General features: G+C 33.1%; 2 protein-coding genes across 2 annotated transcripts; both read left to right on the plus strand.

Moving 5' to 3' along the window:
- Positions 1-9,613: 9,613 nt before the first annotated feature.
- Positions 9,614-9,955, plus strand: LOC129295853 (uncharacterized). Its single transcript, XM_054934443.1, has one exon. It carries the CDS (start codon positions 9,614-9,616, stop codon positions 9,953-9,955), a length of 342 nt encoding a protein of 113 aa, XP_054790418.1.
- Positions 9,956-26,810: 16,855 nt separating this feature from the next.
- On the plus strand, positions 26,811-49,612 carry LOC129295854 (MADS-box protein JOINTLESS-like). The gene is made up of 8 exons (XM_054934444.1): positions 26,811-26,912; positions 27,382-27,567; positions 46,056-46,131; positions 47,220-47,281; positions 47,375-47,474; positions 48,766-48,807; positions 49,313-49,351; positions 49,502-49,612. Exons 2-8 carry the CDS (start codon positions 27,386-27,388, stop codon positions 49,610-49,612), a joined length of 612 nt encoding a protein of 203 aa, XP_054790419.1. The 5' UTR covers positions 26,811-26,912; positions 27,382-27,385.
- Positions 49,613-62,605: the final 12,993 nt, after the last annotated feature.

The following is a 62,605-nucleotide window of genomic DNA, read 5'->3' on the forward strand; positions in this document are numbered from 1 at the left end:
CTAATTATATTCTCATTTCTCTTTTATAATTTTCTTTGTCAGACCCATACTCACGCTTTCTTTTCTGGCCAAAGCAAACTCACGATTTTAGGCCTAGGAAATCGCGGATCTCATGTCCCAGGCCCATGCACAAAATAAAAGACAAAACAAACAATGCAAGACATAGCTCGTCACTTTCTAATTCGTTGTTACCTTTTTGTAATAGGAATAATATCTATGTTTTTTATTTATGAATCCTATCATAATATATGCTGTCGGCACAAATGGGTGGCCGGGACATCAAATTTGTAAGTTTCGGGGACTTTGGCCCAGAAAGAACAGTTTCGGGGACCACTTTTAAATAATGGCAGCTGTTGTAGAAAATATTGAGAAATGCTTTAAATTACGTCTGACGGACTGAGAAATCTTGGGTTGAAAAAGAATTTTCAATTTCAGTGTATTGATTTAACATATATTTATCTAATCTTATTTATAAATTACTTTTAACATTTTTAATTAAAATTAAAAAAATTTAAAATTCATTAAGTCCTATCTAAAATTTTAATAAATTTTTAACTTTATTTTTATTAAATATATATTTTAATATTTTATTTTCTCTCACTACATTTAATTGATGGTAAAAGAAAATTTTATAATAAAAATTTAATGTCATAACATATCAATAAGACATAATAGATACATATATATATATATATGTCATCTAAGGCTGTACAAAGGACTGGACGGGACTGGACTTCAGCCTAACCCAAGTCTAGTACATTACTAGGTTAGGCAACCTGTAGTCCAGTCTGATCTTGTGAAAACCTGGAGATTAACAGGACCGGACTTAGTCCAAACACTGGAAGACTGGTCCTGTTAATCCAATACTCACTTGACCTTTTTTTTTCTTTTTTTTTCTATGATAAGCAATAATCCATTTCAACCTAATAAATTCAATTAAGATAATAAAAATACTTATAATCATAATAAATTCATAATTCATAATGATTTCTAACATCAAGAAAAATAATTTCAGTTACAGTCCAAACTCCAAATGATTTAGATATATAACTTCAACAAAAACATTCAATAAGTTTAACACTACATTACATTTGTCATGTAATTATCTCCTTAGCTTCAACAGAAACAAACTTAACAAATCTTTAAATAATTATCTCCTTAGCGTCAATAACACTTGAAGCATCTGTAAAAAAAAATCATATACACAATATAAAGTGATTAGTAAGTGTAAAAATGCAATATATACATTAAATTAAGAGATATAAAATTGAATATATTACCTGCAACATTAACCACATCGTCAGTCTCTTGAAAATTATCAACCTCATGAAACATAGAGACAAACTTTGAGAGAGATTGCCCTGCAACTAGCCAATTCTGGGCACAAATGAGTGCTTCAGTCATCTTAGGAGATAAAGAACTCCTATAATCATCAACAACACATCCTCCAGTGCTAAAAGCTGATTCAGAAGCACTGTAGATACTGGTATAGCCAATACATCTCGTGCTATCAAGGAAAGCACTCTATACTTGGTAGAATTAACCTTCCACCATGTCAAGATATCAAAATCATCATCATCATCATCAATAGGGGTGTCCTCAGATGTACTAGCAGAAAGAAATCTATCCAACTCTGATTAGGTATCAACTAATGAGCTTTTTTGCTTCTGGGATGCTAACCATCTATGACCAGGGTCTTTTTTACCTTTACTTGCATTTGAAGTGTTAGTATCAAGAGCACTTAGAGAGTTGATACTACTAAAAATGCTTGTATCAGGACCAATTGTTACAGAGTATTCCTCAAATAGGCAATACAAAGTGTCTCTTGCCTTGTTCTTAATGGACATGCAAAGGTCAGGGGCAGGAAAAAGCTAATCAAATACATGATTGATATAGGCAAGCTTGTATCGAGGATCGAGAATCACAGCAATAATCAACAAAGGGTTCAAATTATCTGCTGCCCCCCAATACTTATCATACTTTCTCTTCATGCTCAAAGACATTTCCCTAAGAAGAGGGTCATCACTTTCAATATTCTCATTTAACAACTCTTGAATTAAAGCAATTTGATGGAAGCATGTATGTGCAGTAACTTTCAGTGTGTTGGAAAATTGTAAAGTGACATCATAAAATAACTTAAGAACTTAAGAAAGAACCATGCTTTATTCCAAGCTTGTTTTTTTTGGAGGGCCATTACGCTTAGGAAGAGCTTGCCTAGAGTAAGCAAAAGCATCCATGTTGTCATCGGGTCTAGCATCTTGCCTATAAACATAAGCATCTATGCTACCCTCTAAACAAGAAAAGTCACTTTGAGCATGACGCTTTGAACCTTTGTTGAAGTAACTAACAAAATCTTCATCTTCATCCTCTAATCTTTCAAATGCCTTTTGAAACTTCGAAGCCACATCCAACATTAAATATGTAGAATTTCATCTAGTACTAACATCAAGGCAAACAATACTTTTTGTGTCCAACATTTTCAATTCACAAACATCTTTAAATCTTTGCAAGTGAAGAGGAAACATATCTAATAGCATTTCGAATGGACTCAAAAGTATCTTTCAACTCCTTCAACCCATCATTAACAACTAGATTAAGAATATGTGCAGAACACCGTAGTTGAAGATAATCACCACCACAAACAAGACCCCTCCAATTCTTTAGACACCTTTTTAAGTAAGACAAGGCTGTGTCATTGGAAGTTGCATTATCTATAGTTATGGTGAACACATTTTGTATGCCTCAATCTGATAAGCACCTTTCAATTGTCTTGCCTATCGTATCACTTTTGTGATTCTCAACCATACAAAAACTAAGAATCCTTTTATGCAAGTTCCAATCATTATCAATGAAATGGGTTGTCAAACATAAGTAATTGAAGTTTTGAACTGATATCCAGCAATCTGTAGTGAGGCAAAAATGATTAGTACACTTCTTCAATAAATTTTTCAAGATTCTAATTTCACCAAGAAACAATTGCCAGGTATCTCTAGCCACTGTTGTTCTTGAAGGGATTTGAAATCATGGTTCTAACGCCTTCACAAACTTTTTAAAGCCTTCCTTCTCAACAAGCCTAAATGGCATCTCATCACATATGATGAACTCAACTAGAGCCCTGCGACATCGTTTCTGATTGAACATATGAGGTACTAAGCTTCCCTCTTGCCCACTTGGTGTCATATAATTCAACATCGATTGCTTCGTCATTTGTGTAGCTTTATGTGGATTCTTGGAACACTTTGGTACATGCCTCTTCAAGGATATTAAACCATGCTTGCCTGGGTCACAAGCATAATCTAAATTACAGTACTTGCATGTAGCTCTAACTTCTCCATTTGTCTCCTCCAATGGTAACTTAGTAAAGTGTTCCCACACTTTTGACACCTTTCTTGCAGAATTTTTTCTCTTTCTACTACCTTCTGTAGCTTCACTTTTAGTTACAGTTGTAAGAGGAGAAGGACATTTCATAGTAGTTGGGGGTTGAGGTGGAGGAGTAGGTGTCAAAAATGGTCCAGAAGGAGTTGAACTCACATTTTCACCAGTGAAAAGAGACGATTGAGGTTGATTAATAGTAGATGTTTGTTCAATATCCATCACTTCACAATGATAAAATATAATTGACAAGTTATAACAGCAAAATGGTAAAAAGGAAGCAAAATAGACAAGTTATAATAACACAAAATCATGGCAGGGAACACAAAAGCCAGAAAATGAAAGCACATAATTGATAAGGTGATTACTAATAAAAATCATCCTACAGGAATGTCCTTCTAATAGAGCAACACAGATATGGGGAAAAAACTTTAAACAACTTCTAAGGCAAGTCAATCCAAATTTTAATCCATATTAAACACATAAATGAATTTGATAAGCACGTTGCAAAGGCACAACAAGACTGTCTAAAAATGATAATAATCGATTTTATTTCTAGGTAACTGAGCATAAACATCACTAATACAAATAAGAAGTATCTCAGTGCCTATCCAAACTGCAGTAAATATTCAAGTTATAAATATGAAGAAATTTCTAATACATTCGAATAGCCTGCCTTGGATTTCAATTATACTCATTATACAAGGCTTAGTAGTCATTAGTTGATTTCTATCAAATACAATGATTTTAAACAAAAAAAAATAAAATACATGCTTATCCCGCTGCTCACGCATGCCTGCTACCCATGCTATTTCTCATCAGAATTAAGCATCATAGAGCTCAGTTAAAACAACTTTCTCCCAAAAGTATTAGATTGGATAACGAAACAGAGAGAAGTAGGAAAACCAGCACCTTAACCACATTCTGACTTTTGGGGGTCCACTCAAGCAAAATCAATAACCCACAATTTTTGTGCATAATTTAAACAAAACCCATCAAAGTCTTTACCTTCTAATTGATGTTTTGATACAAAGGTTGCAGTAAACCTTGTCCAAAAAAAAATACAATTGGAACACAAGAAAACAAAAATAATAATATATCTATTCTCGTAAAGGGAAGGAAATTGAAAGTATGTAAGGGAAGTACAGAAATATACCAGTGGCGCAATGATCCGCTCACGGTAACCTCTTCGCTTGTCGTCCGAGAATTGGCAGAAAACTTAGTGGAGCAGCTGAAGCTGAAGCAGGTAAGTAAGATTTAATTTGAGGGAAAGAAATTCAACTCTATGTGAATTTAGCCCATTCAAAGCAGGTAAGTCAATCCAAATCTGTGCCTTTAAATCAAAGGTTAGGGGTAATGGAGAGCAGGGGTAGGGCGGTGGTGTGGGGTGCTCAACAGTGAATCAGATACGAGAGGCGATGCTGATAATAGACGAACCGACGTGATTGAAGCAGAGTAGCGGTGGGTAGGATTGCAGGAGAATGGCTTGAGCAAGAATGAAGAGGGAAGAGCAATGAATCAGAGATCAAGGCTCGAGCGAGAATGAAGAGGGAAGAGCAAGGGCTGGCGACGTGATTGACGGTGGTCGGAGGTGGCGTACAGGAGGAGGCAGGGGCTAGGGCTTCGGCGCACTGGAGAGTGGAGAAACTAGGAATGAATGAGTTTTGTGGATTGAGACTCGAGTAGCTGCGCCGCTTGCTGAAGCCTGAAGATAATAATGCAAAACTTATTAATTAATAATTTATAAATTATTTTTAATTATATTAAAATAATTATATAGGACCAGACCGGATCATTTAGTCCAGATGCTTGGTCTCTAATCTGGTCTTACTCGAAAAATCAGTCCTGTTTTTTTGGTCTCTTTAGTCCTACAGGACCAACATTTTATAGGACTAGACTGGACCGGGTTTTCACAAGTCGGACCGGGTTGGACCAGACTACAAGACTTTTGCACAGCCCTAACTTATTGTCAGCATTCATGCTCATATGTGTGGCTCAATTTGAACCTTCCATTTCACTCTAAAATAATCTTTACCATTCATTTAAATTAATATTTAAGTATTCTTAAATGTTATCTTTATTAATATAAAAATTATAAATCTAGATTGTCTAGAGGATATATAAATGGTTAATTTGTAAAATTTTTATATTAAATTGGGCCTGTTAGACCAAGGTTCCATTGGCCCATTAATGTTCCTCCTTCAACTCCAAATACTATTACACCACGTCCATCTTTCCCTCCTGGCCCTTGAACAACATATTTCGTTATATTGTTCGTACAATGCTATAATGAATAAGCAGAATTTGTATATTTGTTCTATGTCAGAAGGGTTTGTATGAGGCTATCAGTGAATTTTTCTTTCTCTTTATTTTCGTGTGACAATTCAAAATCAGAGTTATTCTATAAGACACAAACATTTACTTATACTATCTCTATATGAATCAGCACTCAGCAGTATAAATATAATAGTATAATACATCATTTGTTTGACAGTTGTGGCCTTCGATTGCTTTCTTCTATGTCAGCTATCAACGTTTTTTGTTTTCCCGTTTCTTTCAGTAGCGACTAACAAACAGGGTGTGTGTGTGTATGCGTGTTTGCATTTCTTATTATATAGTAAAACAATAATACAATGTGTAATGAACCCAAATGAGATGGGCCTAGCGGAAGCCCAAATACATGTCATGACCACATGCATGCGGGCCGGAACTACGTTAATGATGGAGAGAGGGCCTTGGTCCCCCCAAGTTCCAACCCCTTCCTTAATATATATATATATATATATTTATTTAATCCATGCCTGCATATAATATATATATATATATATATTTGCCTATTATAAAATTGTGAATATATGTTTAAATATTAAAATTTTATATTAGGATTTAATTAATTAGTTTTAAATTACTTAAATTGATAATATTTATTAAATTAAAAATTTTGGGCCCCCTTAGATCTAAAATCTGGTTCCGCTGCTAATGCATGGGAAGTTAAGGAGAAGCACGGGGAAACGTACAAAGATGTGGAAGCTGCGAGACTTGAGTGATACAAAATGATTATAATAGAACAGAATTTTGTTAGGAGGGTGTGGCAAATATGATTGTGTAATCTTCTCTCTGTACGGTTTCTTTCTATTCTCTCTCTAGAATTCTTTGTTGTTATTTCCTTTCCATGTATTGTTTCTCCCTGATACTTGTTTTGTAATTCTGAGCATTTTGTTACAGGGCTTAATAATGCATAGTTGCATATCATATATCCTTGCATTGAGTCATTATACAGTAATGAGTGCAAGGTTAAAAGAAGAGTTAATCTCAAAAAATCAACATATTGAGTGAGAGAACCCTCATACTCATAAAGCTCATTCGGTGCAATGACTCAATGCACTGAATTCTGTTCTATTATAATCATTCAGTATCGCTCAAGTCGTGTAGCTTCCACATCTTTGTATGTTTCCTTTTGCTTCTCCTTAACTTCCCATGCACGTGGTCATCACATGTAGCCATATTTGAAGTTTAAATTTAATTTAAAAAATAAAAATATTTTACTTTTTTAGAGTTAAAATGAAAAAGGGTCTAAAAAAGTCACTCAAGCTCGAGTTTGTTTTTTAGAGCCTATCAAAGTTAGGTTTTGAAGTTCAATTTTTCTAAAACAATAACATTTTTTTAAGTCCAAACTTTTATAAAAATGAGTTTAAATGGACGGCCATCATACTCGACTTTTATTTCTAACTCTAGTCTTTTGCACAAAGAGTGGTGAATCATAACCAACAGAAATTAAATTTAATAGAAAGGATTAATTTCTCACACCACAACGAATTAAGATTTAATTTTTTATTAGAAAAATTATTCATGTTTGACAATACTTAGAACAGGATTGTAACGCCATCATTTGCACAAGGGTGATCCATCACTCCGTCCACGTCTGGATTGGGGACAAATTGTCTGAGGAAATGAGACCTTGGGATCATTGAGATAATTCACGGACTCAAGCGTGAAATCCACATTAAGGTCTCATTTTCATCGGAGGTACAGTTCCAGAAACAAAAAGCAAAACCAAATAAAAAACATTCTAAAGCAAAATCGAATTTGAAAATGAATGTAGTGCATAGTCCCATGGCTTCGCAAGAAAGGAAAATCAGGACAATTCGTAGAAGTGTTAATGCTGCTTACAAAATTAGCACAAGAAATAACTTCAAGAACAAAGCTTTGATCAACAACACCAAAAATCAAAAATACCCTCTTGCCAAGCGCATGGGTGGTTTGCTCAGCGTAGTGGCTCAAGATTTGAAGCTTCAATTGGTTTGCTCACCAAAATACCCTCTTGCCATTTGCCTAGCTCTTTTCCTTTGTAATGCAGCAGGGCATTTTGGTAATTATGTAAGAAAACTTCTTTACATTTTAAGGACTTGGAACTTTAGTGCTTTTTGCATATTTCATGAGACTACAACACTGCAGGATATTCATCCTTCTTTTTCAATGTGATTCTAAAAAATAAAAGTTAGAAAAGTTAATTTTAAATTTTTAAAAGTAAAAGAATTCTAAGCAATGATCTCAAAATTTAGGAAATTTTTGTATATTCTAACCTAAAAAAAAAATTTACTTCAGTAATATTTTGCCCAACTTATTCTCGATCATTATTAGCATGTGCAATGTTCAGTTCCTATATATAGGCTGATATTCCAGTTTCACGAACTACTATAAAAAAAATATGAAATGATAACTTATAAAATTATCATGCTATGTATATATTATATTTAATAAAAATAGTTAAACCAAATGAATTAATTATTTTTATATGTTCAATACACACGTGTCTTTATTAAAAAAATATGTAAAATTATTAACAAGGTTAGGTTTAACAAAATAGGGCTAATCCTTCACAAAGTAGTGAATTAAAGTTTGAATCTTTATAAAAAGAGGTATTCACATTTAATGTCCAATCCTACCTTAAACATCACTAGTGCAGAATACAAATTTAACGACACTATTTTTTCCACAATTATAAATGTAACTATGATTATAACATCAAAAGTAAATATTATAATATTATCATGACAGGTCTCTAATTAAACTATCGTTGTTATCTATATCTTCACAAATAATTAATTTTATTATTATTAATATTATTAATATAAATAATATTATAAATTTAAATTTATATGTCTAACGACAGGTCAAGTATGACCTATTGTTAGATATAAATATTAATGACAAGTCTAAAGAGACTTATCATTAATATTTTGAAACCCCAACATTTTTAAACATGTAAAATATTATATATAAAATATTAATTAATATTATAATTTTAATTATTTTATATATTCATTTATTATTATATGTTCATTGGAAATCCTCAGCTTTTCATCCAAAGGACTTGTCATTGATATTTTGAAACCCTCAGCAATTTTAAGCGTATAAAATATATATATATATATATATATATATAACGTTATAACATATAACAACAAGTTGTAAATGATTAATATTATAATTTTAATTATTTTATATATTCATTTATTACTATATATTTATTGGAAACCCTCATCTTTTCGTCCGAAGGAATCTGTCATCGGAAACCCTTAGATTTATTGTGTTAATATATGTATTTAGTAATATATTTAAAAAGTAATATTAATAGGGTGATAAATTTAATATCATATATTAAATAATATAAATATATTATATATAATATTTTTATTCATAGTAATATTAATAGTAATATATTATTAGTATCAAAAATATTAACAATAGATATATATTATAATAATTAATTATAATTATATTAATATATAATGATTACTTCTAATGAAAAGATACTCATGATCAATGAAAAAAATAGAATATAGAAAACTATAATATTCCGAGAGAATGCATATAACTACCCAAAAAAAAAAAAATGAGCAACTTTTTCTCTCCATACTTTTTTCCCTCCCTATAATTAACCTCTTAATTATATAATACATTATAATATGTGGTTGGCCATCTTATGTTTGAAAATTTGCAGTCTGCACCAGAAATGTGTTTCCAATCACACAAACAAATCGGTGACCAACAAATATAAAAGATCTCTATAGAAGTCTCTTTGTGGTTCTCCAAACCATACAGCCCCTCTGCCTACCTCTATCTATATATAAGACCAAGAATCATCACTTGTATCATCATCAAAACTCAGACCAAACATTACTATTCGATCTTCTACATCTTCTTCACTGATCTTCACCGCTTCATAATCAATCCAGCCATGGCTTCATCTTCTGGGAACTCCATCCTCCTAACTTTCCTGCTGGCTCTCGCAATATTCTCCAGCATGATGAGTTCAAGTGTCGTAGCAGCTCGTCATCTTCTGCAAACAACACAGCCTTCGATACCAAACATGCCTGGAATTCCAAGTAACTTGCCTAAACCTACAGGATTACCACCTTTCCCTTCAATCCCAACAACAATGCCTCAGCCAAATATCCCTAATCTGCCTACGATTCCAACAGTGCCACGAGTCACTCTTCCTCCATTTCCTAATATTCCTGTTATTCCCGCGATCCCAACTTCTATTCCTTCTATCTTCTCTCCTCCTCCTTCTAATTAATGACATAGCAAATGCTTCAACCTTCATCTTCTAGCCCTTAAATTTATAATTGATATCTGCTTGTTATATTGTTCTCATCCTATTTGCTCTATATATCAGCACTCATGAGCAGCATAAATAATGTATATATTTGTTATAGCTAGATTCATTTCTTCCATGTCATCAGGAGGATTTGTATGGGGTTATCGTTGTGTTTTTTTTTTTTCCCCAGTTTGGTGTGACAATTAATAAACAGTGTCATATATTAATGTTATTACTGTACACGTTTCTTGCCACTTATTGCACTTTACTTTTCTTATAACACATATAGTTAGACGTTCTTGCAAAAACAATTATATGATGCTGCTCCTTCCTCTCTAAGACTTGTAAGAACATTTTTTTAAGAAGCTAATTAATTATTAGTCCCTGTGGCCAGCTTTATATGATTATTAATTTGAAAGTTAATTAAAATTACTTAATTCTTGTAAAGTTTACAATTATCTTCAATAAAATTTATAATTAATTAGAGGAGGTTATTTTGTTAGTTACGGAATATCAAATAATTAAATGATACTTTGGAGAGAAGAAAATTAATCTTTTAAATAAAAAGTGTTATTGTGTGTATGCATTAAAGACCGAAGATACTTGATAAAAACCGGAGGAAATATATCTATAATAATATCGAAGTTAGTTACTTGAGCGCATGACTCAACCTCAAGTTATATGTCACTTATTAATTCCATAGTTAAGTTTTGACTATATAAATTACTAATTTTGACTTGTTATTTTGTTTTAATATAAATTTGTGAAATTTTGCCACTTTTATCAGTGAAAAGTACGAGGAATTATAAGTCAGTGATATATGGGGTTGATCCATACTCATAGTTACACATAATGCTAAAACTAAGACATTTTGAATATGTGTGCGCGCGCGCATGAAACGTGCCATGCACCATAGTGACCATACATGCCATTCGCGTCTAACTTGGCAGCTCACTCATCCGTTGTTTTCTTATTGTTGAGCTTCATCCTTTAATACTAGAAATACTTAGACGTTGAGGAAGGTTCTTCCTTGATCTTGTAAATCACATCACAACATTAATTTTTTACCACTGAATATTCTAATAATATTTAATAAATATTAAATATTGTGTAAATTTAAATAGAATAAATCTTAAAGGGTAACAAATTTAAATAAAATAAGTCTTTATAAATAATATATTTTAACATTTTCCCCCAAATTCAAGATACTCGAGTTTGCAAGAGGTTGTACTGATTCAAAGAATCTAAACTTGGAGGATAAATCATTGGGCATAAAAATTGAGATTGATTCTTAAAAATGAATCATTAGATAAAAAACTCAAGAGTAAAGAAGCAAGATATAGCAGAAATGAACTAACTTCTCTCAATCATTTGCAAACTCAAGAGTGATTCTCAAAAGAATAAATCACTTGGTAGGAAAAATCAAGGATGAAGAAGTAAGGTATTACTGAAACGAGCTTCTCTCAATCCCTAACAAACTGAGGGGTGATTGTTAGAGGCATAAATCATTACATAAAATTTTAAATTGAACCATTATAAAAACAAAATAAAGAGGCATGAAGGGCTAGAACTTTGCAATACAAATCTCTAGCGTAAACAAACTATCAAAGCTTAATTAACCTAGCTCTAATATCATGAAAGAAATCAAGAGACTAGAAAAATGACATACTTTATTGATCTTAAGAGCATACGACCATAGATGAACCTAATAATAACAAGTGAATATCCTAATAATATCTAATGAATACAAAATATTTTCTAAATTTAAATAGAATAAATCTTAATGGATAACAAATTCAAAGAAAACAAATCTCCATCAACAATATATCCTAATACATTCGTGACTCAAAATATGCTTAAGAGCTTGATTATTGATGATAGAATACAATAATGGTGTCATACAACTTATGTAGCTGACTCTATCTAATAAGATGTATTGTTGTTGTCATAATATAATATAATATAATATAATATATTACTTATTTAGTCATCTCATTTATATTTATTTTTAACTTTTATTTAGTAGTTAAAAAAACAATAAAATATACATTTCATTAATTTACAATTGTTTATGTTATATTTTTGGTTAAATTGTTATAAAAATTGAGCATTCTTATTAAATTTAGATTAATTTTTCTTATTTAATTTTTCTATGATTAGACTTTTAAATATTACTTTAAACATGTCAAATATTTAATCTTTTTAAAATTTACATATTACTATATTAATTTATTTTTTTACAAAATTTGAAGATATGTCCTAATATTGCTACAAAATGTAATAATATTGGAAATATATAACAATATAAACCATCAGTAATTATGTTTAATTCTCTCTCAAATTTAATGTGTTAGATGTTTCGCCTATAAAATTACATATAAGGCATGTAGTTTCAATATAATTTATATTTTCTTACAAATATTTTATAATCATACAAATTTTATTATCTAACATTTATAAATCTATAGAAATATTTTAAGAATATTAGTTATGATAAATATTAAAAATCTCAAATTAATTATAAATATTAGTTATGAAATGCTAGCTGCCTGGCTCTGCCCCTGCAGGTCATCACGTGAAACTCACTATCCTATACGAAGCAAAAGCATCTTGATGCAGAAAAACAAGGCGTGGGAATAATAGTTTTCGGCTATTGTGGGCTTAAAATTTTAGATTAGGTTTAATGGGCTTATCAGATATATTTGGATTTAGGTGAAGATTCGAGTGACTTCAAATCATTAAAGAATATAGGCGGTGCAAAATATGAAAGGTAGATTGCTGGTAAAAAAAAAAAAAATGAAAGGTTTAAAATATTAAATATTATATACTATCTTCTTGTAATTTTAGCCTAGGTGAAGAGTTACCCGTGTGAATTTAAAGTAATATTGAAAATAAAATAATACCAATATTATTGATAGGTCTATTTTATTTACTTAAATTAGTATAATTTTATATTCATTTGCAGGAATTTTGGGAGAATGACATTTAAAGACCTTTAAAGACGTTAATTATATTTAAAGACCTTTTAAAACATTAATTACATACCTTACAAAGCCATGGTGTTTGTTCAGTACTTAACTTTCATATTTTTAGTACTTAAATGTTTTTAAAAAAAAATTTAAGTGATCTCCACGGAAAACAATTATTTGACTACCTCCCCGACTTCCTTAAAAATAACCTTTAGTATTAGAAAGCAAAGAAGATGTTGGTTATCTCAAGATTGGGAAGGTTCACAATGTAAACTTCTAGACCTCCTTAACTTTACAGATAGCAAGAGAATATAAGAGAAAGAGAGGAGAAGACCTATGAAAGATCATGAGATGTTGAGCCCCTTGAAGATTAGGTTATAGTTACCACTTAAATATATTTAGTTAATTAATTGATTAACTCTCCCATAAGCTCTCTTACTTAATCAACTTCATAATTGTGATAAAATTGACAGCTAAAAGGTTATAAGTTGGCCCCTGCCTAGTAACAAATATTGACTCAACTTCATGGGAGCAAACTTTAAAACGATTAAAACACAAGGGGAGCAAAAACTAAATTTAACATTTTTTTACAAATAAAACTTAAAAAAAAAAACACATAGGAGCAGTAAAATTATGGGGCAAGCACCCCCTTTGCCCCAACTTGTCGTTGTCTCTACCCAATAGGCTTATTTATATAGTTCACTAATCACAATAATACATACATGATTATAAAGAGGAATCTATTATGGGCTTAATAATAAACCGAACTTAATTACTCAAACTCATATTTAATTAATGAAAATCTACAATTCATAAAATATCCAAGATGCAAGTGATTCAAGTCATTTTCCATGAAAGATGTTGAAGAATGAGATCCATGTATCCTCGTACAAAACCCATGAACTGCCACATTCCTTGAAAATTAAAGCCATTAGTAATGAGCTTCATCAAGTTAACATCAATAGGTCATTGGGAAAAGATGTGCACAGTTTCAGATTAATTAAGCCCCAAAATGAAGACAAATCTGTATGTTTCAACAGATAGGCAGTTTCACAAGCTAAATAGTGATTAAGACCCCCCCAAAATATGCAGTTTCACAAGCTATCTCCATTAATGCGCATCAGCCACACCAGTTTCAACAGGCAGCACAACAATCAAGGTTTCAAATATACTTTTTTTTAAGGTTAAAATGTATCTTTAATCTTTTAACTTCATATGATATTTTATTTTGGTATTTTAATTTTATAAAATATTTTTTCAGCCTTTTAATTTTAATACTTTTAGTTTTATGGATAAAAAAAATTCCTACATTGAATTTTTAAATATTGATAAAATATTTTTAAATGTTTTTAAAATAACAATGATTGGTATAAAATTTTCTTTTTTAGAAACTAATGATGTTAGGTTTGGAGGACTAAAAATATATTTTACAAAAATTAGAAGACCAAACTAAAATTTTAAAGTTGGAGGGCCAAATGTACAATTCAACCTTTTTTGTTTACTTTAATAATATGAAATTAAATATCATCTTAGATATTAATTAATAATATCAAAAAAGATCTAAAACGATTGACTAATTTAATTTCCACTCACAAGTGTAAAACGCTTTTAATATAATTAAGCATCCAAACTTATCATTTAAACAAAACAAAAGTGATCATAATAGTAGAAAGATCACATGACAATTTTTGAATACCTTGTAAAATGAAAATTTAAAACATAATTTTAAGTTTAACAAAATTGAATAACATTTATTGTGTATATATCTACCTTTGTCATGAAATTCTTTTGAAAAATAAAAAGCACTCGAGGAGCACCACATTACAATATAAGATTATGCCATCCAATGTTCTAAAGTTTTAAGCTCATGACCAACTAACATATCGACAAATTATTAGAGACCAGATAAAAGAAATTTCATCTCTCGAAATTAGAATATATATATATATATATATATATCATGCATATTGTTCACCAATATTTAGCCCAAACACATATATAAAGTTTGAAATGTCTTTAACTAAATGGTTTAAACTATTTCAATAAAAAAATTATCCTCAAACATATTTAATTAAAGAATTTAACATGAACAACACAAGATGCATTCTCAATCACCCAAACAAATTGTTGGAACCTATCCCCAAAACTTTTACTTTAAAACCCTAAAAGTGCGTATTTTTGCCAATAATAAAGACTAATATCTTTATCAATACACTAGAAATCAAAGGATAAATGTTTTCCGTTGTATCCAAAAAAAAAAAAGGAGATCAAAGGATAAAACTCTTCCTAACTAAATTTTATCTATACATATTCACAAATCATTTGCATAAAGGACAAAATCTCCTACCACGCATGTCAATTTAAATTAGTAATTAAATTTTCACGATACATTTGATGGTTCTCCAAACCACACAATGCCTGCCTATCTCTATCTATATAAGACCAAGAACCATCAATCCCTTGGATCATCATCAAAACTCAAAACCAAAGCACCATATTCTTCGGGAGAACTTGTTCACTGATCAGCTTCATATTCTAGCCATGGCTTCTTCTGGCAACTCCGGCATCCTCGTAACTTTCCTTGTGACTCTCTTGTTTTCAAGCATGATGATGAGTCAAGTGTAGCAGCTCGCCGCCATCTTCTCCAAACACTGCCTTGAATTCCAAGTAATTAATTTGCCTTCGATACCAAACATGGCAGGACTTCTAGGTAATAATTTCTCTTCAATCCCAACACTACCTAATGTTCCTCCTTTGCCTTTTAATTAAAATATCCCAAACACTCATTCTACTCCAAATTCTGTTCCATGATTCCATCCACTCCATAATTCCTCAACCCCACCTTCATGATCTCCTAGCCAATGAACAATATATATATATATATATTTATTTATTTATTTTTTGCTTATATCGTTCAAACTAGGCTATAATGAATAAGAACTCAGCAGCTTATATAATTATATATGGCCTTCGATTGCTTTCTTCTATGTCAGGAGGATTTGCATGAGATTATCATTGTATTTTTTTTTTTCTTTTTCCATTTTTTTTGGTGTGACAATTCGTAGCTGAGTTATATGTTCACTTATATGCCATACTTAATTATAGTACTCTATGCATTATGATTTAATACTTAATGCAAAATAAAGTTTATTATGCTGGAGTTGGTCTGAAAAGTAACAATAATTCTCAACACGCTCTCCACCAAAAAAAAAAAGAAGAAGAAAAAAAGAGACTGACTTAATTGGCTAATAAACTTCTTTAGAAAATAACTATGGATTTTATGAAGGCTAAGAAACAAGTATGTTAAATGTGTGGGTGGATGGGTCGGTATGTATTTATATTATATAAGCAATCATAGAGAAGCCCTGAAAGGATAAATGCTTACATGGACCTAATACATGCATGCCATTTGCATATTATTCAATAAAAATATGTTATGTTAGATAACTGTAAATATACATTGATTATGTTAGAGGAAACAGACAAAAAAAACTGAAGGGACACTCTATTCTAAAAATAAAATCATTAAAAAAAAATGACACATAAAATTTTATTTGATTCATCTGATACAATAAAAACATATATTATATCTACATCTTATTTGAGTTTTGGACATTCCAAGTTTTCTTATTATTTTGAATTTAGTATTTTATTCTAAAAAAAAACCATATGTATAATAATAGCATTTTTAAACCAACTAAAAATAAAATAATAAAATTTAACTCGTTAAAATCAAATATAAACAATGTAATTAAATAAAATAGAACTCCCATGCCACATGCATAAAGTACTCCCGATCAACAATGTCGGTTTATTTTATTTTTATCTTTTTTTGTTTTGTGTGCTCAACGTGGGTGTAGTTTATCTCCAACATTAAAAAAATTTTGTTGGCCTAAAATTTTGTTGGCCTAAGATAAGTTTAATCACAATACCAACAATCAAAAGGCCCAGCCCAACTTAGCCCTCCATAAATGAAGATAGGTTACAAAATTTTAGCCCTTTATTGGATCAGAACCTTACTATGTCTTTATATCCGAAAAAACAAGGGATAATTGCCATGTCAAGTGAATCAAAGTTAGTTGGGTTGCTGGCAAGAACCAAGAAGAAACAAAGTTGGGTTGAGCTTATCTTCAAAAACATTCATGGCTAAATTTGTGGCCGAGAATAAAAAAATGAGTTTTATTTTGGTTCAGGAAAAAAAAAAAAAAGAGTTTTGACTTATGAATGATACAACTTGTATAACGGCATAATATTTTTTCTATAAAAATAATATGACATAAAATGGTATCTATGTATTTATTTATGTTTAAGAAGGTGAAAGCCGTATACTATATAGTTATGAGTAATTAACGATGCAATTGAACCAACTATACTATGTGAGTGGCAGGGCTTCCATCATGTAAACAAGCGCTAAAGTTAAGAATGTTCAAATAATATCTCTTATATATAACAATTTAATTGAGAGAGATCTACAATGTGTGCTTATTATTTTGGGGAGATAATCTTTGTTATCAGTGGAATTTACTTCTTCTGCTTACAAAAAAATGGTGCAACATGTGTTGAATTTAATATCTCAATTTATATGTATAATTAGATATGAAAATAAAGTAATTCATGCGTACCTGAAGAATCCGTGAGTGCTAGAGAGATCTCAATTACCTCGAGTATAGGCAGGTACACAACCCACAGGTCCCCAGAGCTTTCAGAGAGTTCAGAGGTAATGGGAGTAGAAGAAGTGAGTCGTGTGTTTGTGGTTACCGACTAATCATCTTATATAGATCAGATCGGTAACCGCCTTATTAAATAATTAAATAATTATATTATCTATTATCTCTGACTCAGTCAGTTAAGAGATAGGAAATAACTGACGGCTACTGGGTTGTGGGTTGGGCCTCTGCCCATTGGGCTCACTTGTGTGGTCCACCTATTACGGTCCACACAAGATCATAAAGACCAATCTATTGGGCTTATTAATTAATGCTAATTCATAAATAATATTCCAACAATCTCCTACTTGGATTGCATTAATTAAGCAAGTTGTATAAACAAACCACAAACAAAATTCAGAAAATGAAACTCTATAAAATCACTGAATCCTATAGGGAAACAAGTGATATGATATCTCATAATCTGGATAAAATATAAAATTTTTATTCCAAACACAGTTCAGTAAGATAACAACATAAATCACTGATTCCTATGGGGAAACAAGTGACATGCATAGCGAACCACAACAGAATCATTGAATCCTATAGGGATACAAATGATATAGACGCATCTAACTGAACTGAACATAACTCACAGAAGAAAACAAAGCCTAAAGAGAAATTGCAACATAAAAGGTTCTCAAACTCCCACTAAACTAGGGCATCAAAGGAATTCACAATACCCATACAAGTTACATGATTTTGAAAAACTTCTACAGGTAAGCCCTTAGTCAGCGAATCTGCAAGCATCTGCGTGCCAGGAATGTGTACCACACGGATTTGAGACTCAGTAATTTTCTCTTTCACAAACATAAGTTTGATATCAAAATGCTTTGTATGACTGGAATTTCTGTGATTGTTAGCATAATATACTACAGATTTGTTATCACAATAAATGGTTAGAGGACGTGATATTGACTCAACTAGGTGCATGCCAGATATCAACTTCCTTAGCCATATAGCGTGACGTGTAGTCTCAAAGCAAGCAATATACTCAGCTTTCATAGATGAAACTGTCGTAAGTGTCTGTTTCACACTCTTCCAAGAGACAGCTCCTCCAGATAACATGAAAATATAGCCAGTCGTGGATTTACGATCATCTAGACATGAGGCAAACTCTGAATTTGAGAAGCCAACAATTTCAAGATCTTCTGATCCCTTAAAGTCATAATCAGAATACCCAACAACCTCAAGAGAATTTGACCTTTTGTAAGTCAACATATGATCCTTTGTACCTTAAAGATACCTCATAACTTTCTTAGCAGCCTTTCAATGATCCGGACCTGGATCATTTAAGTATCGACCCAACACTCCAATAGCAAAGGCTATATCTGGTCGAGTACATACTTGAACATACATAAGGCTGCCAACAGCGGAAGCGTATGGTATCTTTCTCATTTCAGCCTTCTTCTTAGTATCCTTGGGACACTGTAACTTTGACAACAGCTCACCTTTCTGTACAGGAGTAGGTGAAGGAGAACATGAATCCATTCTGAATCTCTTAAGTACCCGCTCAATATAAGTGGCCTGTGATAAACCAAGAATACCACGAGATCCATCACGATGAATTTGTATCCCAAGAACGAAGGAGGCTTCACCCATGTCTTTCATGTCAAAATGGCAAGACAATAGGTGCTTTATCTCATTGAGAAAATTTATTGAATTGCTGGCTAATAAGATATCATCAACATAGAGAACAAGAATGGCAAAATTGTTCCCATCAAACTTCTGATAGATACACTGATCTGAGACATTCTCAACAAAATCGAGAGAGGTGATAACTTCATCAAATTTCAGATACCACTGCCTAGAGGCCTGTTTTAGCCCATAGATGGATCTCTTTAATCTGCACACTAGATGTTCTTTACCAGATTCAACAAAACTATCAAGTTGTGTCATGTAAACTTCTTCATACAAATCGCCATTCAAGAACGCAGTCTTGACATCCATCTGGTGAAGATCAAGATCAAGCTGTGCAACTAAAGCCATCACCACTCTAAAAGCATCTTTAGTGGATACCGGAGAGAAGGTTTCTGTGTAATCAATACCTTTTTTCTGGTTGTAGCCCTTAGCTACAAGTCTGGCTTTATATCTGTCAATTTCACCTCTAGCTCCTCATTTTGTTTTAAAGACCCACTTGCAACCCACTGGTTTAAAACCCTTTGGTAGCTCTACAAGCTCCCATACGTGATTGCGGTACATAGAGGAAATTTCTTCACTCATAGCCTCCAACCATTCAGAAGAATGCGAGCTAGAAATAGCCTCTTGGTGAGATATTGGGTCTAAACTATCAATAGCATCTGAATTAAATTCCTGCAAATACACCATGTAATCATTTAGAATAGCAGACCTGCGAACCCTTTGGGACCATCTTAGTTCAACAACCAGATCCCTATCACCTTCTAAAAGTGGTTTATCTTGAGCTTCATCCTGATCCACGGCATTATTTCTGTCAACATGAGGGTTTGTAAAGATAGGCATAGGCAAAATGCTACTTTCATCATGCAAGGTAATATGCCTAGGCACAGAGCTCCTACTGTCTAAGGCATCTTCAAAGAAATAAGTTTGGTCAAATTCAATTACTCTACTAGTGTGATTTGGACAATAGAATCTGTACCCACGAGATCCGATGCAATACCTAATAAAGAAACCATCAACAGTTTTAGCATCAAGCTTCATCTGTTGTGGATTGTAAGGTTTTACCTGTGCTTTACAACCCCAAACTCGCATATGCTTCAGCGCAGGAGTTCTTCCAAAATACAACTCATATGAAGTCTTTGGAACTGACTTGCTAGGAACTTGATTCAAAATATAAACGGCAATTTTAAGTGCATCACCCCACAAGAATTCCGGTAGTAAGGAGTGACTGATCATGCTCCTAACTATATCCATGAGAGAACGATTTCACCTTTCTGCAACCTCATTTTGCTGCAGGGTGCCAGGCATAGTATACTGAGCTTCAATGCCATGCTCTTGAAGGTACAAAGCAAATGGCCCAGGGTTTCTGCCAGTCTCAGTATATCTCCCATAAAATTCTCCTCCTCTATTAGATCTCACACACTTGATCAACTTGCTAGATTTCAATTCAACTGCCGCTTTAAAGGTCTTGAATGCATTAAGGGACTCGCCCTTTTCACGTAAGAGTTCAATCCATCCATGACGAGAGTAATCATCTGTGAAGGTGATGAAATATCTGAAACCACTCATAGCCGGAGGAGTGATAGGTCCACAGATATCAGTATGGATTAGGTCTAAAGTGTTTTCAAACCTCTTTGCCCCTTTGGTTCTAGCTCTAGCAGGGAATTTTCCCTTTATACAGTCAACACAAGTCTCAAAATCTGAGAAATCAAGGTCTCGTAAGACACCTTGCTTGATCATGCGCTCCAATCTCTCTCTAGAGATATGACCCAAACGATGATGCCATAACATAGAGGAATTATTATTGGGCCTTTGACGTTTATGCCCAATAGCAGCATTGACATGAAGATTAGGAAGTTCAAGTGACCAATCATTCAATCAATATAAACTATATATCAAGGAAGCGATACTAACATTAATGGAATCAAAACAAATGTCAATTTTTCCATTTCCTTGGAAGAATGAATAGCCACAAATATCCAATGCAGAAGTTGAAATTAAATTCCTCTTCGCAGAAGGTACATAAACAACATTGTTCAAATGTAAAACATGACCAGAATTTAAATACAAAGAAACAGTTCCAATACATTCAACTGATGCCTTGCTCCCTGCTATGCCAAAGACTGACCTCTGTGCCTCACTTGGAACCTTCTGGTTTCTTAGCCCTTGTATAGAATTCACAACATGTACAGTGGCACCAGAATCTAGCCACTATGAGTCAAAGGAAGTTTCAATGGTGTTAGATTCAAAACAAACTAGAGCTAGAGGGGCAGTTTGAAGAGTTGTACCTTTACTTTCTTGTTTGTTCTTCAATTTGAAGCAATTAGCTTTAATGTGACCCGGTTTCTTGCAATAATTGCATAACCCCTTAAAGGGTTTCTTCCTCGACTTCTCACTCTTATCACCATCTTTCTTAAAGGTTGGATTATTTGGCTTTGGGGCATCATGCTTCTTTCCTTTTTTCTTATATGACCCTCCAGATTTGCTGCTAGAGCCATGAGAAACATAGTTTATTGAGTGAGATGAATTCTTCTTTATAGCTTCCTCTTCTTGAGTGACTATCGATATCATCTGGTCAACAGACCATTCAGCTTCTTGTGAGTTGTATGAAGTCCTCAAGAATGCGTACTCTGATGGCAGTGATTGAAGAACACGGTAAACTAAGGTACTTTCACCCAAATCAATCCCATATGACTTAAGCTTGTTATAGTAATGAACAAGCTTCAGAATGTGCTCCCTGACACCAGAAACTCCATCATATCGAGTGTTGTTAAGAAGTGATAGATAATAGTTCTTTTGAGTCTTGTCAAGCTTCTTGTATTTGTTACCAATAGCTTTTAAGTACTCTACTGCAGTATCATTTTCAGGAATGCTGTCCCTAATTTCCTTTTCAATTGTGTATTTGATGATCGCTAGACAGATCCGATTGGACTCACTCCATTGTTTATAGAAGGCTATTTCAGAAGCACTGGACTCGGAAGAGAGATCCGCAGGCTTGGGCTCTCTCAGAGCTAAATCTTTCTCAAAAATGGTCAAATACATATTGAGGGACTCTTTCCAGTCATCATAGTTAGTCCCATTGAGAGCCTTCACAAAGGATAGTTGCGTAAAAGCGGAAACTGAAGAATCGCAAAACAGAAAATGGGAAATATTAATTATGCGTGCACAACATAATTATAAAATAGAATTTCCCAACAAGCGATTATCAATTATGTAACTATAATCATGCACCAAGAAGGCTCATATACCATAAAAATTTAGCTCATACAAAAGTCCATACAAAATAATGTATTAAACATTTCCATACCTATAGGATACAATAAATATTTAACACATTAAAGGAGTGCTATTAGCCTATCCTCAAAGCCAACCATCAAAATCACATTAATAATGTCACACCTATGGGATATGTCCATTGTTAATGCTATAAGATCCTAAGTATCATTAATAATTCACAAAGTCACAAATTTTATGACTTTAGGACAAAACAAAATAAAAAAAAAGAATATCCTTAGGGTCTTTTGAGAATTAGGAAACAAATTTAGGATTTAAGTAAAATTTTGAAAGATAATCAGGGGCAAATAAGTAATTTTGGATGAGATTTGGGTCAAAATTGCAATTCTGGAAGTTTAAGGGACTAAACTATAATTTACAGAAATATCATGGGGCTAATTCATAAAGTTAAGAAATTATGGGCCAAAGGAGGTAATTTAAATTGAGCCGAAATGCAATTAACTGAATTTTTTTTTGGGCTAATTCATTTTGGGCCCAGAACCTCCTTTTTTTTTAAAGCCAAGATCTGGGCCCATACGAAAATAGGCCCAGAACCATGGAACCGGATCCCTAGGATCCGGTTCCTGACCCGTTTCTGGGTCTTCCCCAGCCGCGAGCTGGGAACAAGGAAGGGGAAGAGAGAGGCCAGCGTGCATGGAGTTCCAGCCAGACCAGAAGGCCGTCGCCGGTAGCCATGGGGACGACGTTGTCCCTATCTCCGGTGAAGGAGGACGATGCCATGAACACTCCTCTCGTCGGTGATTTGACAGCGCTGAACCAAGGAAAAAAAAGAAAAAAAGAGAAGAGGGAAACAGTTGCTCCGGCGACCCCAGAAGCAGCCAACCACCACAAACCGCCGGCGCATATGGAGACGCTACCTTCGTCCGGTGAAGCTCAATGACGATGGTAACAGTCAAGTGTAGCGGCGATGACAGAACCCATTTTTTTTAACAACACTGAAGAATAACTCGAAGAAGAAGCATAAATTCAATTCACATACATAAATAAAAAATTGAGATATATATAAATTTAAAATTCATAACCAAGCTCTGATACCACGTGTTGAATTTAATATCTCAATTTATATTTATAATTAGATATGAAAATAAAGTAATTCATGCGTACCTGAAGAATCCATGAGTGCTAGAGAGATCTCGATTACCTCGAGTATAGGCAGGTACACAACCCACAGGTCCCCAGAGCTTTCAGAGAATTCAGAGATAATGGGAGTAGAAGAAGTGAGTCGTGTGTTTGTGGTTACCGACTAATCGTCTTATATAGATCAGATCGGTAACCGCCTTATTAAATAATTAAATAATTATATTATCTATTATCTCTGACTCAGTCAGTTAAGAGATAGGAAATAACTGACGGCTACTGGGTTGTGGGTTGGGCCTCTGCCCATTGGGCTCACTTGTGTGGTCCACCTATTACGGTCCACACAAGATCATAAAGACCAATCTATTGGGCTTATTAATTAATGCTAATTCATAAATAATATTCCAACAACATGATCTCAAATTTTACAAATGCATAGGGCTTGTCTGATTTTTAAATAAAATACAAAAATATTAGTTAGTTATTGACTACAAATGAAGCATAATTTTAATAACTATTTCAATAACTAAATTCAGATATCAACATTTTATCGTCAATATAAAATGTTAAATTTGTAGAAACCATATTATTCATTCAGTCATGAAACCCATCAGGACCTAAACCATTATGAAGGATGAAAACAAGGAATTTGCAATTGTCCTTCAACTTATATGAAGGATGCATGGAGAAATGTTGAGCAACATTTTCTAGATTATATTGACGGCCAATTCAATCACCACCATCAACAATATGCTTTAATTTGAAAATGTAAGTGTTCATCCGCGCTCCTTTTCTTTAGCTCGTTTATGAAAGTAGAAGTGGTGTGTCTATCTCCATTGATCAGCTATGCTCGTCTTGCCTTTCTATTTTATCTTGCCATAACTATAAAAGCCGTGCAAAGAAAAAAAAGGTCATATACATTACAGAAAAGTAATTCCCTACATCTACTTGATGGGTCTCTCAATCCTAATGTCTAAATCTACATCAGCATGTTGAGCTAGCTAGTCTGTACGTTTATTAGTTTTCCTGTAAACATAGTCAAAGATTAGAGATGGATCCATAACATAGCACATAGGAGGGCCACAATGAAAAAATTCATGGAAGTGGGGGGCAAAATTAGATTTTTCATTTTTTTCCAAGTAAAAAGGAAGAAAATTTATCAACAAGTTTTTCAAGGGGCCAAGCGCCTCTGCATATCCCCCCAAGATCCATCCCTTGCATATAATAAGATCTTGGATGTCTCTAACAAAGTTGAAAATGGGTTATCCCAAGTGTTTTTTTTTTTTGTGAGGATGAGCACTTCAATCAAGTCATAATAGACATTAATTTTTGTGCATTTTTCTTCCAATAAAGATTAAGACCGTTAAGAGTATTCAAAAACTCTACTACAATGTTTGGATGGATGTCAAGGTAATTGGTAAAGCTTTTTATCCAATTTCTATGTGTCTTGTATGATGAGACAATTGCAAGTCACGGCTCTATTTTGGTGAATAAAGCCATCAACATCTAGTCTAGTCTAACTAATTTTATGGTAGGTGTTTACCCTTTGTTTATGATATATAATATCCTTTTTTTAAGGCGGTGAATGAAAAATAAGAAATATTAAAATGGCCAATTAACAAAACATTCTACATATTAAATCAGTTAACTTGTTAAAAAAAGAAACGGACTTAGATAAAACCCTAACTTAACTTGTTAACAAGTTCCCCTAATAAATTAACAAGTACGCAATATTGAAACCATAGGTTATGTTTGGCTTTTAATAAATCCATGCCATATTTCAATAAGTTAACAAGATCAAATATGTGGAAAGTACTGCTAATAAGTTTTGTTGATGAATTAACAAGTATGCATTATTATTGAAATGATAAGTTGAGTATGCATTAGTGAAATGATAAATTAAGTTAATATTTTAACGGGTCCACTTCATATTGTAACATATCACCAAAATAGGATGTGTAAAAGGTACTATCAATGAGTTCCGTTGGTCGATTGACAATTACGCATTAATGAATTAACAAGTAAGTATTAATGGAATAACAAGTTCAATTAGACTTTGTTTGGAAACTTGGTTTATATTGTATGTAAGATTTGCATTATATTATTAAGAGGCCTTATTGGCATAGTGGTTATCAAGTTTTTTGGTGTGCCAAGGATCTTGAATTCAAATCCTCTTTTGCTACGTTGGGGCATTTATCCTCTAGCAGTGTTGGAGCTTTAGCAACCGCCATTGATAGTCTAGTCGTTAGAGTTTCGATGACTATTGTAGGATAATTTGGTGGCCAATAGTTGAGACTCCAATGAGGTGGAATCCTAAAAAAATATTTTTTTATTAAAAAATATAAGATATTTTTAACTGAATCTCACCTTAAATAAAGTAGCTAGTTATTTTTTTTTAAATTAATTCTATCTTTTCATATTTATCCCCATAAACACTTTAAAATAAATATAAAGTAATTTATTTAATAGAGGCATTTAAAAAAGAAAAAAATAATTACACCTCCAAAATTAAAAATGTCTTATATTTTTTAACATTCAATTCTTTAAAAAATAATTTACATTTTTTAATGAAGAGAGTAAAGGGTATTATGATCATTTGATTTCCCACCTTCAAATTAAAACATATTTTTTTAGATTTTATAAGTCGTTATTTGAAATTAAATCCTACAGGGTCCTCTATTAAAATTCTCCCGAAACATAATTATTCATTATAAAAAATATTTATGTGGGCAGCTTTGAAAGCCTAACTTATATTTGAAAACATCAGAGAATATACAAAAGCGATGAGAAGATCAGCAGGTTGAACACGCACACACGCACACACACGCAGAGACACACACACGAAGTAGTACAACTTGCATTTTACACTATTAAAAAACCAAAGTAAAGCAGTGAAGATATTGGAGATTCGAGGAGTACGAGGGTGAGAGGTGTCTCTGTCTGAGGTAGCCAACACACATGTCTCTCCGTAGTCCGTACTGTAAAGTAAGTTAAACCTTTTTAAAAAAATAATTAAGACAGCCTGTGATGGCTACCCACCCTACCTTCCTTTTTAAATGTTACATTTGAGGAAATTTTTTTTTTAAAACAAAAATTGCAGATAAAAACCCAGCTTTCTAGCTTGCCCAAAACTGGAAATTTTGAAGGCAGTCACAGCTTGTCTAAATCTGCTTATTTCTATCTTATTCCCTCCTCTTCCAATAGACGATTTTGTTCTGATTTTAGGTTCCAACTTCACAGGCTCAGAAAAAGGTAGGGGATGAAAGTGAAATCATAATTTTTTGATCTCTCCCTCACATTTGATCTCCTTTGTCAAGCTAAGTAACTAAGCTAACTGATTTTTGCCCATTATTATTTCATGGTTCTTTTCTTTCACTTTCAGAGTTTGTTCAAGTTCTGTTTTTTTTTTTTTTCCTGTTTTCTGCATAGTCAAGAGCCAAACCCAGGAAACCCTAATCTCTGTTCACTCCCTTCTTTTCTGTAATGATAAATTTCCTTTGCTTTTCTTCCTTTTCCTTTACACCTCTGTAGCTATCTGAATTTTTTTTTTAAAAAAAAAAGACAAGAAAGAAAGAAACCTATCTGCAGCTTATCAATCTTTGTACGTACTTCAATGTTTCTGTAAGAGATTTAATATGGTACTCTTTTGTTTTATTATTTTCTATGTGGTACTAAGCCCCATAAATTAATTTTGACTGATGATTGATCTTTTGATCGAGAGGGAGATGACGAGAAAGAAGATAGAGATAAAGAAGATCGATAACATAGCAGCGAGGCAAGTGACGTTCTCAAAGAGGAAAAAAGGGCTTTTCAAGAAAGCGAAGGAACTTGCTACGCTCTGTGAAGCTGAGATTGGTCTCATGGTCTTTTCTTCCACCGGAAAGCTCTACGACTATGCCAGCTCAAGGTCTCTTTCTTCTCCTTATATAGCCCTGAATCTTACGTGTACTTCATCTTCTCTCCATATAGCCTTCATTTTCTATCTCTACATATAGCATTCTTCTTCATATTGATAAGTCAAATCCTGTACAAAATTTTAATTTTAAAAAATTATATTCCCAATTGGCCTGGGTAATAAATTCTTGTGTCTTTACCTTTAGAGAAAAATTTCATATACAAAAGAGCAATCAAACTAACTCAAGTTGATATTATAAAAGTTCTAGTCAGTTAAATAGTTAGAGGTTCAAATCTTAACGTCTGTGTGTGTATCAATTTACGTGGGAGCAATATACTTTTGCTATCAGTGCTCCAGAATTAGGTTTCTTCTTGTGCTCACCAAAAAAGATTAAAAAAATAATAAATCATAACAAATTTCAAAGTTGGTTATTAGTTAGCCTTCCACAGAAAGTGAGATTTTCTTATAGTTTGGCGTTTTTCACTTTATTTACACATTAGATGTAAAAATATTTAGCTGTATCATTTAACTGTTTAATATTGAATAAAAATTTAACTATTTAATATATTCTAAATTATTCCACAACAATTTTGGAATATTTACACATTTGATAGTAAATTTGTTTATTTTAACATGTTCTACCTAGAATATCATCATGGGCTGTAACGACTGGTAAGACTAACATTTATGTATTTCTATATATATGTATTTTCATGGGCGCACATTTATGCATGCTTTATTCCTATGAGAAAAGCATTGAAAAACATTAATTATGATTAGATAATTGTACAAAAATAAAGTAAAACGATACAGAATATATCGAATAGAGGCTATATTCTCCTAGTTATTTTTTTCAATATCAAAGTAATTATTAATATACATAAAGGATGCAAATTAAAGCCACAACTATAGTTATACTTGTGTGCATCATCTTACCATGATACTTGCGATCCTTAGTGTAGCTAGGTTGTGGTCACTTGGCTATCACTATATAATGCATTCAAATCTGTTGTCCTAGCCGAAGATTCTTATATGCTTAATGAATTTTCTCAGCCATGCAACCAAACATGCATTGAACTTTGCCTTCCAAAGTTGACAACAGTTAGGGTAAATATAAGACAAAGTTAACCAACTTCGTGCTTATTAACAAACATTAATTATATGCTTAAAATTGTGCAAAAAAAAGCATAATTAATAATCATATTAAAATGTTGTTTGGGAATTCAAACCATAATAAATAAAATCAATTATTCTAATTTTACCATATATTAAGAACCAAAAAAAACTTACAAAGTTTGGCCTTATGTCAAGGACTAGAGATAATATGTCTCTGCATTGATTGATAATATGTCTCTTCATTGATTAGCACAACATATGCTTTGCAAAGAGCCTTAATCAAGTATCCCACGATCCTCTTGATCATTTGTTAATGCTTTTGTCCAGGATTGGATTGAAAACGTCTCATAACACCCAAAATAAAAAAGAAATCAGGTCTTGTAGGAGTCGTTTGCCTATATACAATTAAACTTTGTGGATTTCTACCTTTTTGGACAAAATTCCTCTCACCTAATTAAGCTATTTATATATCCATTAAGAAATTTATTCCTCACTTCATTCTGACGTAATGGAACATTTCCTCTTCTCCTACAGCGTTGTGTCTCTCAGGACCATGCTATAAAAGAATCACCATATAACATTTTAGTCATGGCCAACCCATAAAAGTTTTCAAAAAAAAAAAAATCCCCATTATAACTCTTCTTCCCCTAGTTCATCCAAAAGTCCAAGACCACCCATACTTTAGCCTCAAATGATGATTAGGATGTTTAATTACTTAATAATGACATGTGATGTTAAAAAATATAGTAAAAAAATCTATCATATATAGGAAATATCGATAAGCCAAAGTGTACAATAGGAAAGATGATTTATGGATCTAATTACGTTTCTACTTTTGTTGTTTTCACATCTTCTTAGCACTAGCATAAATAGTAACTATAATATAATGGAGTTGTCATCGCTTTGTTATCGTAAATATTTTTTGTATATCATATTTTTAGGGATTGAATAGCTAGCTAATTGATCTGTCAACGCTTTATTATTGTAAATATTTTTGTATGTAATATTTTTAGGGATTGAAAAGCTAATTGATCATTGGCATTAGTTATATAAGTATTTCACAAGAATTGATTCGAGGTTCTTCCTCTTGTGTATATATATCTCATTTACCTTTTACTATTTGAAACACACAAAAAAAAAAAAAATCTAGAGTTGAAACTCGTTAATTCACGGGGGACAAAATAAAGGGTATAAATGCTATGATTGAGGTTCTAATATCTCATTTACCTCTATTATCTAGCTTGACCACTGTGAAGAGAGTCATACGTGCTGATCCTGGTCTTCAACTTGTGCCCTCGCTCCTTTCAATTGGTCACTGACAAATAAAGGTTAAAAGTGCTACGGTCACATGTCTCACCATGCCTAGCTAGGAAAGTATGGATGTCATATTCTCCGAGGAAAACCCTTTTTTACCCCAAGTCTTCCATTAAGAGCGAGTGTATAAGTGAATTCATACTTGGAATGAAGCTCTTCAACATGTAATAATTAGCCAGCCTTAACCCTACCTGTTAGTTTTAACACTTCTACTTTGATAAGATTTCGAATAAAATTTAGACTTATTCAAGAATGAAGCAGCAAAAGATAAATTAGGATTAATTTTATTTGATTTAGTATTTTATTTAGTTTTAGATAATTCTTTAGATTCTATTTAATTCTTTAGATTTTATTTAGATTTAGTATTTTATCCATCATTCAATATTTTAGATTTTAGGAGATTTTATTTAGTTATCTAGATTTTATTCATTATCTTAGATAGTTATCTAAATTTTATTTTAGAACGTATTTAGCATTATAAATATGACTAGCAACCTTGAAGCTAGCATATCATGATTAATAAAATAGTCTTTTAAACCCTTTGGAGATTCTCCCAAGCATGGCTATTGAGAGAGATATAGAACGATATTCTTATTTTATATCATTTCAGTAGATTTTTTCCTCTTATTTCTTTTAAACATTTGAGCACCTATCATACTCATGATCAAATGACTAAAATATAGGTGGGAAACCCGTAGGGGAGAAGAATGGGAATTGGGAAGTTATAGAACTTCCAAGAGGCTATGGATCAGGCACCAGAATGTAAAGAGATCATAATAGAGGAAACAAAAGCCTTAGAAAAGAATGGGAATTGGGAAGTTATAATAGAACTTCCAAGAGGTAATTAAGAAGCTTGTTGACTTCAAATGGGTTTTTATTGTGAAAACTGTAAGGTGCAAATTGGGAAGTGTAATGGCTAGGGGTTTTCCATATAATTATGGAATTGATTGTGCAAAATTTTGTGTGCCTATAGTGGCTAAATTAAATACAATTGCATAGTTCTTCTATCTTTATTAGCTAGTAATCATAACTGGCCATTTCAACAGTTTGACATTGAGAATGCTTTTTCTAATTGGGAATCTTATTAAGGATGTTTGCATGGCATTACCTTTAAGTTTTAGAGGACATAAGGAGAAGGATAAGGTTAGGAAAATTGAAGAAGTCCTTTAAATGGTTAAAACATTCTTCTAGCTTGGTTTGAGAGGTTTAATTTGAAAAGGGGAGGCTGCAAGTAAGGACATTCATATCACATTATGTTCGTTGAGCATAAAGAAGTGAAGAAGAATATTCTCATTATGCATGTGGATGGCATTATGTTGATAGGAGATGATATACATTAGAAATGAACGATCTAATAGAAGTAATGGCTGTTGAGTTTAAGTTAAAAACCTCAGACAAATGAATTATTTTTGGGACACAGAAGTTGCTCGATCTAAGAGAGGAATTATCTTAGAGGCAATACATATTAAGTTTGTTAAAGGAAATAGGAATGCTTGGTTTTAAACCAAGTGACACTCTTATAGAGGCTAGAAAAAGACATAAAAATGAAAGTTGTTGATAAAGTATGGTATCAAATATTAGTTGGAAAGCTGATCTATTTGTCCCATACTAGTCTAGATGTAACATTTGTGATAAGTTTTGTTAGCTAGCAAACGAATCAATCTGGAGAGGGCCACTTAGAAGAAGTACTGTATATAAAGTTATGAGATGCTTGAAAGGGTCTTTGAGAAGAAGAGCCTCCTCTTCGAAAGGGGAGAACATTTGAATATACATACATACATACATATATATGCATTCACATATATAAACTAGGGCTAGGGCAAGATCTAAAATAGATAAAAGATCTAATTAATTTTGTCTATTCTACCTTTGTCATATAGAGGAAAATCTAGTGACTCAGAGGAGTGAGAAACAAAATTTGAAAACCAAAAGTAGTGCTAAGAATGAGTTTAGAGATGTAGATCATCAGAGGAGTGAGAAACAAAATCTAAAAACCAAAAGTAGTGCTAAGAATAAGTTTAGAGATGTAGATCATCAAAGAACATACTACTGAAGGAATTATAGGAAGAGGTTAAGATGCTAATAAAATTATAGTATGGCAAAAAAGTTGTTATTTCTTTCAACCCAATTCAACATGATTGAACACGCATATTGAAGTGGATATATAGGCATTTCATTAAAGAAATGTGGAAGAAGGAGTTATTGTAATGAGAGACACTACTATCTAGAAATATTCATAGAGGTTGACCACACCATTAGATTGATGCATCACCACAACTGTTTGGCATAAATCTCATGCACTAGCTGTTAACATATTTGGTCCATTAATTAGGTGATCGAGTCAATAATTCTAAGGATTAAATCTAAGATACTGTTGTGATGTTTATGATTTGATATGATGGGATTACAGCATTGTAAACCTAATATGATTATGATTATGATCTGATATGTACCATTGAAAGCCTTGTGTATATATTGAATATGTATAGCTGATTAAATCAATAAGATACAACTCATTTCTCCATATCTTGATCTTGGTATCAGAGCAACACCAACAAATTGCCATCATTAGTTCATCTAGCAACTCCACTATTTCATCTTCTCCAACATTTGGAAAAACAACATCGTTACTACTTTTGGTACGAGCTCTGTTCCTATCAAGTTGGATGGATAGGTAGAACTACCTCTTCTAGTAGTACACAATCCTTCCCATTGTTTATGATAACTAATTGGAAAGTTTTCTCAACAAAGCTTCTAAATGCTTGGACGAATTCATTATTGAAAGTAATGTGTCAAACCAAATTTGGCATTCTTTGCTTGGATCTCCTCTAACCAATTGCTTCTCAGATGGCTCTTCTCAATGTTGACTCTTGAGATCATAGCTCAATTTTTCATTGTTTAACGTCATCCAAAATTGTCAGTCAGCAAAGGAACTCACAAGCTCTCATACTTAAGCCCGTATCACGCTGCTAAAAAATGATCTTCAGTAGACTCGTAGGGGGTCCATGTTGATGAATGACTATCTCACTAAGATAAAATCCATATCAAATAATTTGCTCCTTGCTAGTAATCTACTCTCTTTTAATGATCTTACCTCCCAAGTGCTTACAGGTCTCGATGCTAATCACAACCCTATACTTTGCCAAATATTGGAAAAGATAATCTTAGCTAGGTTGAGCTACAAGCTGCTGCCTTGCTCATCTTTGAGCACGACTTGAGCAACTTAACAAGTTTAGTAATCTCAACCTAAACTTGCATTCTGTCAACCTCACCTCTCATGAGGTTGTAGACGTAGATAAGGAAATCATACCTCTTGACTCCCATGAAGATGTGGCTTCGGTAACTAAGGACGTGGATGTTCTCCTAAAGGAAGTAACAAAGTTGAGCATCAATTGTGCCATAAATTTGGTCATTTGACTGAGACTTACTATAATAGGTATGATTGCACCTTCAATGCTCGTTCTTCATCAGCCACCCCCTATTACTCTACCTATATAGCAACTCTTGAAATGCTTGATGATTAATAATTGGTATCTTGATAGTGGAGCCACTGCATATGTTACCAATAATATTGAACAACTAGATAACTCTTGCTCTTACTCAAGTAAGCCTCTATTTGTTGGAAATGGTGAGCCTATAATAGTTTCATGTATTAGTCCTAAAGAACTTTTTGTTAATGATGGTAATAAGTTAAAGCTGGAAGACATACTTCACACCCCACATGTGATGAAAAATTTGCTTAGTGTCTAGAAGATTGCAAATGATAATGATGTTTTTATGGAATTTTATGCCTCTATTTGCTTTGTGAAGGACAAGAAGATAGGAAAAATTCTGCTTTGAGCGAATCCTGAAGGTGGTGGACTTTATAAGCTGCTTCAGGCATTAACATAACAACATAGTAACCAAAATAAAAATACAGTTAATAATTTCTCTTTTCGTGTTTGAAATAAGCCTATTGTTAATGATGAACTAGAATGGTGCGACAGATGCTTAGGATATTTGTCTTTTGGCATTTTGTCAAAAGTTTTACATTCTTGTAATTTTCAAGTTCCAAGTAGCAATAAAGACTTCTTTCGTGAGGCTTGCCAGTATAGAAAAATGAAAAATTTACCATTCATTAAATCTAAATCTCATGCTACCAATCCATTAGAACTTATTCACCCAGATGTATAGGGATCCTCACCTATAAACTCTACTATCTATTTTCATTTTTATGTTCATTTTATTAATGATTACAATAGATATACTTAGATCTATCCTTTAAAACATAAGAGTGATGTTAAGATTGCCTTTATTCAATTTAAAAATATGGCAAAAACCATATTTGATAGTAAAATCAAGTGCTTGCAAAGTGATGGGAGTAGAGAATTCAAGATCTTGGCACCATTCTTAATGAAGTAGGGATTTATTTTTGTGATTCTTCTTTGTATACATCACCTTAGAATGGAAGAGCAAAACACAAACATCGACATATAATTGAACTTGGCCTTTCTAGTTGGCCCAAGCCAATATGCCTATACAAAACTGGTGAGAAGCTTTTCAAATGGAAACTTATTTTATTACCTTACTACCTATATTTGTTCTTGTAAGACCATTACCATTCAATAAGAATTCATACTATAAAAATTTAAAAGAGTTTGGATATGCTTGCTACTTGTGTCTCAAACCGTACAAGCATAAATTGGAGTTTCATGTGACACAATGTGTTTTTCTTAGCTACAGTAGAATTCACATAGAGTCATCACCTATGTCTGTTCTTGTAGGATCATCACCATTCAACATGCTTTACAACAAGAATCTAGACTATAAAAATTTAAAAGTGTTTGGATATGCTTGCTACTTATGTCTTAAACTGTATAAGCATAGATTGGAGTTTCATACGACACGATGCGTTTTTCTTGGCTACAGTTGTTGTATGTTACTGCTTTATTTAAGGGCTTTCTTGTCTTTATGCATGATTTTATTACTGCCTCTTTATCTGTTGCTGAATGTTAGAAAAGTATTAACAGTGTAGGACCTTACACGTGTTTAGGTTTAGGGTATATGTGTTGTGCCCTGCCTCTTTGATCATTTATTAATGGAATAGTCTCTTTCTTCCTCCCTTTCTTCTCTCCTCTTTTTCTCTCTTATCATTTGGCATCAGAGCCATCTCTCCGGCTATGGCTCTACCGAAGACACGATCCTCCACTAAAAGGCTTAGTGATTTGGAACACCACTTCGAAATGCAATCTACGTTAGTGCAACAGAACACAGACAATATCTCAGAAATGAAACAGATGCTTGACAAGTTTTTCGATCATTTAGCAGATATATCTGCTAAACTTTCAACTATGGCAGCTCAACCTCCTTGGCCACTTACCTTTGAGATTGGTGAGCCCTCCAACCCTTCTATTGGCCCTGCCCAACATCCTATTATGTCACCACCATCCCAACCCATCATCATTCCACTTCTAACTTTGCCTCCAACACCATTCTCACATCCTGCCACACCTTCAGCTTTAGCTTCACCACCCCCACCACCTATTTCTGCCCCTCCACCATAATTTAGCTCATTCCAAGGCCTGATTCCTACACCTCCTTCCCCATATTCAGTTCCGACTAAACACAGTAGAGTCGCATTTCCTAAGTTCGACAGCACTGACTTTAGAGGATGGGCTTAATGATGTTGTCAATTTTTTTTCTATTGATGAAACTCCTCTTGAACATCACATTAGGTTTCTAAGCATTCACCTGGAGAAACGCATATTGCGTTGGCATCTCTCTTTTGTGAAACAGAGACAATTATCGGACATTTCTTGGGATGACTACTTTAAAGAAATAGAAGCCAAATTTGGGGATATTATGGATGACAACTCGATGATTGCCATTAAGAAACTTTAGATGGGTGAATCAATTGATGAATATGAGGAGAAGTTTGATGAGTTATTAACAGAAGTGGACTTATCAGATGACGCTGCGATGAACTGCTTTATTGGTGGATTAAGGAGTGACATTCAACAGAGCGTTCTCAACTTACCATCTTCCTTAGCTACTATGATAAAACTAGCGAGACACCAGGTCATCGTGATTCAGGCCATTCACGATCATGCCCCTGTTTTCACATCTTCATCACGTCGTTATCTATCTTCGTCCGTGTTCAAGGCCGCCAATCCTTCTTAAGTATCCTATGCTGCCAGTTTGGGTCCCTAGTCGGACTTCCCTTATAAACCTACTTCATCCTTTAGCCCATTATTGGAGAAGCCCAAACCATCTCCTCCAGCAAACTTGGTATCTTCAGCCTCTTCCAAGCCTCAAAAGACCCTCTCTAAATGGGACATGGACGAACGCTAGTGCAAGGGCCTCTGCTACTAGTGTGGTGGGCGTTATAGCAGTGGTCATAAGTGTTAAGAATCACAACTCTATGCTCTTCTTGTGGATGATGAGCTCGACATTTTTAAAGATGCCAAAGAAGAAGTAACTAGTGAAGAACCTACGGGTACTATTAATGCTATGAAAGGCCGAGAAGGGGTTTCGACCCTGCGTTTGCTTAGACGGGTTAAGCGTTAACAGGTCATTATTCTGATTGACACCGACAGCACTCATAATGTGCTTGATTCAAAGTTAGCTAAGAGACTCCGATTACTTGTTCAAGAAAAGCAAGGAGTTTGCATTACTATAGCAGACGCTCGCCAACTTTTAATTACACAGTATTGCCCTAATTTAGAGTGGGATATTGGTGACTTTGTCTTCTCTTCTGATTTCTTAATAATGAATATTAGGACGTATGACATGATTTTAGGGGCACAATGGCTCAAGTCATTGGGGCCATTTACTATGGATATGATTGAAGATTTGTTTGAATTTTACAAAAATGGGAACCTCATTGAATTTCACGGCATAGGGTGCAAGTCACCAAACCCTGTTGTTTACCCACCCATTTTGGATGGTCCTTGGTTACCAATGGATACTCTCTACCTCATTCATGCTCCTCTTCAACTTCAGGTACAATCTTCCCAGAACTCATCTCTTTCTGCCTATTAGCAGCTTGAGTTGGAAGCTGTTTTAAACTCATTTCTGGATGTGTTTGCTGAGCCTTCTACTCTACCCCCATCACGTGTTTTTGATCACACTATTTCCTTCAAAGTGAATCATCCGATTGCCAGCCTTATTGGTATAGACCTATTCAGAAATCTAAAATTGATAAGCAAGTACAATAGATGCTTGACAATAGGATTATTAGAGAAAGCCATAGTTCCTTCGCTACTCCAGTTGTTTTAGTACAGAAAAAAGATAGTACATGACATTTTTGTGTTGATTATCGAAGGTTTAATGAGGCTACTGTCAAGAATAAATTTCCAATTCTAATTATAAAGGCACTCTTGGATGAGCTTACTGGAGCTCAATTTTTCTCTAAATTGGATTTGTGTGCTGGTTATCATCAGATTTGAATGAATCAAGCGGACATTGACAAGACAGCTTTTCGTACTCATGATGTCTTGTACGAATTTATAGTTATGCCATTTGGCCTTACCAATGCTCCTGCTACTTTTCAAGGTCTTATGAACTCAGTTTTTCGACCCTTCTTGCGGAAGTTTATTTTAGTCTTTTTTGATGATATTTTAGTTTATATCAAACATTAGGTAGCTCACTTAGATCAGTTGTCACTATTACGGCACCATCAGTTGTTTGCTAAGGCCTGTAAGTGCACTTTTATAGCAAACCATATAGATTATCTTGGCCATGTCATCATTGTTCATGGCGTTCAGGCAGATCTGAAGAAATTGGAAGCCATAGCCTCTTGGCCTATTCCTTCTTTGGTTAAGGAATTATACAGATTTCTTAGTCTCACAGGGTATTACTGATGTTTTGTGAAGGGATATGGTTCTATTAGTAGCCCCCTCACTGGAATATTAAAGAAGAGTGAACGTTTCGTGTGGTCTCCTCAAGCTTAGGCAGCCTTTGAATCCCTCAAGAATGCTATGATCTTTCCCCCAATGCTTGCTCTTCCTAACTTTAATGAAACTTTTGTGATTGAAAATGATACTTCGGGACATGGTTTGAGGGTAATTATATCTCAAAAGGGTCACCCCTTAGCTTTTGCTAGCAAGTCCCTTTCAACTCGCAAGCGCCAATTATCTGCTTATGAACGTGAGCTGCTAGCTATTGTTTTTGCTGTCAAGCAATGGCGTTCTTATCTTTAGGGGCAAAAATTCATTATCAAAATAGACCAATTGCCCCTAAAACATTTATTAGAACAGCAGGATTTGAGCCAAGAGCAGTGTAAATGGCTTCATAAGCTTTGGGGATTCGACTATGACATCCTCTACCACAAGGGTTGCGATAATACAGTAGCTGATGCTCTTTCTAAACACCCTATTAGGGATTGTTTGGCTATTTGTTTGCCTATTTCCCCCCTATATGACAGAGTACGTGACTCTTGGCTCCTTGATGATCAATTATAGCAACTAATTAAGAGTCTTGAACATGACCCCTTGTGCAATTCTAAGTATACATGCCAGCACCATCTGTTGAAAAGGAAGGGTAAACTTGTAGTAGGGGTTGATTGTGGACTTTGAGAGGATTTACTTCAATTTTTTCATGCTGATGCTATTGGTGGTCATTCTGGTATGAATACCACTTACAAACGATTAGCTTCTTTCTTTTATTGGAAAGGAATAGAGAGAGATGTCTGCAACTATGTGCGCCAATGCACCACTTGTCAACGCTTTAAACCTGAGTTGGTCGCCTCCCTAGGGCTTCTCCAACCGTTACCTATCCTCAATCACGTCTAGTCTGAACTCTATGGACTTTATTAGTAGCCTTCCTAAGTCTTACTCTAAGACCACTATTCTTGTGGTTGTTGACCGCCTATCTAAGGCTGCCCATTTTATGGCCTTGAAGCATCCTTTTACTGATGTGGATGTCGCTAGTGTATTTATGGATAATGTTGTCAAGTTACATGGTTTTCCCAAATCTATTATTTCGGACAGCGATCCAATCTTTTGTGGCAAATTTTAGAAGGAACTTTCTAGATTATATGGAGTTAAATTGCACTTTTCTTCCGCCTACCATCCTCAAACAGATGGCCAAACAGAAGTGCTTAATCGTTACTTGGAGTGTTATCTACGTTGCATGACTGGTGATTTCCTGAAACAATGGGTTAAGTGGCTCCTACTAGCTAAATTATGGTATAATACTACCTATCATTCCTCAATTGGGATGACTCCTTTTGAGGTAGTTTTGGTGTACCTCCTCTTACTCATTTGCCTTATATCACGGGTGACTCACCCAATGAGATGGTTGATAGAACTTGTATCACTCGAGAGCTCACCTTGCAATTATTGAAGCAGCACTTGTTGAAGGCTCAACATCGAATGGTGTAACAAGCTAATAAGCACCGTTCTGAATAGCATTTCAATATGGGGGATATGGTTTTCCTCAAATTACATCCCTTTCGAAAGAATTTGTTGAATAATTCTTCCTTACATAAGCTAGCTGCTTGTTATTTTAGGCCCTTTAAAGTGCTGAAGCGTATTGGATCTGTTGCTTATGAGTTGGACTTGCCTCCTCACACTCGGGTGCATCCAGTGTTTCATGTTTCTTTATTAAAAAAGTTTGTTCATCTTGCTGTTACTCTTCATTCTACCCTGCCACCGGTTGATGATCATGGCCAATTTATGCTAGAACCAGATGAAATTTTAGGCTGGAAGATTATTAAGAGACATAACTTGCCCATCACTCAAGTTCTTATTCGTTGGAAGTTTTCTCAACTCGAAGATGCCACATGGGAAGATCTTTCAGCCATCAAACAACAATTTCCTCACTTCAATATTCTTGCACCTACTACTACTTCCATCCTTGTAGACAAGGATGTTTTTGTAATTGGATGAGTCTTTATATCCTATCATGTAATTTTCAAGGAAAATGAATTCCCTTTCAACATGGTTTTTTTTTCTCATACTCAGTCCATAAGAGTCAAAATTTTAGCCTCTTCAACCTATCAATCATTCCTCTAACTCTTAAAGCATGGGATGTGATTCTACGGATGAAGAACACAATCATCATATGTTTGATCTAGGTCCATCTCAATTTGCCTTCAATAATCTAATCCACTATGTCTAACACTGAAGAGTCCCAAGTGGTACTAACTCAGTGATATCATCTCCCAGTCTAGGCCTAACTGACACCAAATCTAATTCTACTCTCATAGTTTTGCCTAATCCATGAGTTATTGTGGATCATCACATGAAAACTTGATCCAAAAATGGTGTTTTTTCAGCTGAAGCATCCATTTATTAGCATTATCTCTCATACACCAGAAGAACCCAACTAACATGATTGAAGCACTATCATAACCTAAGTGGTATACTACCATGAAAGAAGAATGTGATGCTCTTTTATGAAATGGAATGTGACAACTTATTCCATGACATGCAAATCAAAAGATTGTTAATTATCGCTAAGTGTTCAAAATGAAGTACAACCCAGATGGGTCTCCTTATCGTAACAAGGCATGATCGATGGGGAAGGGCTTTCAGCAAGATGCAAAGTAGACTTTGGTTAAACCTTCAATCCAATTGCTAAGATTACCACCATTAGAGTTATTCTTTCCATTACTGTATGTCTCAACTGGACAATCAAACTTGATATAAATAATGCCTTTCTCAACGGGACAATTATAAAGGATACGTTCATAGTATAAGCAGAGGGCTTTGTTGATCCAACAAGGCCAATGCACGCTTGCAAGCTATGGAAAGCTTTGTATGGATGCAAACAAGATCTGTGGTGTGGGTCAAAAAATTTGGAAGAGTATTGCTTCAGTGGGGCTTCTACAACACCAAAGGTGACAACTCTCATTCATTCTATGGCAACGATAGTACATAATTATTACTCTCATCTATGTCTATGATATCCTTATAACTTTAAAATGATTCCAGATGAATAAGTGAGTTTACAACAAAACTCAACGACACCTTCTCCCTAAAAGACTTAGGGAATGTTCACTACTTTCTTGGGGTGGAAGTACAACGAGATGTAAGAGGAATACACCTCAATCAATCTAAATATGCCACAAGCATATTGAAGAAATTCAGCATGCTATATTCTGCTCCATTCAAGATGCCAATAGTTACAGGAATAGTATTCACAGGGGCAGACAAGAACCCTTTGGGGGCCTAACAAAATTCCAAAGTGTAATAGGAGCATTACAGTACTTGACCGATACTAGACCAGACCTCTCCTATACTGTCATTCATCTTAGCTAATTCCTTAATTGACCCACCTCAGCACATTGGCAAGCTATCAAATGCGTATTGCATTACGTAAAAGGAATAGTTCTACATGGCTTACAAATTAGGAGATATAAGCATCTTGACATCATGTCATATTTTGATGCAAATTAGGCAACATGTCCTAATGACAAGCACATGGTAACTACCTACTATATTGGTTTGGGTAGAAATTTCCTCTCCTAGTCGTTTAAGAAGCAAAGTGTAGTTGCCTGATCCTCCATTGAGCCTAAACATAAAGCCTTAGCTAACTGTGTAACAGAGATTGCATGGCTTTATTCTCTCTTAATAAAGCTCAAATTTCCAATAAAACAAATTCCTATCACATGGTGTGACATGGTGTTATAGTGTTAGTGCAGCAACATTGGCAAAAAATCCTGTATATCATTCACAAACATAACACATTGAAATTGACATGCATTTTATTTGGGGTCAAGTTCTTGCTCAACAACTGAAGGTGTGTAATGTTCCCTCCTATGAGCAGAAGACAGATCTTACAAAACCTTTGGGCCACACTCAATTTTTGTATTTATAGTCTAAACTTAGGGTGTGCTTTCAGCCTTCTTGTTTAAGGGGGAATGTTTATGTATTTGGTCCATTACTCAGGTGATCAAATCAACAATTCTATGGATTAAATCTGGGATACTGTTGTTATGTTTGTGATTTGATATGATAAGATTACAGCATTGTAAACCTGATATGATTATGATTATGATCTAATATGTACCATTGAAAGCCTTGTATAAATTCTTCATATCTTGATCTCTAGTATGTGGGAGCACATGGCATGTACTTTCTAGCAATGGCTTAGCTTTCTAGAAATAAGTTAGAGTTTTCAACCAAATCACTTAGTTTTCCAAGTCTAGAAACTTCCATTTTCTGGCTTTGTTGGCTATAGTTGTGTGTGGCTTATGGTTTTGACTTCTATGCACTATTTGGTTGTTGTTTCTTCATTCAAGGTTACAAAAGTTATGCCATGGTTATTTCAAGACAATTAAGGGTAGCTTTATAGGATGCAATAGTGGTGTGCTTGGTTAGATTATTGTAGTGACTAAGTTGAAGGTAAAGGCCTATATTACTTCTCCTAATGCTAAAAAATGTGTCCTTGGCTAGATTCAATTGCAAAATAAGGGAGTTTTATCCAAGCATTAATGGCCTTACAAAATAAAATAATACGGATTGTTGATTCTAGAGCATCATATCCCATGACTAGTTGTCATCAACTATTTACTACCTACACACCACGCTAGTAATTCAAAATTGAAGATTGCTTATGGTTAGTTTGCACTAGTAATATGAAAAAGGGAATATCTACATATTAGATTCTACAGCTTTAGAATATGTTCTTCATGTGTCCAAACTTGATTGCAATTTTCTTTTTGTTGGTTTATTAACCAAGTAGTCAACTTATTTTGCTAAATTTCTCCTATCCCATTACATGTTTCAGGATCTATCATGTAATATGATAATTGGTAGTGCTAAGAAGTATATATATGAAGGGCTATGCTATTTTGAAATAATTACTCAAATAAGTAATCCATACTCACTTATTGTAAGTAATTTTGCATCTACCTCTAAAATTAATGACTTGATGCTATGACATAAAAAGGTTAGTCATGCTAATTTTTATTATCTTTAATGGTTATTCCCCAATTTATGTTTCAACCAGAATATTAATATAAAATCTAGTGTAAGCTACATGAACTTACTAAACACCGGCGAAGTTCGTTGCCTATAGCTGAATATGCTCCTACCAAACTTTTCAAAACCATACACAATGACTTATGGGGACCATCCCATGTTGCCAACCGCACCAATAATAAGTGGTTCATTTCTTTCATAGATGACAATACTAGTTAGTCGTCTCTATTGGGTCTACTTTTAAAAGAAATGCTTGAGGTTTCATATGTATTCCATAATTTTTGTGCTATGATAAACAGTCAATTACATTCTATTTTTAAAATTTTACACACTAATAAGGGCATTGAATATTTCAACAATCTCTAAGTATGTTTCTTCACAAACACGGCATCATTCACAAAAGTACTTGTGTTCATACCCCTAATGGAATAGAGTAGCTGGGAGAAAAAATAAACATATTTTTGATGTGGCAATACCCCTTATGTTGACTTGTAATATTCTAAAATATTTAAGCAATTCTCCTTATAACATATCTCATAAATAGAATGCCAAGTCAAGTATTGTCCTTTAAATCACGTATCAAAACATTACATATTATATACCGTGTTTCCTGTGTTAAGATCAATATTCTTCTCTATGTTTTTGGTTGTACATCATTTATCCACCTTCACCAAAATCCTAAACCGAACGCTGTATTGTTAAAAATATTTTTCTAAGTTACACACCAACAAAAGGGTCACAAGTATTATGATCCTGCCTCTAAATGCCTCTTTGTGAGTGTTGAAGTTGCCTTTTTGGAGGGTACCTCATTTTATCCTAAGACTTCAATTCAAAGGGAGAGTAAGGGTGAATTTGAGACTTGGGAAAGCAAGGGACCCAATAGAGATTCAACTTCAAACTCACCGCCATTTCTTCATCCTCTTAAACATTGTTCAATTGTGCCTGATCCCAATCCTTTGTCACTAGTCTCTTCTCTTATGCCATAAACTAAGGAAACATGATGGAGATGTAGAAAAACCACAAAAGGGAGAGTTTGTTTACTCACTAAAGAACATCATAAAATAGTGAGCAACTTGTACATGAAGCACTAAGAGATTTAGAACCACAGGTAGCTCTTGAAGCTAAAGTGCTAGGAGAGTTAGAACCTAGGACAATTCCTAAACTTCCATATGTCGATCCATCCAATGAGCCAGATATTCTAGAACAATTAATTGAATATAATAATCTTGATTATCTTCCTATTGCTCTTAAGAAACAACCTCACTCATGTACTTTCATCCTATAAAGAGGTTTATGCCGTATAAGGCTTTTTAATTTCTTCAAGATTATGTGCTTTCACCACTAATATTAACAAGATAAAATTTCCAGCAACATAAATGAAGCTCCTGAAATACTAAAGCGGAGGAAGCCTGCTTTGGAAGAGATATATAAAAGCTCTAGAAAAAAGAACAATACTTGGGAAGAATTTCATTTACCACAAGGAAAAGAAGCTTGTAGGATGAAAATGGACTTTTACACTAAGTATGATGCTAGCTAATAGAACTTTGGATAAATATAAAGTTCATCTTGTTACCAAAGGGCTTAGTCAAACCTATGGCACAAACTATTCTGAGATATTTGTCCTAGTTGCAAAGCTTTAGCACAGTCAAAGTCCTATTATAATAAGATGAAAATCTTGATTGGCTACTTGATCAACTGGATATCAAGAATTCTTTGTCAGTGGTGACGTAGCAATAGAATTGTATATGAACCTTCCTCTTAGATTTGAAAACTAAGGTAAAAGCAACATGGTTTGCAAGTTGAAGAAATCCCTTATTAGGCTAAAGCAATCTCCCAAAGCCTGGTTGGATAGATTCTCAAAGATACTAAAAAAGTAGCACTATCAGTAAGGCCAGTTTGATTATACACTTCTTGTTAGACACATGGAAGGAAAAAGGGCCATATTAATTGTTTATGTGGATGATAGTCTTAAATGGCAATGGCATCGAAGAGAAAGAGAGATTGAAGAAAGTCCAAGCCTCTGAATTTGAAATAGAAGATTTGGCCCAAATATGTTATTTTTTGGGAATTGAAGTTGCTAAGTCAAAGAAAGGAATATGTATCTCACAGAAGGATTATATCCTTGATCTCTTGACTGAAACTGGAATGCTTGGCTACAAATCAAGTGATACTCCTATTGAAATAAAAAGGAAGAGGAGGAAAGCTAGTTGACGAGGAGATATATCAGAGTTTGTTGAGAAAATTAATATACCTATCACATACGACCAGATATTGCTGTTGTTGTGAGCTTCGTAAGTTAACATATGCACTCATCAAAGGACATTCACTTATGAGCAGTCTATAAAATTTTGAGGTGCTTAAAAGGTTCCTTTTTTGGAAAAGAACTATTCTTCAAAAGAAGTGAACAATCCAATGTAAAAATATTTACTAACGTTGATTAGGCGGGAACTTTAGATAATAGAAGATTTGCATCTAGGTGTTGTACCTTCATATGGGGCAACATGGTAACTTGGCGGAGCAAGGAATTAACAGATGTGAGAGCAAGAAGTGTTCTAGAAGTTGAGTTTAGATCCATCGCTCATAGAATCTGTAAAGGCTTGTGGTTGCAAACACTTCTAAAAAACTGAGATAGTAAGAAAGCCACAAATACATCTTATAATCCAATTCAGCGAGATAGAACAAAACAGGTACGTGGAAGAGTAGACAAATATTTCATCAAGGAAAAGATTGAAAGTGTAGCTGTGTGGCTAATATACATCCCAATAAAGAAGCAATTAAGTTGTTGATGTTCTCACCAAGAGACTTCCAAGAGATAATTTTGATGAATGTGTAAGCAAGTTGGGCATGATCCTTTATTAGCATTATTTCTCTTTTTTTTCCCCCTCAGTGTATATATTTAGGATGTATATATGGTGCTATTCAAAATAATAAGATACATCTACTTTCTCCCAAATATTATGCAGGTATGCATATGAACATAAACATTTTAGCGCAAATGAGTGAAGAAAGTGCATATGTGGCATTGGCGTATTCTGCAGTAAGAATTGGGGAGGTGTATAATAATGTTAGAAGATCATTCAATGAGACATACGAATCATTTAATCGAAAATGAGCTAATAATCTACCAAAGGGATTCTGAGATATTGCTTTTTCTGTCTCAAGTATGCAGCAGATAACTCTGAGACATGATATGCATTTAGGCATGCACAGATCAGATCAACCTTGTATTGATTTGCAGGTAAGCAATTGACTTCCTTTCTGAAGATTTTCTCTCACCATTTGGATGATGAGGTAGAAACTGATGACTTTTTACATAAAAGCATATATGAAAACATTAGTCAAAGGAAGTCATATTCTTGCAAATAAATCATTCAATTGTTTGAACACGGATTATCTGAGACCGCTTTAATTTGAAAGGATGACATTAACAACAACAAAAGGCCCCTCAGTACTAATTATAATTGGTTATTCGTAATCATTAGCATTTCTCTAGAATATCATTCTCCAGAAAAGAAACAACCATTGGTAGAGAAGCCTACTTAAGTGTAAACAAAATGGTTATTAATCTTCTATCATAGGAAGTAAAGATGATGACAAATTTCTTGAGAACTATATTAGGGGTTTGACGGGGTGTGTGTGCAATTGTCTCTAGGGCAATACTCTAAGAAAAACTTAGCTAAAAGAAAAACTAAGCATAATTGTTAGCATGTGCATATGATCTCATTTCATAGCCTCATTTTAATTCAACTATTTGAGGCTGGCATGAATGCTAAATCTCGATTAACATTAATTCCCGTGAACACAAAAGAAATGGCTAGTAAAACCAATAATAAGCAGCTAATATATTACTTAATTATAACCTTTATCAAACATATAGCCTCTAATGGTGTTGCTAGTTTTCACCCTTAAATTTGTTGGATTCGTTGTAATTTTATTATAAGTTATAATAAGTGCATAATTCTTTATGCTTGGTTTACAGCATCGCCTAATTATTCTGCATGATTTTTATCCCAAATAGATTTTTTTTCCTATAAAAATCTTTACTTTCTTGCATCAATCAGCGAATGAAAAAATTGTATCTTTGCATTCTCTAATACCTAAATCTTTACATTTTAAAGTTCGATATCTCTAATTCTGAACATAAACAATCTATACCAGTTAATTGTATGAAGTGCATGCATGCCAATTAGCATGTTAATCAAGACTTAATAAATCTCTTCAAACTTAAGGAACCAACCCCACATTCTTTTATCTGGGCAAACAAAGTTCACAGACAACCTGATGTAAAATCCTCAATGGGTTTGTCTTGGAAAACTTATGTTACAGATTGGAAGTGAAAGCTACAATAAGCTGAGCCATGAAATTGAAAAAAGGACTCATGAACTGAGGTATGGAGGTGTACTGCACAACAAGCACTGTGTAACCAACCATATAGCTACTGTATTGTATTAATGAATTACAGGGTTATTTCACTTGAACAGGCAATTGAATGGAGAAGAGTTGCAAGATTCCACAATTCAAGAATTACAAAAACTAGAGGAACTGGTTGAAACCGGTTTGATGCGTGTTTCAAAGGCAAAGGTTGATTATTTTGTTTCCCTTATACTGGATTAATGGTACGCAGGAATTAATTGAGGGCAGGAAAAAGGAATTGGAAAAAGAATTCTGGGTGCTTTCATATGTTTGTTATGCAGAAACCAAGATTTTATAGGAAGATTGATTCCACCAAAATTGGTGAAACCTGATCCCACCTTTGGGACAATGGAATTGGTTTCATTCTATAAAATGAGTTATTTAACCATTTTGTGCCCATGTCACTCTCCTCTATCCCTCCCTCTTCTTCCTAGATAGCTCTATCTCCTCTGTCCACTCTCTCCTCCTTCTCTTCTCTCTCGTTTACCCTTTCGTCCCACCTCACTCCCAATCTCTCCTCTCCCTCCCTCCCTCCCACTCTCTCCCCTCTCTATCCTCTTTCCTTTCTTTTTTTGTCGTTAGGTTGTCTAAGTGTGAGTAGATTTAAGATGATGTGAGACGTCTTATACCAAATAAACTTAGAATTAATAACTAATATAAAATAAAAATAAAGGACCCATCATTTATGAGGAATGGGGAGCGATCGCTTAGACAAGAGAGAGGGGAAAGGGGCAAGAATATTATTAGCAAAAGCCTTACATCAAAACCTGGTGTTTGGAGCATCTTTCACATTAGGAGTTTGTGGACTCACATTAGAGAAAGGGAAATTGTTAGGTTATCTAAGTGTTAGTGAATTTAAAAAGATGTAGGAAGTCTCACATTGGATAAAATTGACCTTAATAACTAATATAAAATAAAAAATAACCCATAAATATATGTCTTAAGTTTTGATTTAAGATGTGATTTCATTTAACTAATCTTGTCCCTTCCTCCTCTCCTCTCCTCCCCCATTTCTAACACCTGTGATGACAAACATGATTTTAGACCAAAATATGCCACTAGTAGTGCCAGTTCCTCCAAAATTCCTTCTAATATGCCAAACAGGCCATAGATAGAAAATGTTTGGGAGATGTGAGGAAAAGGAAACCAGTGAAAGAAAATGAAGAGGTATGTTTACTCTTGTTTGAAATAATTTTATCTTGTAGAACCCATTAAATTGGGAGGACTTTAGATCAAATATTCATGGGATAAATTTTGTTAATTTTCTATTTTAAAAATCTAGACCATCAAATTTGATTTGGACAGGCCCACATCATCATATGTGCACTCTAGGAATGTTGAGGTAATTTGGGTCTCTCTGTCCTGCAATAAAAATCTTGACAGTGCGTCTAATTACTACTCATTAAATCATCTTTGTGGACTTTCATCTTATAAGATTATAGTTTCTTATGTGTTTCAGGATAAAGCAATGATAGATGAGACCTTCAAACTCAAGAGAAAGGTATTTTATCCATTAATAATTGAGAAAGTAACAGCTTTAATTGATACTAAAAGAAAAGTTGCTCTATCGAGTAAATTAGAGAGACGAACAGTCTTACATGAGCTGTTCACCATTCTTTTAAGTCTTTTTATGCCATGCAAACAAGATTGTGGGAATTAAATAGCGCAAATAAGTAGTACATTTCATTCTGTTTTATCCTGCTTAACTTCCATGATGATAGAAATACACAGTCAGTATATAATTTATGTGCTTAAGAGGTGTACAAAGTATGTCTTGCTTGCCAATAACGAGTCTCAACTTAGGAGGTTTGATATAGAGGTTTTGGTCCCACTACTTCCAAATTTTATTTCACCAGATAAAGTTTTTTATTTTTATTTTGAAAAAAACTACTGAATTAATTAAAGGATATTGGTGGTATCCCAGTAATGTGTTATTATATAGGTTTGGTAATATATACTATTTATTACCTGAATCTCTCCCTCAAGCTTCATCATATCTGATTCAGGGTAAGCAGCTAATGGAAGAGAACAGGAGATTGAAACAGGTGATATATTATGACTATGTTTTTCAGATCCTGCCTAGTTTTTGTTGTTGTTTTTGATGCAAATGCTTGGTTATTTTTTTTCTCTGTTAATTATTGCAAATGATAGAGGATTGGAATGAGATAAATGATAAAGAAAGTTTATGTTTTCAGGTTACACTAGAACAAGGACAACCATATGACTCTGTGATCTCGTCCAGCTCATCTGATACTCCTCAACACTTCAAAGATTCTGATACCTCTCTCAAGTTGGGGTTTTATTGATCATATATAATATTCAATTATATATGTATATATACACATGTATATATGGAATTGAGTAGCATTTAAAAGAAGATATGATTGGATTTATTTAAATCAATTGAGAACTAGAAAAGAACAAAGAGGGGATGGAACTCAAGCCCCACAAGAGAGCACATACATGGGATTTTCCTTCAGAATGTGAGTAAATATCAACCAACTCAACTTTACTTTTCCGATCAGGACATCTAGTCCTGACTTTAATAGATTTAGTTTTTATAATTTTTTGATCCAATAAATTATGAGAACTAAAGTTTAAAGACTCAATCATTGAGAAAAAATTTCGGGATTAAAATGAATATTATCCTATAATTTTAACACACACCAGGTTGTTAGTTTTTAACATATACAGTATGAAAATGAGGGTTAACCAGCCTAACTGGACCGAAAAATCATTAAACAAGCGTCTTAATTTAATAAAATGTTTTGTTTATGGCTGATTTAATCACAGTTTAATTATAATTTTTGACCAGTTCAATGAATGACTTGTCTGTTTTCAGTATTTTAGTTCTTAAGACAACAATTCTTGTGAAGTATCATTTGCTGCCGCTGCTGAAGTCCACAAGGGCTTAATCAGTTTCTGATCATATATAAAGTGCATTATTACAGCAAGATTTCAAGATACATATGTAACAGCACCGTCGAATCGCCAAAGCTTTGCTAAAATCATCATCTTTCAGGTTATAAAAAGACATCATGAACCCAATTCAACAGTTTCCATATCTGAACCACACGTCTCCTCGCTTTTGTTGCTGGGCCGGGCTGCAAACAAGTGCCAAAAAAATCCAGCTGGGCTATATACTCAGGCTGAACCACATCGAAAATCTTGAGTTTCCAGAGATCATTATATTTGACACCCTCAATGACGAGTGAACAGCTATTTGTTGGTTTATAGACCAATTTAACAGTACGGCACTATAGCTTATCTTCTTGATTATAACAATTGTTACAATGCAAATCATTGTTTACTAGTTTATGTTTCTAAGAAATATTGGTTAAAATTTTAATTTTTTTATTTAAATTTTTAAATCTTTTTAATTGTGCCTTTGAGTGTAATAAATACTCTCCTTAGCCGAAAATATAAATAGATTTTAAGAAAAATTTACATACAAATAAAGTTCTTATTCTCATAAAAATATATATTATTTTTTCTTTTTATCCTTATTCCCAATTATCAATGAACTTCATGGTGAATAAAAAACTTTATACAAGAATTTAGGCTAATAAATATAAAGGGTAAAATTGAAAAAACAAATTATATGTATTTAATTGCTTATATTTTAAAATGAGGTTAATTGAAGGAAAATGCTTGTATTTTGAACTGGAAAGAGTATAACATTTGACTTATTTAAGATATTTTGATTAATTACTCAATAAAATACGGTGTAACTAAAAAGTATATAACACCCACCTGATGCTTTATATTTTGGACCACACAAATCTTCTTAAAAATGACCTGCATTATAGTCTAGAGAGAGTAAAAGTTTGAAGTGTAAATTTTAAAATTTTAATTATATTTTGCATTAATTCTCTTTTAGTTCTTTAATTGTCATTCTCCTTTTTTTTATAATAATGAAAAATTTCATTAAAGGTCTTTGAATATGGTATAATTTTAATTGTGGCCCAGAAAAATGAACTTTCACTACAAGCCTGGAGGACTAAAATGAAAAAAAAGTCAACTTACAAGTTTTGCAAGTAATTACTAGAATAAACATACCTTCTTGTTATTCTTATAATATTATTTATAAAAATCATAACTTGATTTTTATTTACTTGTAAAAATCATAACTTGAATTATTATTCTAATAAATTTGTAAAAATCACGGTTTGACTTATTATTACGACAATATTACTTATAAAAAATATAACTTGATTTGTTATTTCAATTATATTATTTGTAAAAATGTAATATAACTTATTATTCTAATATATTTCTTGTAAAAATTCTAACTTGATTTGTTATTTTAGTAATAAAATTTTAGTTATTTAATTAAAAAAATATTAAAAAATTATTTTCCTTTTATCTCTCGAACCTATAATAAAATTTTAAAATATTTTAAATCTTAATTGAAATTATGCCACATTCAAAAGTTTTTAAATGAAATTCTCCCGACAGCAATTGTCATTCTCTTCTCAATCCGTGATTAGTTTGCCTTTGAGAAAACTCAAATTGAATACTCTCTCTCTCTCTCTCTCTCTCTCTCTCTCTCTCTCTCTCTCTCTCTCTCTCTAAAAGTCTTGGCCAACAAATTTATTAGTTTCCCTTAAAGTGTGGTTCGTAACTCTAATTTTTTTCCCCCACTTCATTCCCTCTTATCTTATTATCTATATAGCTCCTAAAGTTGAGAATGGGCCAGGCCTTCAATAAAAAACTTATAATTTAACTACTTTAAATTTCCTTATTAATATGGTTGGATTAGGTACATATTTTTAATTAGATTTATTTAATTAGGTCAAGTTTATTTTTTTAAAGCTTAACCTACGAGCACAATAGGCTAGCCTATTCAACACACACACCATTTGATTTTTAATCATATTAGACTTATATATTAATTTATTGTTATATTGTATTGTAGTTGGTAAATCCTTTTAATTATTATATATTATAATTAATAAATCAGATTATATGTTATATACTATAATAGTTATAAAGTATATTTAAAACATTTGAAACTAAAACATGGACCTATTTAAGATGTTTAATTTTAAATAAGCTTTCAGGTCATGCTAGGTTTTAGATAGGTTTAGACTTGAGCCGTGAAAAAAAAAAGCTTTATACAAACTTCAGTTTATGTTTAGATTTAAACTTTTGATTTACTACACAGACTCAAGTTTATTTGATCAAAAGCTAGTTCGATCAAATCTATTTTCACTCATATTAACACCTAATTCTTGTTTCGTGGGAGGTTAGTGGGAGATTTTAACGGGTAAAATTTTAATATTAATAAAATTATAAAAAAGATAAGATATAAAATAAAGAGTAAAAAAATAATTAAAATCTTTTAAATTTAGGTCTACATTTTTTAAATCCAACTTATTAACTTATTAGAATCTTCCTTCCCATCCCATTCTTTTCATTTCCCTCCGACTAAGAAGATCACAAGTTAATAAATTTCACTCCTAACTCCTTTTGGATAAAAAGGAAATTATAGACCATATGTATATATAGAAAGTATGAAGACATTGTGGACGAGTACGAGGGTACGGATTGGATAATTTATTTCACTGCCAAAATCTCTGTTTGGGATAAGATTTTCACGTGCCCATTTGTACGGTGAAGGAAAAGAAACCACAAAATTTTCTGACGTCTGACCCATTCAACGTGCTTTCGTCTTCCAACGTCCATCTTAGAATTTGTTAAGCAGAGTAAATGGACCAACGTCCATCACATTAAATAAAATTCTCTCCTAAATTAATTAAACATTCTTAAAGGTACACCCTTTCTAAAATATAAACAACTTTTAATAAAAATTTACATAAAAATAAATACAGCTGTAAGAAAGATGAATAGGCTTAATTTAAAATTTACTCTCTTTTATAAAAATAATTGAACTAGACAACTCATAATTTAGTATGATTTAAATATAACCTGAAGTAAAATGAGATCATACTGGATACATAAGATTGAAAATTAGTCTTAATAATTTATTATAACTGATGTTAATAAATTATAAGATCTATTAGTAATTGACATTTGATGTTAGTAAATTAATAAGTAAAATTAATAATTTAATAATTGATATTGTTTTTCATGATTGGATATTGATGTCAAGTCTTATTTATTAAAAAAATGTAAGATATTTTTGAAGAGTTAATATTAAAAAATATAAGGTATTTTTAATCTTTTAATTTTTCTTAAAAGTGTTTTTATTGATAATGACTTTATATTTATTGTAGGGTATTTAATAGAAATAAATATGAAAAGAAAGAATTAGTTTAAAAGTAGATAACTATTTTATTGGGGGATGAAATTCGCTAAAAAATTTTTAATTTTTGAATAGAGGGAGCAATTATTAACATGTTAATTATATAATTTGCAACTCATATTAATAATAATAAGTAAAGTAAGATAATTAACAACTAATAATAATTTACATAATAAGTAAAATGTACTTTGATTTTTTAAAGTTAAAATTATTTTTATTTTTATTTTTTAAATTAAAATAAAATTTTAAAATTTTTGAGGCTAATTAGTGATTATGTCACCGTCTGATTCTTATTTAAAATTTTCTCAAAATTTAAAGGATTAAAAATGAAACCCAAGTAAGACTATGCATCCAAGATACAGGAGATTCGAAGAGTACGAGGGTACAAAATGTCCCAGTCTGAGGTAACTGATAGGCATGTCCATGTCCTCTTAAACAAACATCATACTTAATGGAGACAGGCTGGGCTTAGCTTCCACTTGCATATTCCAACCAATAAAATAAGGTGTGGTTTAAAGCTTGACTTTTCTTTTCCAAAATATTATTATTTAAATAAAAAATAATTCAGACAGGACACCAGCTTTCTCGCTTGCCCATAAATGGAAATTCTGAGCCAATTGCAGTAAGTCATATCTTTATCTAATACAGTTATATTTATTGCAACCTTATCACCTTCCTCTCTCCCCCCTCTCTCCTCCCGCTCTCTCTCAATTCCAGTGGGCAATTTTGTTTTGATTTTCAAGCTCCAACACTCAGGCACACAAAAGGAAAGAAAATCCAAAAAAAGGTAATTTACGAAAAAGGAAACCCAGAATTTTTCTGACCATGTTTCTGATCAATCTTCCTTTCTTGATCTTGCATCTCAGTCTCATGCTACAGTAACTCATTTAACTGATTATTTCTTTCCATCTGTTTTATGTCTCGTTGCTTTTTAATCTTTCCACTTTCAGACTTCAGAGTCTGGGTAAAGCTCTGGTTTTTTCCCCCCTGGGATTATCAAAAGCCTAACCAGTAAAACCCTCATGTCTCTTTTCATTCATTTTCTTTTCTGGGTATTTTCTCAAGAACCTGAAACAATGTTAGTTAATATTTTCCGTCCCAGAAGCAAATTGTCTGCACTGTTCTGGATTGGATCTGATGCTTTTTTTTTGGGTTATTTTCACGGATTGATTTTTGATTTTTTGTGTAGATCAGAAGGAGACAATGACGAGAAAGAAGATAGAGATAAAGAAGATCGATAACATAGCTGCGAGGCAAGTGGCGTTCTCAAAAAGAAGAAAAGGCTTTTCAAGAAAGCGAAGGAACTTGCTACGCTCTGTGAAGCTGAGATTGGTCTCATGGTCTTTTCTTCTACTGGAAAGCTCTACGACTATGCTAGCTCAAGGTCTCTTTCTTCTCTCTGATCAATAATCTTTATCTTAATATATTATATATATATATATATGTAAACCAATATTAGTTATTATATTAGTGTATCACCTTGATTTAATTAATCCGCAATCCCTTTTTTTTACACATGTTTTGAATGCTTTCTTAGCCATTTAAGAATGAGCGAATATTTTCCGTGAAATCGTATGATAGCTTCAGAGAAAACGTGTGAGAATTCTAAAAATAATATGAAGTTGTCTCTGCGTGTGTACTGTGAGGCATGATTGATCATTCAAAACTTGTGCGAAATCTTAATTTCAATTTAAAAAATTCCAACAATGTGATAGCAAAGTTTCTTGAGGTGGGCCTGGATAAGTAGCTTTTAATTTTGGTACTTTTTAAAAAGTTATTAAAAAAAATCGTGAAATGATGAGAGTGGATTTTAAAAATGTTACGGTTTACTCAATTTACACGCCAACAAACTTAATTTTCGTAACTTTTCAAACAGACTTTGTAAATGAGATTTGATTTTCTTATTATTTTTCTATATCATTCTTATGAAAAACACAAGCCATACAAGTATCATTCTTATGAAAAACCACAAGCCATACAAGATGACGAATCCTTTTTTTTTTTTTTTCTCATACGTGTTTAGCTTGCTGATTCTTTTTGAATTGTCAAAGTCTTTCATGTATATTTCTTAATCAAATAGCATGAGAAATTGAGAATATTGAAGTTTGCATTCATATGTACTAAGATATTTTAACAATTAAAATAATGATATATTGGAGTGAATAATATGAATTTTATTTTGTTATATATATAATATTTGAACAATTTATTATATATATTTTCAATATATCAGACTTTATATTTTCTTTAATACTTACAATTTAACATGTCAAATTTAATTTTATTTAAAATTTTTATCACATTTTTAAACATTTCTAATATATTTATTTTTATAACAAAAAATTACAAATCTTATAAATTAATATTCTTTTTTGATAACTGTACATTTAAAAATATATTTCACTATATGTAATTCATATGATTTTCAGTTTACTAGATTGATTTTAGAAAAATGTATCTAAATATATATTTCATTATATCAATTGACTTTCACTAAATTGGCTTTTGTTAAATAAACTTTTAATAAAATTCCTTTTGATTAATGAAAAACCAACAAACATGCACTTAGTGTTTTACCTCTAGAGAAACCATCATATGTAAAAGGCCAGCTAATCAAAAGGAAAAAAAGGATCAGAATAAATTGTAAAAACCTTTCAATGTGGTAAAAGTTTCAATTTCGATAATATATGGCTATTGTGTTGCTTTGAAGCCCATTTCAAGACTTTATTATCACATTATTTGATTGCAAGCAGAAAAACAGAAAATTAAGGGGAAAAGGGGATGGTTGGAGGAGAGAGGAATCACTGTATGCACTTGGATTTTGTAGCAAACACGCAAGTTGGGATATTTATAAATTTTAATTAGGAAAATTGTTATTAAAAACATACGATTTTAATTCTTTTTTATATGGGATTTCATCGTGGATCATAATTGATGGAAATATTTTTCCATGGTCCATGTTAGAAGAAGAGACATCTAAAAACACATTAACATATATAGTTTAATTTTAGACGAAATATAAATGTTTGACAATTTTAGATTTAGATTAATAGGAAATGCATGATTCATTTGAATAGTATTTCTGTTTGACATTGATTGAAAGCTTAACATAAAAACTGACAACAGGATATTATATACTGGATGCTTGCGGCCAAGTGATTTATTCGGTATGATATGTATAAGCAATTGTGATTTGTGTAACACCTCTAAAAAATTGAACATAAAGCGTGAAAAAGAATGCTAATTACTGGGATACGAAACCTATAAAAAAACTTGATCAAGCAATAGAACTCATAATCAAATAAAATTAAAATCAAGAAGTTTAGGGGAAAAAAGAAGGAGAAGAAGTTCCCATCAATTATGTGAGGTCATGTCTGGAAGATGGAATTTCCAGCGGAGGCCTATTACAGGAGAGGGAATTTCCACCATAATAAGGCCCAACACAAACCCCAAATAAAGCTCTAATGCGCGTGCAAGTTTAGGCATCCAGGACAAATAACCAAGTACGCAACTATGTATAATCGTAAACAGTGTTTACAAGGAAATCTGTCGTAACAGATTGAGTCAAACCACCATATCATAAACCATGGCCATCAAGGGAAAGCAAAGGGAAAGTTGCTCTCTAAGTGAGAGGTGTCCGTTTTACTTTATCTGAGTTTGCCTTTGAACTCATCGAGGAATAGAGACGTAGTTTGTTGTAGTGTGATGGAGATGGAGGTTGAGATGGATGATGGTGGTTAGTGATGTAATGGCGATAGTGGTATGGTGGTTCAAAATTGGCATCATGATGATGATCGGAGGATCGGAAGGAGGATTTTAGTAGACAAGGTTATGTCCAATCTGCCTATGAATTGGAACAATGCAAGTCCGAATGTGAAGAAAGGCTAGAACCTGTGATAGGAATCAAGTGATGAGTTAGAATTCAAGGTTTAGTATTTTTGATCCATTGCAGAGTATTGGAGGATCAAGGACTAGATTTAGAGCTAAGAGAATGAAAGAAATCTTAAATTCATAATTAAGGATGTCCTACATGACCGAAGAGTCCTAAAAGCAAATGGAGTTCTAAAAGACATAATAAAAAACTCTTAGTATATTGGACCTAACCAAGATACTCAGGTTCATGAGTTCAATTAGTTTAGTGAATATTCCTTCTTAAATTTAGAAAATTATTTTATCTTATTTTACATTCAACTTTAAATTTAAGAAAATTAGTTCATTTTGTTTAATTTCAAATAATGATAAAATATATCCATTAAGGATATGATCTATCCATTAGGAATCCTATATTAGCTAGAATTGTGTTATTTAGGTTTTTAAAAGTCTACTCGAATAGTTAAGCCATTTGTATTTTTAAAAGACTTGATTAAATTTTATGAATTGAATTTTCTTTTGATTGTAAGGCTATTTTTTAGTGTTATTCTCTGTGAGATAAGATGCCATGAGATTTAGATTATTGTGAATTGTCGTTCGGTTGCCTCGTATCATTTTGATATCAATGCTTTGGTTGCTTTTCAAGTTGTGTCACTCTGTTCTTCATTCTTTTCATATTTATCTTTCTCATTTGTTCATCTTTGCTTCCATATATCATTCATTTTCATTTGTGTTCTTTGTTATTTATCATATTTATCTTTCTAATTCATTCATCCTTTTTTCTCTATATTATTCATCCATCTTTTCATCTACTTATATTTTTTCCATCCAATCTTCCATTAAAAAAGTTAAAAAATAAAACCTCATTCAATTTGTTACTGGATTTTTTGGATCTCTTTCCCTTACATATATTCAGATGAAAAAAAAAAGGCAACATACTCCAAAAGGAAGAACTAGCATCATTATAGGGGAAAAAAAATCCTGCAAAAAAAGAAATTTTGGGGGAAAAAAACAAAGAAGCTGAAAAGTTGATTTAAAAAAAAAGTTAAAATGGAGACAAAGAGAGAGTGGAGATTCAATTTGATAAAGGATAGAGTTGAATCTTATCATATCTTATCTTCTACCATATTTTTTTATTTCATTCTTATCTCATCTTATTTTATTTATCTTATCTTATTTTTCCTATCATATCTATCCAATCTTATTGTTTCTCACCTACGTTATTATATCTTCATCTTCTAGTCTTCCTTTGTAATTTAACAGTAGTTTCACCATGACTATTATCTCACATAGTCTTTTCTCATCTAGAACTTTGCAAAATTGAATTTGAGTAAAGAGTGCTTAATTGCGCATTAAAAGAGTGATAAACACACGTGACATTCTATTGAAGGAAACACTGTGAGCGAGTGTGCGAGGTTCAAATTTTTTATGTTGCTACATTAACCTTTCAGGTACCTCATGAGTGAGTATTCTTGCTCAAGGAACACTCTTCTAAAAATCTAAAGTTAATTATGCTAAGGCTCTCTATGAGAAGCTTAATCAACTTGAAAGAGAACTTAGAGAACTAAAAGCTCCTAAGACGATGAACGTAGTAGTTATAGTGAAGAATTTCATTCCAGAGAATGAGAAAATCTCAATCCAAATTGATCTTTCTAACTAAAAGATTTAAATATCCACCATTCAAGGGTCATTCAAATTCAGATATCTATCTTGATTAGGAACTTTAAAATGAAGGAACTCTTGTCATCGAACAACATACCTACTAAGAAGGGGTAAAAAATCGCTACCTATCAAGTTTCTGGTTATGCACTAATCTAGCGAAAAGATTTCTTGATGACGTGTTGAATCATCAGCAAAGAGCCTCCAAATTCTTGGGAAAAGCTTACAAAGTATATGAGAAACAAATACATGCCTGGCTACTATTACAAGGAGTTAAAAAGAAGGCTACAATTGTTTGGCCAAGGTTCAATGATCGTGAAGGAATCTGTACATGAACTTAATCAACTTAAGATGCGAGCTAGAGTACATGAAGATGATAAAGCTTACAGATATGTTATTGATGGACTTAGGCTAGAGATTTAGAGACAAAATGAATATGTACATTACACCTTTTAGATAAGGAAAGAGCCATGTACAAGTCCATCAAATTGAGGAAAAAAGTTTAGGAGAAAACAATCAAAACCTTCAAACTTCTGTTGGAGCAGCAACTCAAAATCAACCTCCCCAAATAAAGGATTCTAAGCCCCAGAAAAATATGAGTCTATGCCTAAGGCCAAGGAAGAATCTAAGTCCAAATATGATGGTGGGAAGGGTCTAATTCTATAATATCTTCTATTACTAAAAATTTCTCTTGAATGCTATACGTGTCATGAAAAGGGGCGTATTACTTTCAACGTCCCAACAAGCGAGCTATGATTCTAAGAATAATGGGGAATGTTATAGTGATCACACAGGTGATTAAGAATGAATATAAAGGCATGCCTCATTTAAATGATGGCATCTGACCTAGAAGGTTGGTGTATTAATAGGTGAAAACTTTGGCTATTATTATTTTCTACAGGTGCAGCCTCAAGTAGATGAAGAACAAGAACTCAAGAAAAAGAGAATTTTAAAAACTTGCTCCAATGTGAGGAGAGGAATGACAGAGAGATTGTTGTCTTGATAAGGAGTTAGAATTTGAATTAACAAAGGAGAAAGGAAGTTTAATGTTGAAATATAGTGAAAATAAATGGTAAATGAATCCCTTCTTATTCCAAATACTATAATGGTGGTTGAGGAAAATCCTCCAAAACATGAAGAGAAAAGTGAACGTATGAGTTGAGAGTGAAGAATGAAAATATTCAATAGAGCGAAAATTTGAGGTAGAGAGAAAAGAACAAGAGAATGAAAAAGAAAGAGGAAAAAAAATAAAGAAAAGGAGCCCAAAAAGTGAAAAAAAGAACAAAGGGGGAGAGGTAGAGATTGAGAAAGTTTTATCCATAAATCATTCTTTTTCTAGTTGTGTTGATTCTCTATTACAAGGATTTGATGATGCATTAATGATAAGCAAAGACACAAAGGGAGTAGGAAAGTTGTCTTCGAACTTGAAAATGGGTTTGGGTACCTCTTAGGTGTGGAAGATTTCCAAACCTAAGAAAACAAAAGTTGTATCCAAAAGGCGATGGGTCTTTCAAGTGCTGGAATGAATTAATAACAATGCCTACAATATACACCTTCCTATCTTCTATGGGAATGTGTCAGCTACATTCAACGTTGTAGATCTTTCTTTATTTAATACATGTGATTTGAGGAAGAATCCTCTTTAGGAGAGAGGGAATGATGGGAAATTAAGAGACAAGTTAAATCCAACATTTAGTACCTTTGATCCATTGTAGGGTATTGAAGGACCAATAATTAGATCTAGAGCCAAAAGGACAAAAGAAGCTTTTAACTCATTAATTAGGAATGTTCTACATGATCAATAAGTTCCAAAAGCAAATAGAGCTCTAGAAGATACAAGATAGACTTTTAGTAATTAGGCCTAACCCAAGACACTCAAGCCTACGAGTCCATTTAGTTTAGTAAATATCTTTCTAAAATGAGGACAATATTTATCTTATTTTAGATTCAAATTTAAATTTAGGAAAATTAGTTATTTTGTTTAAGTTTAAATTAGGATAAAAATATCTATTAAGGATTGATCTATCCATTGAGCAATTCTAGATTAGTTAGGATTGCATTCATTTAAATTTTAAGATGTTTATTGAAATAATTAAGCCATTTCTATTTTTAAAAAAACTTGATTAATTTTATGAAACTGAATTTTCTTTCAACCATGCGGTTATTTTGATTAGTTTTTTGTAAGATAACACGTCGTGGATTTTGGATTATCGTGAGTTATTGTCTAGTTGCCCTTTATCAACCTGGAAGAAGGCATTGAGATTCAAGAGCTGAAGAATAATACATTCAAGTTTACTTTCAAACAATCTAAGAGGGAGAGAATTTTACAAAATCGTCCGTAGTCAATCAATGGACATCTATTGAATATTCAGGAATGGACGCAATATTCAATGATTTCAGAGATTAACTTCAATTCATGTTCATCTAGGTGTGCAATTTCACAATATTTGTTAGAAGGAATGATTGAGGATATGTTCGTCAGTATGGCAGAGGTGATTAGGGAGGTGGTGCTAATCAAGATTTCGGTTGTTGATGAGAAGATATTGCGAGATTTTGCTGGAGCCAAAGTTGTGGTGGATGTGAGGTGGCCTTTGTTATCTAGATTCTGGTTGCCACGATCAGAGAGGAACCCGGTTTAGGTTGAGGTGAAGAATGAGTGGCTATAGAGTTTCTCTTATAATTGCTAAATTATTTGCCATGATTCTAGATCTTGTGGGTTAATGAGATCGATGGTGATCAAGGATCCAAGTGTTCCATGATATGGTCCGAGTTTGTGTGCTAATTCAGTTAGAAGTTGGGAGGATGAGTGGTGGGGTTGTAGAGATGATTGGCTAGAGGAGGTGGTGGGAAGTCACAGGAGGAGATCAAATAGAGATAATGATAATTGGCATGAAGGCTAGGGAGGGTGATATGAGCTAGAAATTAATGATGGCCATTTTGACAATTGCAAGATGAAAACACGTGAGAAGTAATATGAGTCACGTGGGACTCATCCTAGAAGAACTTAGCTCCCAAAACATCCCAAAGTCGACGAATGAATGCTCAAGGTGTGGATATCTTATTTGAAACCCTCTTTTGTTTTTCAGCTTCAAAACGCATAGCAACATTTTTTGTTTGTGTGTCACACCAAATTGTCCATGTACTATGGCACATTTTGTGTGCAACACAAAAACATATGTTCTTTGTACAATGCATCACGATGAAGCATACTTGGATGAAAGAACACTGTAAGTACTACTTCCCAAAATGTTCATCCTAGCAAAAAAACATAAAACATAACAAAACCACTAAGAAATAACAACAACAACAACAACAACAAGCCTTTATCCTACTAGGTGGGGTCGGCTTCATGGATTGCAAGACGCCATTGTGCTTATCATTTATCAAGCTTTTAAGAATATTATTAATTAAGAGATCGCGTTCAACAACTTTCTAAGAGTGTTCTCTTAGGCCTTCCTCTACTCCTCTTAATCGGACTCAAAGTTATATGTTCCACTCTTTT

This window comes from Prosopis cineraria, unplaced genomic scaffold (genome assembly GCF_029017545.1).
Source record: "Prosopis cineraria cultivar Desert tree isolate PC_DT_omini unplaced genomic scaffold, ASM2901754v1 PC203, whole genome shotgun sequence".
NCBI classification, from domain to species: domain Eukaryota; kingdom Viridiplantae; phylum Streptophyta; class Magnoliopsida; order Fabales; family Fabaceae; genus Prosopis; species Prosopis cineraria.

Bases quoted from the DNA above. Each gene is read 5' to 3' on its own strand.
- LOC129295854 (XM_054934444.1), top strand. From the start codon at position 27,386: ATGACGAGAAAGAAGATAGAGATAAAGAAGATCGATAACATAGCAGCG. The intron at 48,808-49,312 runs GTATTTTATCCA...TATCTGATTCAG, and splicing joins CCTTCAAACTCAAGAGAAAG to GGTAAGCAGCTAATGGAAGA. The intron at 49,352-49,501 runs GTGATATATTAT...TTATGTTTTCAG, and splicing joins AGAACAGGAGATTGAAACAG to GTTACACTAGAACAAGGACA.
- LOC129295853 (XM_054934443.1), top strand. From the start codon at position 9,614: ATGGCTTCATCTTCTGGGAACTCCATCCTCCTAACTTTCCTGCTGGCT.